Here is a 72,089-nt window from a genome sequence, read left to right on the forward strand (position 1 = left end):
AATGCAAAAGCTTGATGTGACGCCCGAATAATTAAGCTACAGTAATCCCTTGTTAATGAGGCCACATCATCACATTACTGTTGCTAATCCTTGCTTGATCCAAATCTTAGTTCAAACTCAATTTCAAATTAAAGCTCAGAATTCAAATTTCTCAAACATGCAAATAAATTGTTCATCAAGTGGAAATTATTTCATTTGTTAATATTGGTGGTGAACCATCTTTTTATAAAGTGGTTTATTGCCCTAAAATAAATGAAATAGAGGCAGGAAAATAAAAAGGGAAAAGGGCTAAAGCAAAAGAAAAGAAGGGCCCCAACCCCTCCTGGGCCTAACGCCCCCCGGCCAACTGGCCCAGCCAGCTATCCCACTAGCCCAGCCACCCCCCTCACTCCCTTAACCCCTCACCATGGGAACCCTAGCCCACCAACACGCCCACTCCCCCCCCCCCCCCGCACGATCCCCTCAATCCCCCACCTCTTCCTCTCGCCCCCTGATCTGGATCAGGGGCACCAGAGCCTGCCGCCCCGTCGCGACCCCCTCGACCTCGCCTCTGCCCCGACGGCAGCCGGCGCTCCCATCGCTGCGTCGCGGCTCGCCGTCGTCTGTGTCGTAGCTCGCCATCGTCCACGCCCCGTTGACCGTCGCCACCTCGCCGGACCACCGCGTCGCCACCTCGTCCTCCACCTCCTCGACTGACGCCGTCCTCGACCTCTTCCCCGACCGGCCTCCCCGAGCCCTCTGCATCCCCTAGTAACCGCTGCTTGTCGCTGCTCTCCGCCGTGCTGCCGCTACCCCGCACGCGCCCCGCCTCCGCTCATGGTGGCTGGCCACGCCCGCCAGCCGCGACACGCCTGCTGCTCGCGCCTGCTCGCCGTGCTGCTGCTACCTACTGCAGCCGCAGCCACCGCACCGCACCGCCCCTGTCCCGCCACCGCTGTGCCGGACCGCGTGGCCTCCGCCACGCCGCGCCCTGGCGGCCCATCTCCGCGGCCGCTGGTGCCCCGCCGCCCGTGTCGCCCACTGCTCCCCACCCCCGCGGTCGCGCACTCCTGCATCCGGCACCTGACGTGCCGTCGCCCGGGATCGCCCCGACGAGCTACCCTGCCCGTAGCCCCGTTAACCCACACGCCCGAAATGCCTCTGGGCCGCTGACTGCTGGGGCCCAGCCCTGGCTTAAAAAAAGAAGAAAAAATAGGGTTTAAAAATGAAAATAATCAATTAATTAATTAGGTAAATAATTAACTTAATTAACTAGGATTAATTAGCCTAATCACTAGATTAGTTGAAACTGGAATTAATTAGCTAGACCTAGTCCATGACAGGGTTGCCCCACCCCCTATTGACCAGCCAACGTTGACTGGTCAACTGGGACCCCCTGGACCCGCTTGTCACCCTCTGGTGCCCCTCTATGTACACAGATCTGGGTGCACATAGCATTTTAGCTATTTTAATTCGAATTCAATTAAAATTGCAGAATATTGCTAAAACTTTGAAAAATCATATAAAATAATCCGTAGCTCGGATGAAAAACTTTTATACATCAAAGTTGCTCAGAAAAATATGACAAATCCGAATGCGCGGTCCGTTCGTCCGACACACATCCCTAGCATAGCGAACATGCAACTTTAACCCTCCGTTTCATCTGTCTGAAAATGCCTAGCTCCGGAAAAACATTCCGGATGTTATCCCCCTTCGCCGGTATCATGTAGCACCGCGTTAGAACACCCCTAGCCCTACGTGTTACCGCCGTCATGCATCTGTGTTGCACCGTTTTGCATTATATTTACTGTTTCCTCCCCCTATTCTCTCCGGTAGACCCCGAGACCGCTGCTGATGCCCCTGTGATCGACTACGTCGACGAGGACCCTTCTTCCCTTTCAGCGGAGCTTCCAGGCAAGCCCCTCCTTTGATCATCCCGATATCGCCCATTCCATTCTCTCATGCTTGCATTAGATTTTGCTACTGTATTTGATTGCTCCTATTCTGATGCATAGCCTCCTTTTGTAACCTGCTTATTGTTACCTACCTGCTTATCCTAAACTGCTTAGTATAGGTTGGTTACTGATCCATCAGTGACCTCCACCTTGTCCTTGTTGCCCCTGCTTAATCATCGATGACTCGATCAACGTAATCGACGACCAGAGCCCGACACCTCACATCACATCACGCCCCTATTGTTCCTCGACTTTGTAGAGCTACTATCGAGTGCCGAGGGTGATCCCTCGTAACGCACTCCTGATGATAATTCTGTAGTGTAGCTATTCGGTCGTGGTCATCGAGGGTGATTTCCTCTTTCACCATTCCCGATACGGCTCTGTCGTGCAACATCTCAAGTGTGAACCTCGAGGGTGGTCCCTCTTACATTCACCTTGATGATTACATTGCGTGGAATCCACCGGGGGTGATTCCTCAGGTTTTCCCCTTGATGTCTGGACACACAGTTACCTTGACTTCACTTGAGACTGTTGTGAAAGTCGGGCGGGCCCGGAGAGCACCCGTGCGATGTGACAGTGGCGGCTGCCTGTTTAGCGGTATCTCCCAGGAGGGGTGATAGCTCCGGACTTGTCCCGACAGTCGTCACTTCTTTTAATAATGCACTAACAGGTTTGGGTATATGTTCTGAATTGGCCTTTGGCCTTTACACACTAACCACCAAGCAAGAATAGATATGGGCCTCGACGTCGCAGTATCAGCCGAAGCTTTGTCAGACGTTCAGTTCAGCATGGCGGCACGGTTGGATCGTGCTGTCCATCCGAGGCGGTGCTGGTATCCACCCTGCGCGCAATGACCCGGAGTGCAACGGGCGATGGGCCCAAGACCCCCGGCGCTTAGGATTTAGACCGGCGGGGACCTCTCTGCTGAGCCTAGGTAGGGCTGCGACGTGTTGATCTTCCGAGGCCGGGCATTGCCCCCAGAAAGGTGTGGCCGGCCAGAGTGATCGAGCGTGTTGGAAAACGTGCTGCACCCCTGCAGGGAAGATCTTTATTCGAATACCGTGTCCACGGTAATGGACATTCAGACTTATATCTTGATCTAATACAACTAGAAATGGATACTTAAGATATGTGGCTCCGGGATTGCTTTCTCGCAGGGAGTCGAGGAAGGATCTCTGGGCATTGTTACTACAACATGCTTGTTAATATAAAATGCTATTCTTTACTCTTCTACTAGCTGGAAGATGCTTGGAGCTGCTTGAAGATGCTAGTCTTTGATAGGCTAGGCCTTCCCCTCTATTCTAGCATTCTGCAGTTCAGTCCACAGATACAGCCCTTTCATTTGATACAAATGCATACTTAGTTTAGCTCTGATGCTTGCGAGTACTTTGGATGAGTACTCACGGTTGCTTTGCTTCCCCTTTTCCCCCTTCTTTCTTCTTTCTGGTTGTTGCAACCAGATGGTGGATCCCTGGAGCAAGATGCCACCGCCGACGGATACTACTACATGGAGGCCACCGAAGACCAGGAGTAGTTAGGAGGTCCCAGGCAGGAGGCCTTGCCTCTTCGATCGTGTTGCTTTTGTGCTAGCCTTCTTAAGGCATCCTTGTCTAACTTATGTCTGTACTCAGATATTGATGCTTCTGCTGACTCTTGTGTATCGAGCTTGTATTGGAGCCCTCGAGGCCCCTGGCTTGTAATATGAAGCTTGTATTATTTCATTTTGTGTCTAGAGTTGTGTTATGATATCTTCCCGTGAGTCCCTGATCTTGATCGTACACATTTGCGTATATGATTAGTGTACGGTCGAATCGGGGGCGTCGCAAGTTGGTATCAGAGCCGACTGCCTGTAGGAACCCCCTTTCCAACTCCTTGGCCGAAGTTGAGTCTAGTCTCTGAAAAACTGTTTTACTAACATGGCTGTGCGGCTTACAGGCCCACGTCGCCATTGGATGGGATTAGGATCTTTTACTCCTCGTCTATACTCTGGGACTCTGATCTCTCTTCTATTCGGGTTAATGATTTTGCCAAATCTAACATTAGGTTCTCGTGATCACATTTGTACTATGGGTTTCTCGAATTGAGGGTCATGTTCCGCTTCGCCATATTCACTAACCGCAGGATCTTCTTGTCGAGGGCACCCTGCGTCGTCACTTGCAAATCCCTCACTCTAGTGGTTTTATCCGATACTGATGTAGCCTTTGCTATGTCCCATTGTGATATCCCTCCATCGCGTGCATGCGTGTCGCCTAGTATGTCTAGGGTGTTTCTCTTATCCGAATTCCTACGAACAACGTGTAATTGGCCCCACGTATGTATCTGTATGTCTTCAATGACTACTACTTTGTACATACTGCGCCTTTGCTCATTGTTCAGTTTACCTTATGAATGACTTCTTACACTTGCTCCACCTCTTGCTAAACTACCCCCTGTTGTATTTAAGCGGGATGGTTAGACCCGCTTGTCGTGGCTATGGTGACGACAGTCCACCACCGCCCGAATAAATGGTCGGAATGATACATCAGTTGAGCTGAATTCCTGCGCCCCAATATGAATCCGCAACCAGCCCCGGTAACTCTGCAAGACTTTGTGCGTCTCAACCCTGTCGTCTACAGCAGCTCAAACCAGCCACTTGATGCTGATGACTGGCTTCATGACATCACTTTCGAGTTGGCGTCTGCTGATGTAGCCCCTGCCAACTATGTCACCTTCGTGCTTATTACCTAAAAGGTCCCGCTGCTCAATGGTGGGACAGCCACAGTCGTTCCTTACCTATTGGAACCACCATCACTTGGCCGGAATTCCAAGTTGCATTCCGCGGGCCAATGTTGAACCACCATGGTTAGTCACAACGTCCCCGTTGAACTTGAAGGGATGGAATTCCATGTTTCCCCCCATTGTTTTGAAGTCTTCGAGATATTGACCTCATTCTGGGAATGGAGTGGTTGAAAACATATACTACTTCTATCATTTGCGCCCCTAAAATGGTCCCTGTACTACACCCTTCAAGTGTGATAGTAAGCTGCCATGCTCATCTTGTTCGAAATGCCGAAGCCCAGATTTATTCCTTGAATGTGTAAAACGCTTCTCTAGTGAGAATTGAAAATGCTCCAGTCGCTTGTAAATTCGAAGGTGTCTTTCCAAAAGAACTACCCAGTCCATGGCCATGAACTTGCTGCAAGTTAAATTTGCACTAAGGTTGTGGCGGCATTTCCTTTTGGTACTAGTTGTGAGATCTTCACCGATCATCAAAGTCTGGAGTATTTGTGTACTCAGCTAGGTCCAGATCTCCGTCAACAAAGATGTATGGAAACACTTGCATTCTATGACTACGGTATTCCTTATACCCCTGGCTAGGCTAATGTCATGGCCGATGTCGTGAGTCGCAAGTTTTATTACAATAACCCCATGGCTAATAAAGCTCAACACCGGCACGATGATCTCTCTTATCGAGAGCATCCGATTTGCGTTCTTGTTCAAGCTGAACGTCGTACCCGTCTGAGGGCTATCAAATTCTGAAAGTTCAGTGGTCAAATCATTCTAAAGATGAAGCCACTTGGGAACCTGAGGATCATCTTCGACATGAATACCCCGTTTTGTTTCTTTCTACCTCCTAAAATCTCGGGACGAGATTTCTTGTAGTGGAGGAGAATTGTGACGCCCGTAAAATTAAGCTACAGTAATCCCTTGTTAATGAGGCCACGTGATCACATTACTGTTGCTAATCCTTGCTTGATCCAAATCTTAGTTCAAACTCCAATTCAAATTAAAGCTCAGAATTCAAATTTCTCAAACATGCAAATAAAATGTTCATCAAGTGGAAATTATTTCATTTGTTAATATTGGTGGTGAACCTTCTTTTTATAAAGTGGTTTATTGCCCTAAAATAAATGAAATAGAGGCAGGAAAATAAAAGGGAAAAGGGCTAAAGCGAAAGAAAAGAAAGGCCCCAACCCCTCCTAGGCCTAACGCCCCCCCCCCCCCCCCGCCAACTGGCCCAGTCGGCTAACCCACTAGCCCAGCCGCCCCCCTCACTCCCTTAACCCCTCACCGTGGAAACCCTAGCCCACCAACACGCCCACTCCCCCCCCCCCCCCCGCACAATCCCCTCGATCCCCCACCTCTTCCTCTCGCCCCCTGATCTATATCGGGGGCTCCCGAGCCTGCCGCCCTGTCGCGACCCCCCCGACCTCGCCTCTGCCCCGACGGCAGCCGGCGCTCCCGTCGCCGCATCGCAGCTCGCCGTCGTCCGCGCCCCGTCGACCGTCGCCACCTCGCCGGACGACCGCGTCGCCGCCTCGTCCTCCACCTCCTCGACGGACGTCGTCTTCGACCTCTTCCCCGACCGGCCTCCCCGAGCCCACTGCCCTTCCCTACAGCTCCTCTGTGAGCACCACCCCCCCGTCCGGCCCCCTCTCCCCTCTGCATCCCCTAGTAACCGCTGCTTGTCGCTGCTCTGCGCCGTGCTGCCGCTACCCCGCACGCGCCCCGCCTCCGCTCATGATTGCTGGCCACGCCCGCCAGCCGCGACACGCCTGCTGCTCGCGCCTGCTCGCCGTGCTGCTGCTACCTGCTGCAGCCGCAGCCACCGCACCGCACCGCCCCTGTCCCGCCACCACTGCGCCAGACCGCGTGGCCTCCGCCGCACCGCGCCGTGCCAGCCCATCTCTGCGACCGGCACCCGACGCGCCTCGCCCGGGATCGCCCCGACGAGCTACCCTACCTGTAGCCCCGTTAACCCACATGCCCGAATGGCCTCTGGGCCGCTGACTGCTGGGGCCCAGCGCCCTGGCTTTTAAAAAAAGAAAAAAAAAATAGGGTTTAAAAAATTTGAAAATAATAAATTAATTAATTAGGTAATTAATTAACTTAATTAACTAGGATTAATTAGCCTAATCACTAGATTAGTTGAAACTGGAATTAATTAGCTAGACCTAGTCCATGAAAGGGTGGCCCCACCCCTTGTTGACCAGTCAACATTGACTGTTCAACTGGAACCCCTGGACCCGCTTGTCACCCTCTGGTGCACCTCTATGTACACAGATCTGGGTGCACATAGCATTTTAGCTATTTTAATTCGAATTAAATTAAAATTGCAGAATATTGTTAATACTTTGAAAAATCATATAAAATAATCCGTAGCTCGGATGAAAAAGTTTTATACATCAAAGTTGCTCAGAAAAATATGACAAATCCGAATACGCGGTCCGTTCGTCCGCCACACATCCCTAGCATAGAGAACATGCAACTTTCCCCCTCCGTTTCATCTGTCCGAAAATGCCTAACTCCAGAAAAACTTTCCGGATGTTATCCCCCTTCGCCGGTATCATGTAGCACCGCGTTAGAACACATCTAGCCCTGCGTGTTACCGCCGTCATGCATCTGTGTTGCACCTGTTTGCATTATATTTACTGTTTCCTCCCCCTCTTCTCTCCGGTAGAACCCGAGACCGCTGGTGATGCCCCTGTGATCGACTACGTCGACGACGACCCTTCTTCCCTTTCAGCGGAGCTTCCAGGCAAGCCCCCCCCTTTGATCATCCTGATATCGCCCATTCCATTCTCTCATGCTTGCATTAGATTTTGCTACTGTATTTGATTGCTCCTATTCTGATGCATAGCCTGCTTTTGTAACCTGCTTATTGTTACCTACCTGCTTATCCTAAACTGCTTAGTATAGGTTGGTTAGTGATCCATCAGTGACCTCCACCTTGTCCTTGTTGCCCCTGCTTCATCATCGACGACTCGATCAACATGATCGACGACCAGAGCCCGACACCTCACATCACATCACGCCCCTTTTGTTGCTCAACTCTGCAGAGCTACTATCGAGTGCCGAGGGTGATCCCTCATAACGCACTCCTGATGATAATTCTGTAGTGTAGCTATTCGGTCATGGTCATCGAGGGTGATTTCCTCTTTCACCATTCCCGATACGGCTCTGTCGTGCAACACCTCAAGTGTGAACCTCGAGGGTGGTCCCTCTTACGTTCACCTTGATGATTACATTGAGTGGAATCCACCGGGGGTGATTCCTCGGGTTTTCCCCTTGATGTCTGGACACACAATTACCTTGACTTCACTTGAGACCGTTGTGAAATCCGGGCGGGCCCGGAGAGCACCCGTGCGATGTGACAGTGGTGGCTGGCTGTTTAGCGGTATCTCCCAAGAGGGGTGATAGCTCCGGACTTGTCCTGACGGCCATCACTTCTTTTAATAATGCACTAACAGGTTTGGGTATTTGTTCTGAATTGGCCTTTGGCCTTTACGCACTAACCACCACGCGAGAATAGATATGGGCCTCGACGTCGCAGTATCAACGGAAGCTTTGTCAGACGTTCAGTTCAGCATGGAGGCACGGTCAGATCGTGCTGGCCATGCGAGGCGGTGCTGGTATCCACCCTACGCGCAACGACCCGGAGTGCAACGGGCGATGGGCCCAAGACCCCGGGGCGCTTAGGATATAGACCGGCGGGGACCTCTCTGCTGAGCCTTGGTAGGGCTGCGACGTGTTGATCTTCCGAGGCTGGGCATTGACCCCAGAATGGTGTGTCCGGCCAGAGTGATCGAGCGTGTTGGAAAACGTGGTGCACCCCTGCAGGGAAGATCTTTATTCGAATACCGTGTCCACGGTAATGGACGTTCAGACTTATATCTTGATCTAATACAACTAGAAATGGATACTTAAGATATGTGGCTCCGAGATTGCTTTCTCGCAGGGAGTCGAGGAAGGATCTCTGGGCATTGTTCCTACAACATGCTTGTTAATATAAAATGCTATTCTTTACTATTCTACATGCTGCAAGATGCTTGGAGCTGCTTGAAGATGCTAGTCTTCGATAGGCTAGGCCTTCCCCTCTATTCTGGCATTCTGCAGTTCAGTCCACAGATACATCCCTTTCATTTGGTACCAATGCATACTTAGTTTTGATCTGATGCTTGCGAGTACTTTAGATGAGTACTCACGGTTGCTTTGCTTCCCCTTTTCCCCCTTCTTTCTTCTTTCTGGTTGTTGCAACCAGATGGTGGATCCCTGGAGCAAGATGCCACCGCCAACGGATACTGCTACATGGAGGCGACCGAAGACTAGGAGTAGTTAGGAGGTCCCAGGTAGGAGGTCTTGCCTCTTCGATCGTGTTGCTTTTGTGCTAGCCTTCTTAAGGCATCCGTGTCTTACTTATGTCTGTACTCACATATAGTTGCTTCCGCTGACTCTTGTGTATCGAGCTTGTATTCGAGCCCTCGAGGCCCCTGGCTTGTAATATGAAGCTTGTATTATTTCATTTTGTGTCTAGAGTTGTGTTGTGATATCTTCCCGTGAGTCCCTGATCTTGATCGTACACATTTGCGTGTATGATTAGTGTACGATCGAATCGGGGGCGTCACACTTGATGAGATCTGCTGTGATTGTGATTGGATGACCCCTAGATATATAGTAGTACCTTCACTAGCAGATGGTATGTGTAAGTACATTTACTCTTATCTCTTTAATTTTCCAAATGGACACGCATTGGGTTCATGGACCATATAGGCACACTAATAAAGAATTCCTTACAAATGGGTCTTGTGCCACGTACTTCCCGATTAGCGTTTATTGAATCGAATCCCTATAGTGTCCTCTTAGTATCATGCATTGAACTGTTAGCATACATGGTGTACTATTCTTAGCATGCTTGGGCAAAAGAATTTTCAAGTGGTGAGCTCTAAAAACCACTTTTTTATGCCCTACTCATGTGTTAGGTTTATTCAATGTCATGGTTCAGACCATGGTTACCAAATACATGTGTCGCATTGTACGGTCTATAAGTGATCACCTCTACTTACTTCATTGCATTCCACTGGTCAAGAACTGAATAGGTCTCCACCTAGCAATAACCAGGAACTGATGTTTGTTTTAGTGCCATCTTCTCTCATTCATAGTCACAGATTGTTTTTCGAGCACTTATTCACCAGTCAATCTCCTATCTTTTTAGGAATGCACATCGGCGAAGTACATTTGAAAGGCCTTGAATTTGAGATGAGCACCACTGGCGATCCTCGTCCGACCCCACATGCTGTGAGGTGGTCTGCAGCTGCCAATATGATACTGGAGCTTGGCAAGAAGGCAGAGGAAAAATGACAAAATGATAAATGATGCAAAGTTGCTAGCTGGGAACTAGTAGATGCTGGGGCCAATATTCATAAAGAGTGAAATAAAGCCACTTAGCTATTTTTTGTTTTTATGTATGAATGTTATAATGATTTGGGTTGTATGAGTTTGTACTGTATTGCGTTGTGCACGTGCGTGCTAACCATGTGCTCAAACGAATTATTTTTCCCATTATTTTATTGAGTTTTCCTTTTTTGGGGGAACTTGTTCAAACTTGCTTTTGGGTGGAATTTCACTTATGTGCATATGAATGGGGTTACATTTTCCCAAAATTGTAGCACATTTTGGAAGGTTGCTTATTATTGCTAATTTAGCAATTGCATTCCTGTTTATCTTGATAGGTTTTGCGAGTGAGGCATTTTGGAGCTTGAATTTTAAAAATATCAAAAACCATAGTTTGAATTTTGAAAAAACCATAGGTTTTATACATATGTTCATATGGATGCATTCCACAAGTGTATAATGTTTCACGTTGAAATATGTTAACATGTGAGCTTGATGAGATCTACTGTGACAAATGCATGGTAAGAAACCATGTGCTGAACAGATGCATCAAATTTTTAAATGCAATCTGTATCTTTGACACTTGTCAATGCAGGAGCTTGATGAGATCTGCTGTGATTGTGATTGGATGGCCCCTAGATACACAGCGGTACCTTCACTAGCAGATGGTATGTGTAAATACATTTACTCTTATCTCTTTAATTTTCCAAATGGACAAGCTTTGGGTTCATGGACCATATAGGCACAATAATAAAGAATTCCATACCAATGGGTCTTGTGCCACGTACTTGATGATTGGTACACTAGTAGAAAAAGGGTCGTCTGTCCCGGTTGGTAAGGGCCTTTTGTCCCGGTTGTTGAACCGGGACTAAAGGGTCGTTACTAATGCCCTAGCCCTTTAGTCCCGGTTCTTACACGAACCGGGACAGATGGGCCTCCACGTGGCCGCTGCGGCCAGCCCAGGCAGGAGGGCCTTTGGTCCCGGTTGGTGACACCAACCGGGACCAAAAGGCATCCACGCGTCAGCATTTCAGTGGCTGGGGTTTTTGTTTTTTTTTTGAAAGGGGGGAGGGTTTAGGGGGTAATTTAGGGTGTGTAAGCTAGCTAACAGACAGAACTGTCCTCTCTTATTTCCGTGCTTGATTTACCAACGCTACTGCTATGCCTGAACATGGCTAAGATTAAAGTGAAGGCAACATGTGGTGCATGTCGAAAGTAATATTAATCCTAACTTGATCAAGTTTGGATTAGTACTACTTTCGACATGCACCACATGCTTGTTGCCTTCACTTCATTCCAATCCATGTTCATTTCACCCACTGATATATAATAACTCTTCATGCCCGCATCATGCATCATCATAATAACAAGTCCTACTAATCATCATCATACAACTTCTACTCGTTATTAATAAGAAGTCATACGATCATCATCCTCATAGTCATCGAACCAACCCTACTTAATTGTTCTTAGCACATGATCATCAGTATTAGGTAGGACCTAAATACCCTCTTTAAGGTAAAATAGCATAAAACAATATAGACCCCGACTCTCCATTATGGAGAATGGAGATCATCATGTCTCCAATTTTTGCGCTTCGCTTCCTTTTGCTTCCAGGAACCACCTTGCGACTGTCCATACATTTTTTCCATTCTTTGATTTTCATGTCTCCACTTCTTTTAGAAATCCGGTATGGACAGTTGAGATTCGTAGGATGACCTTGTTGTATGTTCAAAACATCAAGGCTACCATTCTGATACATCAAATGAGCCACACAATCCTCTGGGATTATCTGTTGAAAAACATAGTAATAACTTCATAGTTAGCAATGATGTACTAGTTTTAGAAGTATGCAAAAGATGCACGGATGTCGTAATAGTAAGAAATCTTACCAGGGTATCTCCATAGTAGTTACCGTAGTTCAACACGTGCACTAGTGGCACGTATTGACCATAATGTGGAGGAGTTTTACAATAGATATTGTAATTCTCAAGATCAGCACAAAATCCGACCAGATGAGTTTTCTCCTTATAAGTTAACTCAGAGCCATCGGTGTAGTAGGTTCTGTCTACCATGTTCCGCACATTGTTTGAACAATCAAAATAAGCTGTCAATGAAAATAAGCTGTCAACTATTTTGAAATGAACAATATAAATTAGCTAATAACTATGTTTGAGAAACTCACATAGCGGTAGAATTGGAGGCGTATCAACAAGGACCCAAATGTCCATATTGTCTTGCTCGATGTCAGGATCACCAAGATCCATGGTGACAAGCATACCCTCATCAAAACCATACATCTTGCAAAATGCTTCCCAATTTTTGCAACCAAAATGGGTTACGCTTTCAGAATTATACAGATTTACTTCAAAATCTATATCATGATGGGTCCTTAGGTGAATTTTCTTTGTTTCCATACTTTCATGGTCTTCAAAACCCATCCTCTCCAAGACGTAGCGTCTTGCATGGCATGGGATAAGCTAGTCGAATTGTAAAAGATGAAAAGTACACATTGAAATAGTTGAAGTCGTGCTTAATTACGAAAAAATAACACTTGTCGTCGTTGCGTACCGTTTCAACATCGAAGGTCTCCTCCAGCTTAATACTGAAGCGCCGATCTTCGTCCAGGTGAGGCCTGTCGCACAGACCTCGGTCGTCGTGGCACCAGTCGCACTCCCCCGGGAGATTTTCGTCGTCCGAGTACGACATTTCCTATGTTCATAATTCAAATATTAAACGTCTACAATTAAATATATGTACTAAAAAACCTAAGTTAGATCATTATTATTCATCACGGGTTGACTATCGGTTTGTCGAGTCTTTTCTTGAAAACTCTCAGCTCACGTGGTGTATACATTCGACCATTGGTGATGGTCGCTCTTCCTTTCATCCCCGAGTGCATTACACCAAAATTTCTAGCACACGGGAATGAAGGAGAAGCGACCCCCACGACAACAGTCAGGATTCTTCGTCCTCTCATATATATATGGTGGAACTCTCCCTCACTGATTCCTCTCAGACATTTGCGACCGTCGGTGATGGTAGCTCCTTCCTTTCGTTCCCGAGTGCATTACACCAAATTGTCTAGCACACGGGAACGAAAGAGAAGCTACCCCCACGACAACAGTCGGGATTCTTCGTCCTCTCATATATGGAGACTCAATAGACTTAAAGTCAACCCGAAATATCGTTTAATTATCTTTATAAAACCGGTTCGTGGCTGGTCTCACCTCGAGGTCGGAGGGGGTCGGTGACGGGGACGACGGCGGGGATGATGGAGGGGGGCTCCTAGATTTCTACGAAAACAAAAACCCTATAAGCTATCAACTAATCATATGCATACGCCTTGCATAGTGCTCTCCAATTTTAGCATTCAAAGTAGGAGTAGTTTTCCAATTTGAGCATTCAATAAGCAAAATCAAATCACAAAATAAAGTAGTATTCAAATTAGGATGCATTCAATTATAAGCAAAACTACATCATCTCCATGCGTCCGTACATCGTCGAATATTATCACTAATACACCTCGAATACTATCATACATATAGCGTCGCTAGTACAGCTAGAACCGTAGCGCCCGACGGGTATCGGCGCGGGCGGTGGATACCCAAAGAGAAGGAACCATCACAGGATCATAGCTCCAGTGAGATCCCTAAAGAACCTGTCAGGAATTGTCGAACCTGCACTCCAACGCAACCATGTAGCGACGGACGTGCTCGTCCTCCTCGCTGACACGGTGACGTACCACCTCCGCGGTGTCTGGAAGCCTCGGCACCATCACTCGCCCACGCGACCGCCACCAAACAAGGATAGGGTCAATGACGGGCTAGCTCCTCACCAACCTACGCCCCCGGAAGGTAGCACCTCCCAAAACCAGCCCGGGAGAGCCCAGTCCCGGACATGGCCCCTCTGATCAAGCAGGCCTCCTCCGCCGAGTCGACGACGAGGATGCGGGATTGGCATCGTCGACGTCGATGCAGGAATAATTGCCTTAACTAAAAAATAAACTAGTTCTATTAATTTTCTTGCTAAAAATAAACTACTTCTATAGTAAAATAAACTAGTTTTATTAAATCAACTAGTTCAACTACTAAGCACTTACTACAAATAGAATAAGGTAGTACTTACTAAAAATAAACTAGTTTAACTAGTTCTATCATATTTCTAACTAATTCTATTAAACACTTTCTCTTCTTATTCTATGAACAAAATTACAACAGAAAAAAATCATAAAAATTCTATGAACAAGATAAAAATTCTATGAACAAAATTACAACAGAAAAAAATTATAAAAATTCTATGAAAAAAATTGACATATTCTTTGCATATATATGAACACACAAACATTTGCATATTCAATAATAATATCACAAAAAATCTATGAACAGAAAAAAATTCTAACATTTGCATATTCTAATAGAAAAAAATATATGAACAAAAAAATCTATGAACATCTAAATTAGGAAAATTCATATGAGCTCACTAAGGGGGCGGCGATCGACGAGGAGGCAGGGCACGGGGGCGACGGTGAGGGGTGCGGCGACGGGCGACGAGGAGGCAGGGGGTGGCGACGGTGAGGGGCGCGGCGACGGGCGACGAGGAGGCAGGGGGCGGCGACGGTGAGGGGCGCGGCGACGGGCGACGAGGAGGCAGGGGGCGGAGGTGAGGGGCGTGGCGACGGGCGATGAGGAGGCAGGGGGCGCGGGGCGGCGACGGCGTCTGGGCGGCGTGGGACGGCATCGGAGGCAGGGGTGACGACGGCGACGGCGAGGCGCAGAGGGGCAGCCTGGCAGCTCATCGGGGCGGGATCGAAGAACTGAACGAAAAATTTCACAAGTGATGTATATATAGACGGAGCATTGGTCCCGGTTCGTGACAGCAACCGGGACGAATGCACCCTTTAGTCTCGGTTGGTGCCACCAACCGGGACCAAAGGCCTCTTTCCAGCAGCTCAAAGGGCGGGAAGCGGCGGCCTTTGGTCCCGGTTGGTGGCACCAACCGGGACTAAAGGGGTGGCATTGGTACCGGTTGGCGCCACGAACCGGTACCAATGCACCCCTTTAGTCCCGGTTGGTGCCACCAACCGGGACCAAAGGCCTTGTGCTGCTGCGCCCGCGTCGAAAGTTTAGTCCCACCTTGCTAGTTGAGAGGGGCGCGCAGTGGTTTATAAGCCCCAGTGCCGCACCCCTCTCGAGCTCCTCTGCATTGCAGGCTTACGGGCCTAATTGTGACTGCTATGCCTGATGGGCTTACTGGGCCTTCTGCGGGCCTGAATCCTGGCCCATCGATGGGTTTCTAGTCGTATTCAGGCCGTGGTGGCCCAGTAGGTGGCATTTTTTTGCCTGTTTTTTTGTTTTCTTTTTTGCTTTATTTATTTTGTTTTGTTTCTACTTACAACAAAAAACTTATTTATTTTATTTTATTTTGTTTCCAATTACTTATTTATTTTACTTTATGATAATTCTTTTTGCTATTAAAGTTTCTAACAAAAAAAGTTCTTTATGAAAATTCTTTTTGCTTTTAATGATTTTGAACAGAAAATACTTCGATAATTTTAGTTGCATCAATTTTATATAATTTTAGTTTCAATAATACTAGTGGTTTCTTATAATATTTTGAACAGCAAATACATTGTTAATTTTAGTGTCATAAATTTTATTAAAGTTTATATTATTTTGTTTCTACTTATATATTTTAATAAAGTTTATATTATTTTGTTTCTAATTACTTATTTATTTTATTTGTTATTTTTCATGCACCATTTTTCATGCATTTACTGATTATTTTGAGCTATAAGACCCTAAATTTGAAAAGCATTTCAAATGAACTCTGAAAAGGTTGAAAGTTGGCATGGTATCATCATTTCATCCACATAGCATGTGCAAGAAAGTTGAGAGGGTTACGGCAAAAACTGGATCCACTTCGTGTACAAAACGGACAATCTCTTTCAAAGTATCAGGATTTCATACGGAAACTCGTCTGTTACAAAGTGATTTCATTTTTTTAAACTTATTTGAACTCTTGACTTTTTGTGTGTTCAAAATGCACCATTCAAAGCCACACCATCAATTTTCAATCCTTTCTGACTTCATTTGTTATTTTTCATGCATTTACTAATTATTTTGAGCTATAAGACCCTAAAATTGAAAAGCATTTCAAATGAACTCTGAAAAGGTTGAAAGTTGACATGGTACCATCATTCCATCCACATAGCATGTGCAATAAAGTTGAGAGGGTTACGGCAAAAACTGTATGCACTTCGTGTACAAAACAGACAATCTCTTTCAAAGTATCAGGATTTCATACGGAAACTCGTCTGTTACAAAGGGATATCATTTTTTCAAACTTATTTGAACTCCTGACTTTTTGTGTGTTCAAAATGAACCATTCAAATCCACATCATCATTTTTCAATCCTTTCTGACTTCATTTGTTATTTTTCATGCATTTACTAATTATTTTGAGCTATAAGACCCTAAAATTGAAAAGCATTTCAAATGAACTCTGAAAAGGTTGAAAGTGGGCGTGGTATCATCATTTCATCCACATAGCATGTGCAAGAAAGTTGAGAGGGTTACGGCAAAAACTGGATGCACTTCGTGTACAAAACGGACAATCTCTTTCAAAGTATCAGTATTTCATACGGAAACTCGTCTGTTACAAAGGGATTTCATTTTTTTAAACTTATTTGAACTCCTGACTTTTTGTCTGTTCAAAATGCACCATTCAGAGCCACACCATCAATTTTCAATCCTTTCTGACTTCATTTGTTATTTTTCATGCCTTTACTAATTATTTTGAGCTATAAGACCCTAAAATTGAAAAGCATTTCAAATGAACTCTGAAAAGGTTGAAAGTTGACATGGTACCATCATTCCATCCACATAGCATGTGCAATAAAGTTGAGAGGGTTACGGCAAAAACTGTATGCACTTCGTGTACAAAACAGACAATCTCTTTCAAAGTATCAGGATTTCATACGGAAACTCGTCTGTTACAAAGGGATTTCATTTTTTAAAACTTATTTGAACTCCTGACTTTTTGTGTGTTCAAAATGAACCATTCAAATCCACATCATCATTTTTCAATCCTTTCTGACTACATATGTTATTTTTCATGCATTTACTAATTATTTTGAGCTATAAGACCCTAAAATTGAAAAGCATTTCACATGAACTCTGAAAAGGTTGAAAGTGGGCGTGGTATCATTATTTTATCCACATAGCATGTGCAAGAAATTTTAGAGGGTTACGACAAAAAATGGATGCACTTCATGTACAAAACGAACAATCTCTTTCAAAGTATTAGGGTTTCGTATGGAAACTCGTCTATTACAAAGGGATTTCATTTTTTTAAACTTATTTGAACTCCTGACTTTTTGTGTGTTCAAAATGCACCATTCAGAGCCACACCATCAATTTTCAATCCTTTCTGACTTCATTTGCTATTTTTCATGCATTTACTAATTATTTTGAGCTATAAGAACCTAAAATTGAAAAGCATTTCAAATGAACTCTGAAAAGGTTGAAAGTTGACATGGTACCATCATTCCATCCACATAGCATGTGCAATAAAGTTGAGAGGGTTACGGCAAAAACTGTATGCACTTCGTGTACAAAACGGACAATCTCTTTCAAAGTATCAGTATTTCATACGGAAACTCGTCTGTTACAAAGGGATTTCATTTTTTAAAACTTATTTGAACTCCTGACTTTTTGTGTGTTCAAAATGCACCATTCAGAGCCACATCATCAATTTTCAATCCTTTCTGACTTCATTTGTTATTTTTCATGCATTTACTAATTATTTTGAGCTATAGGACCCTAAAATTGAAAAGCATTTCAAATGAACTCTGAAAAGGTTGAAAGTTGGCATCATATCATCATTTCATCCACATAGCATGTGCAAGAAAGTTTAGAGGGTTACGGCAAAAAATGGATGCACTTCATGTACAAAACGGACAATCTCTTTCAAAGTATCAGGGTTTCGTATGGAAACTCGTCTGTTGCAAAGGGATTTCACTTTTTAAACTTATTTGAACTCCTGACTTTTTGTGTGTTCAAAATGCACTATTCAAAGCCACATCATCATTTTTCAATCCTTTCTGAGTTCATTTGTTATTTTTCATGCATTTACTAATTATTTTGAGCTATAAGACCCTAAAATTGAAAAGCATTTCAAATGAACTCTGAAAAGGTTGAAAGTTGGCATGGTATCATCATTTCATCCACATAGCATGTGCAAGAAAGTTTAGAGGGTTACGGCAAAAAATGGATGCACTTCGTGTACAAAACGGACAATCTCTTTCAAAGTATCAGGGTTTCGTATGGAAACTCGTCTGTTACAAACGGATTTCATTTTTTTAAACTTATTTGAACTCCTGACTTTTTGTGTGTTCAAAATGCACCATTCAAGGCCACATCATCATTTTTCAATCCTTTCTGACTTCATTTGTTATTTTTCATGCATTTACTAATTATTTTGAGCTATAAGACCTTAAGATTGAAAAGCATTTCAAATGAACTCTGAAAAGGTTGAAAGTTGGCATGGTATCATCATTTCATCCACATAGCCTGTGCAAGAAAGTTGAGAGGGTTACGGCAAAAGCTGGATGCACTTCGTGAACAAAATGGACAATCTCTTTCGAAGTATCAGGGTTTCGGAGGAAAAGTCATCTGTTACAAAGGGATTTCATTTTCATGAACTTATTTGAACTCCGGACTTTTTGTGTGTTCAAAATGCACCATTCAAAGCCACATCATCAATTTTCAACCCTTTCTGACTTCATTTGTTATTTTTCATGCAGTGACGGATTGTTTTGAGCTAAATGACCCTGAAATTGAAAAGCCCTACAAATGAGCTCTGAATAGGTTGAAAGTTGGCATGGTATCATCATTTCACCCACATAGCATGTGCTAAAAAGTTGAGAGGGTTACGACAAAAGCTGGATGCACTTCGTGAACAAAATGGACAATCTCTTTCGAAGTATCAGGGTTTCGGACGAAAACTCATCTGTTACAAAGGGATTTCATTTTCTTGAACTTATTTGAACTCCAGAATTTTTGTGTGTTCAAAATGAACCATTCAATGTAGGGACTGATTTTGAATGGTGCATATTCAACACACAAAAAGTCTGTAAAGATCGCCAACCCCAACATAAAAAAATGAGCATAGATGCGCCTATAGAGAGAATTCAACCTAAATTCATAATAAATTTCTATGAATTTCAGATAAATTCACTCTGAATTTAGGTCAAATTCCCTGTATAAGGGCATCTATTTTCATTTTGGGAGGAGCTCAACAAGGCAGAGAGGAACGAGCTTATAAACCGCTGTGAGAGCCCTTCGGTTGGCGAGGTGGGACTAAACTCTGACCGCAACGAGGACCAACCCTTTAGTCCCGGTTTGTGGCACCGGGACCAAAAGGTCCAGACGAACCGGGACCAGTGGCCCACGTGGCCCGGCCGGCCCCCTGGGCTCACGAACCGGGACAGTTGCCTCCTTTGGTCCCGGTTCGTGAGCGAACCGGGATTAATGGTATTACGAGGGCCGAACCAATGCCCTGTTTTCTACTAGTGGTACATCTCCAATGTATCTACTTTTCCAAATGCTTTTCCTCTTGTTTTGGACTCTAACTTGCATGATTTGAATGAAACTAACCCCGGACTAACGCTGTCTTCAACATAACTACCATGGTGTTGTTTTTGTGCAGACATAAAAGTTCTTGAAATGGAACGAAACTTTGCATGGATTTTTTATACAATAAAAGAGAATTTCTGGAGCCAAGAGATGCCTGAGGGGGGCACCTGGGTGGCATAACCCACCAAGGCATGCCTGCCCCCCAGGCGCGCCCAGGTGGGTTGTCCCCACCTGGTGGCCCCGCAGACCCTGAAACTGACGCTATAAAATCTTATTTTTCGAAAAAAATCAGGGAGAAAGATTATCGCGATCCACGAGAAGGAGCCACCGTCACCTCCTGTTCTTCACAGGGAAGCCAGATCTAGAGTCCGTTTGGGGCTCCGGAGAGGGGGATCTTCGTTCTTCGTTATCACCAACCATTCTACATCGCTAATTCCATGATGCTCCCCATCAGGAATGAGTAATTCCTTCGTAGGCTCGCTGGTCGGTGGGGAGTTGGATGAGATTCATCAGGTAATCTAGTTAGTTTTGTTAGGGCTCACTACAAGGAAACCCGCTATAAAGCAACAAAAATTCTACAACGTTTTGAGTATATGTTGTAAAATTCAGATAGATACACATATATGGGTTGTAGTATATGCGTTGCAGTATGCAGCTCACGGCCCTATCATGATTATAAAAAAATAGAGGAAAGGAGACGGAGACGCGTGTGAAACAGAGCCCACGACTCCCTCGTCTCTCCCAAATCACTGCCACCAATGCCTCGTCTCCCTCCTCTGACCCGCCTCGTCTCCCTTGCGCCGACCCTCCCCCTCCCCTCCTCCCACCTCACAGCTTCGGAGGCTGCCGGATCCGCCACATCCTCACCCAACCGTCCCTCTCGCTTCCCATCCCACTCTCTTCACGCAGCTCCTCGCCGCGCTACCTGCGGCGGCTGCATCAGGTGATGTCCGGCGAATCCCGCCAGCGCCAAGCACAGCCTGAGGTCCCTTTGCTCCGTGGAGCCCTCCCATCTAGCTAGATCGAGTGCTTGCTGCCACCAAAGCCCACCCGCAACTCATCCCCCATGGCTAGGGTTTCGGGCGTCGATCCGGTGCCGGTGGCCATGTCGTCCTCGTCTCATCCGGTGAGTGCATCCCTTCCCCTGGCTTCATCCTCTCTCTCTCTCTCTCTCTCTCTCTCTCTCTCCCGTCTCTAACCTCTTCTCTTCACTTCTCATGTAGACGTGCGGGGAGGAATGGGCAGTGGACAACCTTGCTGCGGCTCGGGATGAAGCAGCCACGAGCTTCCTCCTCCTCCGGCTTCAGGTGAGTTGGTCCACTCTTCCCTCTGCTTTGGTTCGTGGCACAACAGGAGGCATTGTTGTTCTGGTGTTGTTAGGATTTTCTACTGTTTGGGATCAAGTGCCTGCTGGTTGAGGTCAATTTAATTTTGTTTTCCTGCTAAAGTGTCAAAGCAGAGGACGACCACATGCTCGACTGAGTCACGATGTGTTGAGGCTGGGAAGGTCGGCATGGCCTCCAACCATGGCAAATACACCTACTATGCTGCTGCCTTGCAAGCAGTAGTGGCTAGAAATCAACCCCTAGCTGCATATTCTTTCTAGGGTAACATCATTGTAGGGAGGGATTCTGAAGCCCATCTATGCAGTAACCAGTGTGTTAGAGGCTATTAGTGCAAAAAACACCTAGGTATGGTTAAAATTCAGGTTAGGGTCTACAAGTAATTAATACAGTATATATATCCAAGGCCCTGATTATTTTATTTTTCAATCTTTGGTATTCTCCTGTTTCATGTTTTGACCATGGCCAACATATATTGTTGTAGGCTAATTACTAAATCAATCTAACGATGGTTCATGTGGCAGTGGAGGTTTACCAACGGTAGTTTGAAGCAGATTAGGCGACGGCGGGATCTTCGGCGGCGAGGCCGTCCAGTGAAGGAAATGGCGGTCTGGCGATTTGTGTTCTATTCTCCATCCTTTAAGCTCATAACAGAAGAAAGAACTATACAATCACTATTGTTTTATTAAGAAAAAAACCTATCATGTACGGATGTTTTGATGAGTACTCCTCTTGACTCGATTGTGTTGTAGGGAGTGAAAGCATCCAGTTGCGGTGGTCTGCAGCTCTGGTCGCCTCCAGCAGCACCACATAATCAAAGTTCCAAATAGTAGTGTTGGACTGCTGCCTCCAGCCAACCATAACATAATCATTGGATTTGCTTGTTATGTAGAAGATTTGAGTGATGTACGTGTTTATTTCAGAAAACATTTCCTCAATGAAGATTTATATTCTACAGATATTCCTGTAAATTAGCTTTAGTTTTTTTGCTAACTAGAAAGTGTGGTTTCCTTTTTTTACACCAACTCACTAAAGCATGGGGTTCATTTGGGGTTCCTAGATAGCTAATTTTAGGAGCACACAAGATTTAGACTCCTGCTATGTAATTAAAGAAAATCACAATATTGACTAATATCCTCTGTATATTTACTAACCCTGGATCACAGACTTTTAAATTTAAATTATAATTTGGAAAGTTTATTAATAGGAATGATAAATAGTATTTATAAATGCATTTATGAAAATAAATTTATTTCAGCCACATGTAAGCCAACACAGTATCACATGTAATATTTCTCTATTAGTTAAAAGTATGCTTCTTTAAAATTTATGGTTTTATTTTTTATTACATAAAAATGTTATAGTTATACATGGCAAACTAAAATTGTCGTGCAGACGCACTGGTTGATGACTAGTGTAACTAACTCAGGGATAAATTCATTGAGTAAGATGTAAAGTTGCCAAGATAGTAACTAGGACACATAGAACGGGACGAATATAGATTCTCTTCTTTTATTAAGTAGAATGGAACTTTTGTGAAGCTTTACTTGTGTTGCGCTGTTCTAGAGACGCATGAGACCCCTGTAACCTTTTTCCCTTGGCATTGCAGCTGCACGCACCAACTAGATGTAGGGGGACACCATGGAAGGTAGACACTCTCCCTCTCCCTACTGTACTACTGCTTGTTGTGTCCATGACCATTGAGCCATGCTAGGTTCTATCTGTCCATATAATGTTATTGAGCCATATTGTTCTGCAGGCTATGTCGTATATTGTGGCGTCTGGATTAGTTGTCAATGATCACTAACACTCATGCCGGTATATTTCCAGAATCATAACAAGGACGTAGTTCTTGCTACAGTTCTAAGTTATGATCCTGAATTTAAACTTAATGGTGCTGAAATTCAAATGCATTTTGGGCAGTGTAATACAAAACTTGCGAAAACTGAAGATTTGGTACAGAGTCGCAAAAACTGCAATACTAATGGTAATGCAGAAAAAATATATTGCATGGCCTTCAACGTTTGTACGTGTCTAATATCCTGCCTTTATCACTACTTCCATCATGTCAATGCATTATGGTTAATAGTTCATTTTGTTCTTTCTTTGTAGATTGAAAAGATATATGGATGATTATATGGGTGCGTAACAAGTATACTGCAATGATGATGATGACGACGACGACGATGATATTCTGGTTCATGATGATGATGATGGATGCTTTCAATTTTAGTTAAGTTGTGGAATGTTCCTGTTGGACGATGTTCCTCAGTTAGTTTTAGTCAAGTTGTAGGGATATTGAGGATGATTTTAGTATAGATTTTGCTGTCAAGAAAATTTTAGATTATGCATCACATTTGGATGATGTTCCTCCTGTAATATCCATTATTGTAATCCAACAGTTTTATCTGATATATGATTTCTTCCTCTTGTGAGTATATTCTCTTTTTTTTTCCTCACTTGATACACATAATTATCATCATTACGTGGAGCATTAATTTAATTGTTGACATTATACAATATTATTCATATTATATATGCACGAACATCTGAAGCCTTTCAAATTATTGCGTAGCAATCAGATTTGGATTCATGTACAATAAGCACAACGTATATAAGTGTTGTAAAAATAGGTTTTATGTGTTGTACTCTTGCAAGGGTCCCTTTTACCAACGGTAGTATAAGCGTTGCATTATGCGCTAGCAACACCGGATAAGGCTACGCATCCCAATCCATTGGTAAAGACCCTAGCAACGCATATATGGACTTTTAGATACGAAAGAAAGCGTTGCTATATGAGGGGTCATGTTGTAGTGGCTTGATCCCTAGTATCCACTATGTTCTGAGATTGATGTTGTTATGACTTTGCCATGCTTAATGCTTGTCACTTTGGGCCTGGGTGCCATGATTTCAGATTTGAACCGTTTATGTTATCACCATTATATCCATGTTCTAGAACCAATCTTGCAAGTTATGGTCCACCTACTACGTGTTATGATCCGGCAACCCTGGAGTGACAATAGTCGAGACACTGGTGCGCGTCGGTGCTATACAAACGGTTTTTAACCCCTTTCCACGACAGCATTTGGGACCGTCGCCTAGTGAGTGTGGGCGATAGGGGGGTCCTTCCCGCACGACCCAGAAACCATCGGGGATATGCCCTCCTGGCACACACGCTCGGCAAAATGAGGCCGTGTGCGACCAGCGAGCGCTCAAATACGGAAATACGTACAGTAAAGCTAAAAAAATACAATTATCCAGGCGAAATTGTTTCCGGTCGCAAGTACATCCCACACGGTCAGTCTCCGCTAAACGTTTCCGTTCACAGGTATATCACACACAATTTTCCCCATTAAATCGTTTGCGTTATTGAATGTGTCACACATGGTCCGTAGAAGAAACTGTGTGGCAAAGGCTGTCCATCACACACAGTTTTTATGTGGTAAACGTTTGCGCAAGGTGGCCTAACGCAAACAGTTTTCAAGAGAAAGTCGTGTGTGATTGTTCATTGATCCAACACGGTTTATTCCTAGAAACTGTGTGCATTGCCTGAGGTCATGGCCCACGGTATTTTTGCAATAACCATTTGCAATAGCAAAACCCAATTAGCAGGCTAATTCGCTATTAGCACACTAATTGCCCTATTTTAATAATCCATTTATTAATCGAATTGACATTCATATTAAGCACATAATATATTTCATTTCCATATTAAGGAAGCAAAATTTCATAATTCAAATACATCAGAGTACAACATGATATAGCTTCAGCACTCAGCTACCCCATTACACAACTGCACTAGCACCAAGTTTCACATGCAACATGTAGAACCTTTCAAAATTAGCATCATAGACGATATACAAACAGATGCATCTCATCTGGAAAACTGCTGAAGCGGAAGGCGAATATTGAGCCTTCATTCATGCTAAAGGTCTTTGCAACTTTAGGCCAGTGCCTGTGGATGATTGATCGTCCATCCTTCGTCCTCTTCAGGAACACTTCAATATTGAACCGTGGGTGTTGTATGAAAACCTTCCTCGCCTGCCGACCATAGTGGTCGTTTGAGAGGTAATCATCAGTGAACTGCTTTGGAAAGGCCTGAAAACAAGGATGTGCATAAATATCTTCTCTATATTGGAAATGGGGAAAAGGAATAAAAAAGGCAAGGTATAATAGTTAGTACCATCTTGTAGTGAACTGATGTCTTCTTCATTGTGCAGACAAAGATCTTGTTGTTTTTTGTCACTAATTTCTTTATCCTAACAATCTTTCTGAGTTTGTTGATTTGATTGATATTCATGGACAACTCATTTCCCCATATGCAAAAAGGGTCGAATAGTGGGTCAAAACCTCTGACAGCATGACCTACATGTGCAAGACCAAATTGTTAAAAACCAAAATATTAGAATGGTTCTTGTAATTGCACAATAATGTGCTATTAGACAACGGACCATGCACGTGCTAACCTCGATTGTAAACCTCAGTCCTTCCCATTTTTCCCCTGCAACACATATAAGGTAGTTAGTCATCACGTTAAGTAAGGGTTCGCATGCTAGCTATCAATAAAATATGTTGATGAAAAATAAGCACATTGCAGATTCATCAGATTAATTCAAGCCACACGGAAAACCCATTTATCCAAACCAAGCATGATTAAGAACTAGGAAATATAGTACTTGTATATGATTCTCATGTATTAAGTGCATCCAAATTTGATTTATTCCTCACATGCACAACAATACAAAATTCTACCCATGAAAATTGGACATCACATTGCAGCATTGAACCAAGCAGTTAACTAAACACCACAACAAATGAACAAAACATTAAGGGTGCGTTTGGTTGTATTGCCCAGCTTGCCCATTAGCTGAGCTAGCCTAGCTAGCTTAGCTCGGATGGGCTACCTTTGCCTTAGCTGCACGTTTGGTTCAATGCCGTTGCTGGCAAGGGCCAGCAGCTAGTCGTTTGGTTGTGCTGCGGGCAAAGTAGCTCATCTTCACAGTATCCAAATCACTGATTACGAGTTGAAGGACTAGTCGAGACTAGTCGATGGACTAGTCTATGAGTCGCACCTGTGGTGTCGACTGCAAATCTCATGTAGACTAATTCGATGAGTCGAGCGGTCGAGAGACTAGTCTGGACTAGTCGTGTACATTAAGTCGAATGACTCAAACTTTTCTTTAGAGGTGAGTGACTTAAAATTGGAGGGGATAACAGAGGCGCTCAGTCTGCGAGCCTGTCGGAGGGAAATTTTGTGGCTAGGTTTCAGTTTCGCTCCAGAGAGAACTACCCACTCCTCTGGAGCTCTCCCTCTTCACTGGTTCTGCTGTCTAGATCCAGCCCTATCTCTGCTGGTTCCTGGACTGGTTCATCTGCTCCTGGATCCTCGCTTTGCAAGTAATTTCTCCCTTCTCTTATCATCATATATGGTTCCTCTATTGCTTGTTCCTGGGCTGGTTCCTCTACTGTTGGTTCCTGGTTTAAGTTTGCTTGTTTCCATTCAACATCCTTAGGTTTGAGCAGAGCTAGAGTTACAATGTCTACAACACCAGAGATATCTCAGACAGCATGCTCAGCAGCCACTTCAGCTCAAGCCGCTGAGGATTATGATCCATCAAAGGATCCTGCGAGGAAGCCAACTAGGACCAAGGATCCAACATGGAAGTATGCCTTTTGGCCTGATCTGCAGGACAAATTGTCAATCCAGTGTGTTTTGTGTGGCAAAAATGTCTCTTCTGGTTACACAGTGGTGTTAATGTGTCTGAAAGCAACTGATGAAATCAGGAAAGAGATGCATTTGTACATGAAGACTAACTCAAACCAAGTTCAAAGCCGTGCATTCATTTGTATTGTATACTGTACTTGTATACTTATATAGTGTAATACTACATACTACTACTAGGTATTAGCAGTTATGTAGACTAGTCTCGCACTAGTCTAGACTAGTCACGATTAGTCTATGAGTCTCAACCTTGGAACGACTCAACGACTATTTGACTCGTAAACATTGATCCAAATACATCTAGCTTATAACAAATGCATCAACAATACAATATCGTTGAAAAAAATCAGTGAAACAGAGAAATGACTACAGGCAGATCATGTTGTAAATAGTCATGCAAAAATTCAACGCAACTTTATGATCATAAATTTAACACACTTTGCGAACACACTGACTGATAAAAACAAAATCGAGTAACAAGCTTATTTTCCAGGAATGAAAAACTGAATGACATCATTACATGCAAGCATGAGGCATGGACATTATTTCTCTAGGTGATGACTCTGGAAGACATACAAAATAATCCTAAAAATTTACAGCAAAATGAATCACACGTCGGGAGCAACATGAACGTGTTCAGGAAAGTTATCACCGACCCAGCGCCGCACAAACTCTTGAATAGCAGTCATCGGCCTCCCTTTCAACATGGATGCCACTTGTTCATTGGTGGCCAAAGATGTCTGTAGTGCAAGTCGGACGAATAGAGGGTATTCTTCCATGTCATCAATTATTTTGAATAAATTCTCATTCGGATTGGTCACGTGTGTGAATATACACAGTCGAGGACTACCGTAGACAAATCTTTGTTGATATAAATGAAACTAAGATGCAGGCACAAGAAAAAAAAGAGGAAGCTCTGTTCTTTTAGAAAATACATATGCAGAACTAATGAATCAGTTCAGATGCCTGCTAAGTAGATGGCTCTGTATGCATATTCAGTACAGACCGAATTAAGGATTCAGATGCAGATGCATCATACATGTTTCAGTAAAATCAATTCATGTCATGCACTTCTATAAGTTACTCAATTGGAGTCTGGTTTGGAATAAAAATCAAGAGCTGGGTACCTGCCAACAACAGTATCCTTCCCAACCCCAACGCCACAGTGGCATTATACTACAGTTTGCTATCACCTTAGCCGTTCCAATCTAACCCCAAAGCCAGGTCACCCAACAAGAATCCAGCCTTGGATAAGACCACGGGGAGTATAGAAAGATAGTATTTACGATTTGTTGCTTCTAGTACTAATCAATTCCTGAACCAGCTGATCTATTGCCAAGAAAAGTGCACACGCATACACAGGAGAAATCAAGAGATGAGGCGGACACAGACCTGAGCAAGGCGGATGGGGGCGGACGCAGACTTGTGCAAGGCGGATGTAAGCTTTCCCTGTCAAATCTGATGCGCCTTCAGCTAATCGTGGAGGGCAACTTGGGCCAACTCGCTCGATTTATCTCTGCAGCTTCAGAGGATTTCGTTGGGATGAGGAAAAATCAGAGGGGAAAGTGGAGGAGGAGGTCGGAGTGGAGAACGTAGGTTTAGGGATTTGTTGCAGACGGACTTATCCATCCGGAGAGTTCCGCGTAGAATTCTTCGCGCGTTCCGGCTTTGCCGTCGAGGGCGAGCCGAATCGGCTCTCCCCGCGGAGCGAGGATTTTCTGGCCGAGCGAGGCTAGCTGCCCCCAAAAGCTAGGATATATTTGCGCTACCAAACGGTAAGCCTAGCCTAGCAAGGCAAAAACGATTTTTGCCAAGGAACCAAACGCACCCTAACTGAGCACCACATTGCACAATATAACATACTCCTAATAGAAGATCAGACAGTTAACCAAACAGTTAACAACAACCAATTGTAGCAATTGTATTTGTTTCTCATGTATTTACTACAGCCAAATTCAATTTATTCCTCACATGGTATACAATAACAGAATGCACCCACAACTATTGAACACCGCATTCAGAATTGAACCAAACAGTTAACTAAACACCACAACACAAATGAACCAAACGTTAACTGAGCACCACATTGCACAATGTACAACCAAACCAAGCATGCTTGACAACTTGGAAATATAGCAATTGTATTCATTTCTCATGTATTTTATAAAGATAAATTTGATTTATTTCTCACATGGAAGACAATACAAAATTGCAGCCTGAAGAATTGAACATCACATTTGCATAATTGAACCAAACAGTTAACTGAAGACGACAACTAATTAACAAAACAGTTAATAAGTGAGCACCACACTGCACGACATATAGAACATATACACTAGAGCAATAGATTGCATGGTAAAATTAGATAGCACAATTCACTAGTATTTGTGAAGGAAAGGCAGGAGCAACACACGCAACGGGTATACCGAGCATGCTTAACCAGCGTAGATAGCAAATAGCAAGGTGCTCCTCCAAGATCTGGGGGTCGGCACAAATGGCAGCCATCGCGACCTCATCCGCGAGTGCGGCCGCAATTTGCTTCTCCGCTGCCAAATGCTCCTTGAGATCCTGGCTATACTGCGTGCACCATGGCTTACACTACAAGAAATATGTCAACTTGTGACCTTCTGTCAGTGACCCTGGAAGAATTGATCATAAATTTATGACCATTTTAGACCAATTGGTCAAAAGCTGTTCGGGGGGCTCTAAACCCTAACCCATAACGACCATTCTGGTCAGAAAGCTCATAATTTCATTAGAGGAAATGGTCGTAAAGAAGACAGCCCTGGTTCGTGCCTCATTTCTAGCAAATTATGACCAATATGAATGGTCGTTACACTTGAGTTTTAATGCAGTTGTATGATTAGGCGGCCACCTCAGCAGTCTCGCCTATGTGGAGTGCTTAGTTGTCATTTCCGCTTACATGTGTATATTCAACGAGAGCTTGTTTACAGGAGGGACCCACTTGACAGGCGGGACCGAGCCCTAAATTTGTTAGTAAAAAAGATGCGCGAGGGGGGACTCGAACCCATGACCTCGCGTTGTTTAACTTGTTCGCTACCACTGGGCTAGAGAGGGATTGCTGCCCATCTAGCGGAATGGCTCTGTATATTATATAAAACAGCGGTTGTCTCTTGCCAAATCTAAGTCATTGACAAGTGGGACCTATTCTTAGGATCGGACAGAGCCAACACTTAGCCAATAATTTCTAGGTCTTTCGACCAGGTGGCAGCGGGCTGCGGGCAGGGGCGTGGGCAGGAACGGCCTCGCCGCAGTTGACCTCGCCCACGGCCTCACAGCAGGTGACCTCGCCCACAGCCTCGCCGCTCGCCTTGTCCATGACAGGAAATTGGCGGGGGCGGGGCCGGCAGCGGAAGCAACCGGCGGGGGTGGAGGCGGGGCTGGCTGCCGAAGCGACCAGCAGGGGCGTGGACTACCTGCGGTGGTGGGGGCGGGCGTAGGAACGACGCCCACGCAAGGAGAGGCTCGCCGAGCATGGGGGACTCGCCGCCGCCGCAAGCAGACCTCGCCCACGTATGCACTCCTCTCCTCCCCCCTCTCCTCTCCCCCTCTCCTCTCTGTTGATGTCATTGATTTGATGTAGATCTGTTAGGAGAATCTCTACACACACTTAGACATAACCCATAACTCTTAATTTGTCTGATCTGATCATAGGCATGTAGAGAACTTTGCACTGTCCAGAACTTGGATCTTTGCTCCTAAACTGAATTTGTCTGATCTGAATTTGTGAGCATTAGGCAATGTAACTATTTTTGTGGATGTCATAATGTGTGTGTGTGTGTTGTTGTTGTATGAATAATGAATCTGCACCTCTGAAGTTCCAGCCTCAGGTTTATGTAGGTTTGATGTATACTTGGAAAATATGATGGGAGTTGATGTAGATTTGATGTTACACCTCTAAAATTTTAGCCTCAAATCTGTTAAAGAACATCAATATTGATGTAGACTTGATGGAAACTAGGAAAAATCTCATTGATGTAGATTTGATGCAATCTTGGAAATGTCATTCACGTAAATTTGCAGTGATGTTATTGTTGGTGGTTTAACCACAATAGTTCTTTGTGGCAGCATATGTTGTTATTTTTGGTGGTTTAACCACAATAGTTCTTTGTAAACCACCTCTGTTTTTTGTGAACCAGCAAGTTTTTGTTAGCTTTTCTTTTCTCCCATGTGAAATCTGTAATTCCTGTGAACTGCTTTTTATTGCTCCCATGTGAAATCAGTAAACCATGTGAACTGGACTAAAGTAGTGAGAAATTGGAAATAGTTGAATGTTGTGGTTAGGCAGTTAGCATATAAAGTTGGGTGCCATTACTGCCATCCATTTTCATTAATTAATCTCGATGCACTTATTAGATTGATTTGCTAAGTTGCAACAATTTATTGTCTTTGGGAGATGGACAGAAGCTGGATTAGAAAAGGAGTTAGAAAGTTTTCGAAAGAACATATGAAAGGAGTTAATGATTTCATGGCATTTGTTCGGGAAAATTTTGCCAACGATGCTCACATTCTTTGCCCATGCTGTGAATGCCTCAACCGTCCAAGAATGGCTCAAGGAAGAGTGGAAGATCATCTGCTTCTTAATGGGATGTCCAACACATATGATACATGGATATATCATGGAGAACCTTTAGACGGACAACCTCAACATTTTGAAGCTGATACACAAGCCCCTCATATGATGGGTGGTGGTGATGTTGGCATTGATTTCATGGAAAAGGTTTTGCGAGATAATGTTGGTTTGGAGGAAGAGGATGGGCATGAAGATGATAGGATTCCTCACCTATTAAAGGATTTGTACGATGCTGAAGATCGTGCTGATGGACAGAAGTCGTTGTTTGCTGAGGTGTTAGAGGAGTCGAAGCGCGCAGCTCAGGAAGGGGGTAAATTTTCAAGATTTACCTTCACCGTGAAGTTACTCCACATCAAATCTTTCTACCGGATTAGCAATGCTGCATTCAACGCAATACTCCGCCTTTTGAGCTTGCAATTCCCTGATAGTTGTGTTCCCAGATCTTATGATGAAGCATTGAGCATAATCCGCAGGCTGGGGTTAGGTTATGTGTCAATACATGTGTGCCCAAATAACTGCGTCTTGTTTCGGAAGGATTCAGCAAAGCATGACAACTGTCCAAAATGCAATGCCTCTAGGTGGAAAGATGCTGATGCGAAGAAGTCAATACCGGAGAAGGTACTGAGGCACTTTCCGTTGATACCAAGGCTGCAGCGAATGTTCATCTCGAAGAAATCATCGCGTGAGATACAGTGGCACCAGCTGAAGCGGCAACCTGTGGACAATGAGCTGAGCCATCCAGCGGACGGAGAGGCATGGAAAGGGTTTGACCGTATACATTTAGAGTTTGCTGCAGATCCAAGGAACATAAAACTTGGCATTGCCACAGATGGGTTTAATCCGTTTTGGGAACATGAGCACGTCTTATAGCATGTGGCCAGTTTTTGTGGTGCCGTACAACCTGCCACCATGGGCATGCATGGATCAGTCCAACTTCATGATGTCATTGCTTATCCCAGGTCCAGAGTCTCCAGGAAAGGATTTTGATGTCTTTATGGAGCCCCTCGTAGAAGAACTGCTCCAGCTCTGGACTGGTGTACCTACATACGATGCCTTGAGTCCGGAAGAAATGTTCAATCTACGTGCTGCAATCATATGGTCCATCCATGATTTCCCGGCTCTGCACACTCTGTCTGGGAGGATCACAACGGGTTATAAGGCCTGTGTCCATTGTGACAAAGACCCTTGCTCAAAGAGAATAAGGAGCAAGATCTGCTATATTGGGCACCACCGCTTTCTTCCCCGAAACCATCGCTGGCGAAGAAGCAAAGATTTTAATGGTAAGAATGAAACCCGTGACAAGCCAGCTGAATTCACTAAAGAAGAGCTGGAGCAGCAACTTGAAAAGGTGAAAGATGTGAGACCGGGAAAGCTTGCGAAGAAAAGAAAGCGTGAGGAAGGTCAATGTTTGGACCGGAGGTCTTGTTTGTGGGACCTGCCATATTGGACTAATCTGAAATTAAGGCATAATCTCGATGTAATGCACATTGAGAAAAACATATGCGAGAATCTGCTAGGGACATTTCTGAACATTGAAGGGAAGACAAAGGACACGGTTAGTTCTAGGCTTGATTTGGAGGACATGGGCATAAGAGAAGATTTGCATCTACAACACAATGAAGATGAAGATTCATTTGAAATGCCACGAGCATGGTATACAATGAGTAAAGAACAAAAGCTTGCATTCTGTGAATTCCTAAGAGCGGTGAAATTTCCAGATGGTTATGCTGCTAACCTAGCAAAGTGTGTTACTTCTGATGGATTCAAGCTTTCAGTACTTAAAACCCATGATTGTCACATCCTCCTCCAAAGGATTTTACCGGCGGGCCTCCGAGGAATCATGGACAAGGATATATATGAAGCGGTTGCTGAGCTGGGAAATTGCTTTAGAGAACTATGCTGCAAAACACTCAAGTTAACTGTCCTGGAAAGACTTGAAAAAAAAATCCCAATTATTCTTTGCAAGCTCGAGAAGATTTTCCCTCCAGCTTTCTTCACCGTGATGGTCCATTTGGCGGTGCACTTACCAAAAGAGGCAATGCTTAGAGGCCCTGTGCAATACGGTTGGATGTACCCAATCGAAAGAAGGCTGCTTACTTGTAAGCGTTATGTGCGAATCACGGCAAGACCTGAAGGTTCTATTGCTGAAGCATATCTCGTTGAGGAGTGCTTGACTTTTTGCTCTAGATACTTTGGCAATGTGGAAACAAGATGGAACCGTCCGGGCAGAAATAGAGAGCGGTCTGATTCGCAAAGTGGTGATGTCTCTGTTTTCAACCATGGTGTGAACTTTCTTGGAGCCTCACAATACTTGGAGGCTGGTGATGAGTATGACAAGATGGTTTGGTATGTGCTTAGCAATTGCGCCGAGGTTCTACCATATATCGAGTACGTTATATCTTGTGCACTCATTATTATTTTTTGCTTGGGTTGGCACCAGCCTAATGTTTTAATTCACATGTTTTGTTTGCATTGCAGGAAATGCAAGGAAGAGTTAAATCAGGAAGAAAGCAAGATCAATGTTGATAAAAGGGTTGCCAAGGGGTTTGCTAATTGGTTTAAGAATCATGTGAGATCTGTAGCCACATGTTTGATGTTTTCTGTGTTATTCACCAATTGTTAAATACCATTGTTTGCTAAATGGTTTATTTGTGCAGATTGGAATGTTGCATGAGGAGAAGAAGGTCAGTGATGATCTATTTGCTTTGGCATGCTTACCGGATAAGCGAGTGAGAGTGTATTCAGCATGCCTTGCTGACGGTGTCCGGTACCACACCGTTGACCGCGAGGAAAAAAGGAAGACACAGAATAGTGGAATCGTCACTGAGGGGTCACATGATCGTGAGATCATTGACTTCTATGGTCAGTTGAGAAGCATCGTAGAGTTGCAGTACAACTCTAGTGGAGGCATCCATCGCTCGGTTGTCTTATTTCGCTGTGACTGGTTTGAGCTTGGTAGCAAGAAGAAGAGAGACTCTTTTGTCAAATATGATGGCCACTTCAAAAGCATCAACACTGCAAGGTGCTGGTATAAGAGTGATCCCTTTATTCTAACAACACAAGCAACAATGGTGTTTTATCTGCCAGACACTCTTTTGCACAGAAAATGGCGAGTTGTGCAAAACTTTGAGCACAGACACTTGTGGAGTGTGACTGAAACTGAAGTGGAAAAGGGCCCCGGTGATGGTGGACTAACATACCAAGATGATGACTCTACGGAAGTTCTGTTGCAAGCTGATGATGACTCTATGGAAGTTCCGGTGCAAAGCAGAGTGCGAAGGGACCGGGAACTTGTGATCGTTGATGCTGCAACACTTGAAGGCATCAAGAAAAGAAGAAAGGTGGTAGCGGATGGACATGAGAGCGAGGATGAGGAAAACAGGACTGATCATACTATACTGCAATATTGTAGTGATGATGAGGAAAACAGGAGTGGGCATAGAGTTCCTTGTTTTTGTATCAACGACGATGAGTAGCGAATGGACTGGCGAAGGTAAATACTATTACTCCATGTTCTTTGTTTTGGTATCTATGGGACTGGTGACCTGATCAATCTTCTCTCTAGGTAGAAAAATGCTTGAAGATTCTAGGAGCAAAATGATGGCTGTAGCAAAATGATGATCCTGATGGCTAGAGGAAAATGATGAAGCTGATGTGATGAAGTTATCCTGATGGCTGTAGCAAAATGAAGATTCCAGCAGCGAAATGTAGTTTTTGTAATATGGAGCAAAATGTAGTTTTTGTAGCAGTGCTTGAAGTTTTATACTGATGGAGATTCATAGTGCTTGAAGTTTTCGTGAAGTTTCAAATTTCTAGCATGGAGCAAAATATTGTTTTGTTTTGTTTCAGAGCTGATGGCACAAAATATTGATTTGTTTTAGAGCTGATGGCTGTAATTTTGATGTTGTTTCAGAGCTGTTTTTTGTCAGTGAACATTTTGATGGCAAAATATTGTTTTGCTTTTGTTTTCAGAGATCCTGAATTTTTCTAATATAAAAAAATTGCATGAGCGGGGACTCGAACCCATGACCTGGTGCATGTTTCACCCTGTCCTGAACCAGTGAGCTAGCAAGAGAATGTGGACAATGTGTCTAGTTGTTTCATTATATACATATATTGGCTAGCTCCATTCCACGCGCGGCCAAGAAATATGCGCGAGCGGGGGCTCGAACCCACGACCTGGCGCTTATTTCACTGTGTTCGACCACTGGGCTAGGAAGAGGCTGTTGGTTTTGTAATCTGTGCCCACCCTTTTCAATATATCAAACCAGTCCCCACTCCTCCACTCGCTGATAACTGGACCCACCCTTTTCCCCACTCCTCCTATCCACTCGACCCGCTCCTCGTCTCCACTCGACCTGCTCCTCCTCTCCATCGACGGCGACAACCTCCCCCACCGCCGCCACCGACTCCTTCCTCTCCCACCGCTGCCGACTCCTTCCTCTATCTCCTGAGGTATGAATCCTTCCTCTCTCTCTCCTTCCTCTTAACTCCGTTTTCTACTACTGGTTAGATTAGGGTTCTTGCCGCCGCCTAGATTGGATTAGTTTAGATAGGGATTGGATTAGATTAGGGTTTGATTTGGTTAGGGTTTTATTAGGACTGCATTAGATTAGGGTTGGATTAGTTTAGGGTTTGATTAGGGTTGTTATTAACTGTCTTTTTTATTCTCGCGTTGCTAAGGGTGAGGGGGAAAGAAATTGCCGCAGTTTCTTTCTTTTGTGACTGAGGCAAGCATATGCAGCTTGCTGTGGTGGTTCTTTGCTGCTGATGTGTAGATAGATCTAGGACAGTGCTTGCTCTGTGTGGTATGTGTGTGTATGTGTGTACATGCGAGTGAGGGAGAACATGGTGGTCCTGCCTCTGCCTCTGCCTCTGTGTGTTTGTGGGTAGGGGAAGGGATGGATGCTTTGGTGGTAGTAGCAGTAGATCTCTCACACCTCATGATCACAAAGATCACAGGGCATCAATCCATCCTTGGTCTACATCCCCACTTAAATACTCATAATGCTACTGTCCAGACTGACTATATATCTCTTGTTCAATTGGACTGACTATATATCTCTTGTTAAAATAGTGGTCTTGATCTTTTGTTTAAACCTGAGACATCATGCATAACTAGCTCTTCCTTTTCAGTCTAAACCTGAGACCTCTTTTGTTTTCAGTCACACTGTTGTTTTGTTGTGCTTGATAAACCTGAGACTTCTTTCTATTGTAATATTGAAACTGTTGTTTTGCTATACACTAATATTGAAGTTGTTCACTCTTTTACAGGAGCTCCAGGCCTAATTATCCCTTGGAAGGTCAGCTCCTGAACAGTAACTTATAGCTTTTGGTCCATTTATAGATATGGAACAATGTCCAGTCCTGTTTATAGCTGTGTCCTATTTATAGCTTTTCGTCCATTTATAGTAGATATGGTTCTAGCTGTGTTCTGGTCCATTTATAGTAGATTTTAGTGCTGTTGCTGTTGGTGGTCACCTAATGATGTTGATGTTGCTGTGTTAGTTTACTATGCTATTGATGTTGATGTGCTTGTTTATAGTAGTAGCAAATTGAGGCCATTGCCATTTATAGGTGTATTCCAAATTGAGGCCCTGGCAAATACATGTAGTAAATATTCTACTGTTTTGAAGTGCTTGTTTCCTATTTATGTACAGTCCCGTTGTTTAATTTACAATGATGCTTTTCAGAGAAGTGAGATGGCTGGCTTGGAAGGTTTCGAGTTCTTCGAGATCGTAATTGAGAAATCTTGCAGTAGGATGGTATATTCAAGACAATATCTCCCCTTCACCCATCTCTTTATCATCACTCTGCTGTCTAGTGCCTTATTGGCACAATTAACCACTGCTTGACCCTCGCTGCAGAGGCTGCTTGACAAGTTTGCGAAGATGCTCGCCGGCCGTGAGTCCCACAAAGTGAAGCTGCGGGAGGCCAGCAGCGGGCTTTGCAGGCTGTGGGACGTGTTGGTGGTGTTCGATGGTGAAGGACACATGTACCTAGGGCCCGGCTGGGAGCAGTTCGCCCGCGCCCATGAGCTACAGCTCAGGCACTTCCTTGTCTTCCGCTACGACAGCGATGCCATGTTCACCGTGAAGATGTTCGACAACACCATGTGCCGCATGTACTACCAGCACGACGACGATGCCAGTAAGCTCTCTGCCTCTCTTCTTCCTGTCCTTTTGGCTTCCTCTACCTGCACGACAACAACACCATGTTCACACTTTGTTGCATTTGGCCAGGCAATGGGAGCAGCAGCGGGGATGACGAGGAGCAGAGCGGGGATGACGAGGAGCAGAGCGGGGATGCCGAGGAGCAGCCTATTCGGGCTAACGACGACCCTGCTATGGTGGTGGCGGATGACGACCTTGCTATGGTGGTGGCTGACGACGACCCTGCTATGGTGGTGGCGGACGATGACCCTGCTATGGTGGTGGCTGACGACGACCTCGCGATTGTGGTGCCTAAGATGACCTCGCAATAGTGGTGCCTCACAATGACCTCGTGATGGTGGTGGCGCCTGTAATCCCACAGCTTGGCGACAGGACCATGCCAATTGTGGTAGAGGAGTACATCCGCGTTGGGATTCGCCACTCTGAGCGCATCAGGTTGATGAAGGAGAAGAAGGAGGAGTGAAGATGTTAAGAAATGAAGTGGCAATGTTAAGCATGTTAGGTTTATGCTTGTTAGTGTAATCTGAACATGTCAATGTTAAGTATGTCAGGTTTAATTTTGTGCATGGATCATGGATGCAGTATGACAGTGCCATCTAAACATGTCAATTTCTTAATTATGAATATTCAGTTTGGTAATTGATGGGAATTGAAATTTTTTATGCATGCTCATGGATGAAAGATAAAATTATGGGTTTTTGTGCATGCTCATGTATGAAACAATATAATTTTTATTTTTTGAATGCTAAAAACATGACTCAAACCCTAGCCACGGACGCCCGTGGTGACGAAATCGGCCGGTTTTTGAAAACATCGTAAAAAATTCAAAACAAATCAAAAAAAATGGGAGACCTCCGCGTAACATCATCAAATGTGGCCTACCAACTAGCAAAAATACTAAACTTGCAATACCGGTGTTTTCTTGAAAAAGTGTTCTAAAAAACGACCTAATATGAATGAAGATTCATGGCTTTCAAGGCAAACTAGCAATGATATGGCCGCATCCGTTGAATAGTTTTTGATAATATGCCCAAATTTGGCGCATGCCTCCGTCTTGTGATGGCAAACAATGTTGCCAAAGCGAGGTTCCAATTTGTTTAACAAAAAAAACCATTTTTCATTTTTTGAATGCTAAAGACATGCGTTTTTCGTGAAGCGGCTACAAGGAGGGCCACCCCAAACGGCGCCATTCCATGTCTATCTCAAAGTAGACCCTGTTTTACGGACGGTCGCCAAAAAGCATTCATTTCCGACCCTCGTAGCTACTCCCGGCCATTCAGACCACCTTCGGCCGATTCAGCTGGAACCAGCTGGAATTTGAACTGCAGGTCCTCCATAGCTTGCCCGTTATTTTTGCCAAAAATCATTTTAGCCTCACAGGTAGGCATTTCATCAAAGAATCGACAACAGATTGGCACGACTCAAACCCTAGCCACAGACGGCCGCCGCGACAAAATCGGCCGGTTTTCTAAAACATCGTAAAAAATTCATAAAAAATCAAAAAAATGGGAGTCCTCCGCGTAACATCATCAAATGTGGCCTACCAACTAGCAAAAATACTAAACTTGCAATACCGGTGTTTTCTTGAAAAAGTGTTCTTAAAAACAACCTACCATAAACGAAGATTCATGGCTTTCAAGCCAAACTGAAAATGATATGGCCGCATCCGTTGAATAGTTTTTTATAATATGCCCAAATTTGGCGCATGCCTCCATCCTGTGATGGCAAACAATGTTGCCAAAGCGAGGTTCCAACTTGTTTAAAAAAAACCGTTTTTCATTTTTTGAATGCTAAAGACATGCGTTTTTCGTGAAGCGGCTACAAGGAGGGTCACCCCAAACGGCGCCATTCCATGTCTATCTCAAAGTAGACCCTGTTTTATGGACGGTCGCCAAAAAGCATGCATTTCCGACCATCGTAGCTACTCCCGGCCATTCAGACCACCTTCGGCCGATTCAGCTAGAACGGCTGGAATTTGAACTGCGGGTCCTCCATAGCTTGCCAGTTATTTTTGCCAAAAATCATTTTTAGCTTCACAGGTAGGCATTTCATCAAAGAATCGACAACAGATTGACACGACTCAAACCCTAGCCACGGACGGCCGCCGTGACGAAATCGGCCGGTTTTTGAAAACATCGTAAAAAATTCAAAAGAAATCAAAAAAATGGGAGACCTCCGCGTAACATCATCAAATGTGGCCTACCAACTAGCCAAAATACTAAACTTGCAATACCGGTGTTTTGTTGAAAAAGTGTTCTAAAAAACAACCTACCATGAACGAAGATTCATGGCTTTCAAGCCAAACTAGCAATGATATGGCCGCATCCGTTGAATAGTTTTTGATAATATGCCCAAATTTGGCGCATGCCTCCGTCTTGTGATGGCAAACAATGTTGCCAAAGCGAGGTTCCAACTTGTTTAACAAAAAAAACCATTTTTCATTTTTTGAATGCTAAAGACATGCGTTTTTCGTGAAGCGGCTACAAGGAGGGTCACCCCAAACGGCGCCATTCCATGTCTATCTCAAAGTAGACCCTGTTTTACGGATGGTCGCCAAAAAACATGCATTTCCGACCCTCGTAGCTACTCCCGGCCATTCAGCTGGAACCGGCTGGAATTTGAACTGCGGGTCCTCCATAGCTTGCCCGTTATTTTTGCCAAAAATCTTTTTTAGCTTCACAGGTAGGCATTTCATCAAGGAATAGACAACAGATTGGCTCGACTCAAACCTTAGCCACGGACGGCCATCCGGACGAAATCGGCCGGTTTTTGAAAACATCGTTAAAAATTCAAAAAAAAATTAAAAAAACTGGGAGACCTCCGCGTAACATCATCAAATGTGGCCTACCAACTAGCAAAAATACTAAACTTGAAGTACCGGTGTTTTCTTGAGCTATTCGCTATGATTTTAACCATGATTTCTACAAAGTTTACAAAAAAAACCTGATTTTTTGTGCCTCCAAACCTCTAAAAACTGGTGAAAATTTCCCTCCCACCCCACCAAAATTTCCCTCCTAGCACCAAATTTTCCCTCCCACCCCACCCAAATTTCCCACCATTTCTCTCCCACTACCAGGCGGGTCCCACCACTCCCTCTCCCACTAACACGTGGGATCCCCTCCCCTCCCCTCCCAAAATTTCCCCATTCCCCTCCCCTCTCCCCGACGAACCCTAGCTTCTCCCTCCCTCCCCTGCTCCGCGCCGCCCCGCCGACGACCACTCCCTCCCCTGCTCCGCGCCGTCCCGCCGCCCGCCCTCTGCTCCGCCTCTCCCCGACGAATCCCCACAACCCTAGCCACCCATCCCCTGCTCCGCGCCGCCCCTCCCTGCTCCGCGCCGCCCCGCCGCCCCTCCCCTACTCCGCGCCTCCCCGACGAAGAATCCCCCTCCCCTCTCCCCTCCACGACGACGGCTACGTCAGCGACATCTACGGCTACATAGACCGCCCCGGCTACGACTACGTCGATGACGGCGACTACATCGACGACGGTGGCTACATCGACGACGGCGACTACATCATCTACATCAACGACGATCGACGACGGCAGGTACGTTGCTCTCCTCGATCCATCTCCCCTCGATGTTTAGATCTTCTAGGGTTCGGTAGATCCCCCTCATGGGTTCTTCTAGGGTTCATGGGGATGGATCGACGCGGGTTAGGGTTAGGATTCATGGGGTTAGGGTTAGGGTATACGTTGCTCTCTGGTTCATGGGGTAGGATTGATGGGGATTCATGGGGATGATCTCCCTCTGGTTCATGGGGTTCATGGGGTTAGGGTTCATTGGTTTCATGGGGGTATGAGTGCATGTTCTAAATTGCCTCCCTATGCATGATTTCAATTGTTGTTAAGAGTATGTGCATGTTCTCAGGGGTTAGCCTACACAAGGCCACTTACTTGCAATTGTTGTTGGTATATATGGGTTGATATAGCAAATCATGCATGCCTATGAGAATGTCCATAATTCTTTTTTTTGTTCCATTCTGATGAGAATGTGCTACTGCACATTGATTATGATGAGTAATCTGATTATGTATGGGGTTGGATTCATGGGGTTAGGGTTTTGTGGGGAGGTGGTTCTTTATTCTAGATTTTGTATGCTCTATTTGATTGTGCATCCCTGTCAATGACTCGGACATGGCCTGTGGCTTGATATTATTCTAGATTATTGCTTGATGTTTTGCGTTGTCATGTGGATGCCCTGTGGCAGCTCATCCATGGCCTTGTTTGTCCTGCAGGTCATTGAGCATCATCAGGAGGAGGAGCTCAAGCACGGCTACCACGACGCACCACCACAAAAGCAGGTTATTGTCCATCTCCATCTCCCTCTCCCTCTGCTGCCAATCCTGTTATTTTCTTGATTATGGTCACCACTAAATCTAAAGCTCTGTAGTTGTTGTTCCCATGCTATCTAGGGCTTGTAGGTTCCCATTCATGTTTGTTTTCTATCCTGTGAGCTCCTGCCATGCTTTGGTTTACATATGGATGATCTAGTTCCATAGCTATGTTCCTGGGTTTGCTAAATTGGTCAGTCGCAGTGCTGATCTCTCATTGCTTCCTATGGGACTCTGTTGTTCATATAGAAAGCTTCCTGCTCACTGCACTACTAGAGTAGTTAATGTAGGTGTGATATATGCTCTCTGGGTTGGTCTAGTTAATTCATGGTGTTCATTACTAAATGATTAAGTCCATCTGCCATTTCTCTGAGCTTTATTCTATTGATTGTCTGGCTGTGTTAGTTTGTTACTTTGTGCTACTTTTATGTAATGACACCAATTAACTTAATTGAGTTATGTACATTTCTACCCCCTGCTTTATGTAGTCAAGATTTTAAGGCATGCTTCATATCCTTCCTGTGTACATGCATGCTTGTTAAGTGCAATTACATGGTTGCTTAATTAATTTAACTACATCACTATATTGTTGATCCAGCAAGTTTGCTTCACATGTATTATTACTTATGCATTGCTACACCTGTGTGTGCATGCTGGTTCAAGTGCTTTGCTTTATTGATACAAGTGCATCATTCTACTTTGTCCCTATTATATCTCATTCTTGTTTATTTTATTTTGCAAGCTATTATAGAAACGTTCCAACCACCTCAAGATCATCCATGGCAAGGAGGACAAGGTCAAACATGAGGCCAACCGTTGGTATGCAACTTGCTCCTTGTGGTTATACTCTTAGTTTCATAAAATCTGTGTCTTAATATGCTAAGTGAAATGTATTGCTGCAATCTGAATAAGTTGGCTTAATTGTGCCTGTGTGCTGTTAGTCTTCCTTACCTGAATAACTAGGATTAAATGATAATAAAATATCATAAGATATGTTTGGCTGTCTGTCCATGCATTCCAAACATTCACCTAATAGCTACGTTTCCTTTATCATGAAAAGAAGAGCCTCTTACCGAGTACGAGAAGGTTAGGGCTAGAAATATCATGAGGAACAATCGGATGTTCCAGTCCCTTGGCATCGGTGCAATAGCGTCGATGCTTAGGAAAACAAATGGTGTACAAGAAGGTAGAAGTGATGACGTTCAAGAAGGTAGTGGAGTTATCAATGATGACCCAGAGTACAATCCTAAGGAGGATGATGTTATTGATGGAGAGGAAGTGGATGATGTTGTAGTGAACAAGACTGTTAAGGTGCAAACTCTGTCTTGCTTGTAGGGTTGGGGTTCTTTTATGCTATGTGTTTCCTTGTGCTCACATATTTCTCTTGTGATCTAATGCTTTTTTCCGTGCTGTTTATACGAGGCACTGAAGGAATCTAGAACGAAGAGGCCTGGTGTTAAGAAGACAGTCAGCAAGAAGAGGAAGAGCTCAGAAAAATCTGCTGCAATGCCTCCAGGAAGGGTGATGGCCCTAGCTCCAGGACAAAAAAAGAGGATCCTGGAACCTGATGAACCTGCCCATGATAGAGTCACAAGGCAGAAAGCAAAGATGGCGACTACGACGGACCATCAGGTAAGTCTGCTGCACGTGGACTCTGAGACCTTGGTGCAAATGGGTGATGAGTTGCCGCCCATGGATGAAGGAACCACTCTCAGCATGGATGGAAGTGGCACTGTCTGCCTAGATGAAGGAGGAACTATCTGCATTGATGAAGCAGGCACTGCCCACACAGACCTCAGCCCTGATGCACCTTCTATTGACAGGAATGCTGTCATCAATGAAGAAGAACAACAACTTGTGCTTCAATCAGGCAAGTTGACCTTTGCAATGCTATCTTTTACTAGTGCATTTTCCAAATGGAATGATCATGTATGCTTTTGTCGATTCCTGCATTTGTCGATTTCTATTCTAATTTATGAGTTCAATTTCATTTTCAGATGCAATGACTACCAAGACTAGACTTAGAAAGGGCAAAGGGCTAGAGAGAATCACCAAGTCGCTTGGTAGCAAGGTGCCTATCCAAATTGCCGAAGGGATGAAGCGTCCAGAGAAGCCTCTGCAGACAGCAAAGCTTGCTTCTGAGTGTGGACTCGTTGCAAGAATCCATCTTCCGGTTCTTCCTCACTTCAAGCTATAGAAAAAAAGCTAGTCTATTGGAGAACTACATTGGGAAAGTTGCTGTAAGCTACTTGTTTCATAGTTAATGTGCTATCTATTTTCTGTTACACCTATGCATGATCACTAATATTGTTCCTACCTTGTTTGCTGTCTTGGTAGGCAAATTTTGAGATGAACACGGACTCGGAGACCATCAAGACCGCGTGCAAAGATATTCTGCAGAAACATTCAAAGAACAGACGCCATCAGATCAAGAAGAAGTATTTTAAAACCGTAGCCGCAAACAAAGTCAGCATTAAGTCTCCGGTTCCAGATCTGACGGATGGTGAATGGCAAGCTCTGGTGGAGATGTGGTCTACCCCAAGACACAAGGTTTGTCTCTGCTTTGTTTGATGCTTTATGTTCTGCACATGATATGGTAGTGCTAGATCATGCTGACAGTATGCTTTTTTTGTAGGAAACCTGTGTGTCGAACAAGATGAATCGAGAAAAAGTCATGTACAATCAGAGAACTCGTTCCAGGCACTACACAACACACATTTTTTCCATTGTGAGAACTTTTCTCTAGAGACCTTACCGTTTGATCCTCGTTGAATAACATTTCTGATTCTTGCTGAATAACATTTTCATTTTTGTTGAAAAACATTTCAGAAAGAAGAGCGTAAGGGTGAGGAGTTGTCTGCGATTGACTTGTTTAAGGCCACCCACAACAACAAGAAGCACGGGTTTTCGGAGCCAGTCAAGACTGCTATAGTAAGTCACTCCATGCTTTGTCCATGCCCTATTTGATTCACAGGCAGCTTTGATGCTGTTTGATGCTGTTTGATGCTTTGATGATTTGATGCTGTTTGATTCGGAGCCACTCAAGAACACACGCTATGTTGCATGCTTTGATGCTGTTTGATAGTTCAACAAAGATATCAGAACTTGCTGTAGCTATTTGTTGCATTTTTATGATATGATGAAATTTGATCTGAATGTTAGTTTGATGATCGGCTCACTTGGGAAGCCATCTTATATAGAACCACCATTCCAGGCTTAATGAAGCGATCATATTGCTCCAATCGCATGTCTCCAGGTCACATAAGTTACTAGTCAAATAATGCTGTCATGTTACTAGTCATCATCTTCTTCTCACTACTAGGAAAAGGGCTATAGATGATATGGACACTAATGGCGCACCAGACATGTGGTGCGCCACTACTATATAGCAGTGGCGCACCATGTGTTGGTGCGCCATTCGTGTCCAAATACTAATGGCGCACCACATCCACGGTGCGCCACTAGTAACAAATTTTTTTTATTTTTTTTCAAAACTAGTAATGGCGCACCAGGGGATAGTGCGCCATTACTAGTTAAACTAGTAATGGCGCACCACATCCACGGTGCGCCACTAGTAATTTTTTTTCAATTTTTTTCAATTTTTTTTCCAAACTACAAATGGCGCACCGTGTGTGTGGTGCGCCATTACTAGTTGAAGTAGTAATGGGGCACCACTCCCACGGTGCGCCATTAGTAACTTGCCCCAAAAATTCCACCGAATGCACCCCCCCCCCCCCCCCCCGTGGACCGCCTTTTCAGTTTTAGAAAAAATAAAAGAAAATGATGGGAATGTCAAAAAATAAAAGAAAATAAGTTTCCCATGTGATATGTGGTCTACTTGTTGGGAAAATTTACAAATATGAATTTCGACTTTATTTGCAAAATCTCTGTGGAATTTGTAAAATGGGCATAACTTTTGCATACGAACTCGGATTAAAAAGTTTTTTATATGAAAAATCATCTACTCGAAAAGATACATCCGAATTTAACCAGGGGAACCCCGTTAAACATTTTCAGAATCCTCAAACACCAAACAGAAAAAAAGTTACGGGGCTTTTAAGATCCGGAGAGGCAAAAATTAAAAAAAAACAAACTCAGTAATGGCGCACCTACCCATGGTGCGCCATTACTATCTTCCTGCCTTCAAAATTCAAACTATATCAAAAAATAAAAAAAGTTAGTAATTGCACACCTGCCCACGGTGCGCCATTACTATCTTCCCGCCTTCAAAATTCAAAATAAATCAAAAAATAAAAAAAAGTTAGTAATGGCGCACCTGCCCACGATGCGCCATTACTATGCCGTATATATGGCTGGGCGGGGTCCTCTCCTCCTTACCTGTTCATTGTTCTCCTCCACTCCACCTCTCCTCCACTCCATCTCCTCCTCTCCTCCACTCCATCTCCCCTTCTCTCCTCCACCATACTCCCCTCCTCCTCTCTGGCGACCTCCTCCTCCTCCTCTCCGGCGACCTCCTCCTCCTCCTCCTCCTCCTCTCCGGCGACCTCCTCCTCCCTCCTCTCCTCCCCTCACGGTTTCTCCTCCCTCCTCTCTGGTGATCTCCTCCTCCCTCGTCTCCGGTGATCTCCTGCTCCCTCCTCTCCGGTGATCTCCTCCTCCCTCCTCTCCGGTGAGCTCCTCCTCTCCTCTCCTCCCCTCCCCTCATGGTTTCTCCTTCCTCCTCTCCGATGCTCCGGTGAACTCCTCTCCGGCGACCTCCTCCTCCTCTCCGGCGATGTAGGCGAGCGCCTCTCCGGTGAACTCCTCCTCCTCCTCTCCGGTGACCTCGGCCCTCCTCTCCGGCGAACTCCTCTACGGCAAAAGAACACGGCAAAAGAACGTACAAGATCCAAAAACGAGAACAAAATTTGAAAACATATCGTGCAAAAAAACAAGCAAAAAAAACGAGCAAAAAATGGGCAAAAAAATCGCGATCCAGATCCAAATTCAAAATTCAAAAATAGCAACGGCGCATCACCCCATAGTGCGCCATTAGTATGGCAAAGCACATGTGTAAATATCGCCCCCTGGGAGGCACACTAATGGCGCATGTTGGTCTATACTAATGGCGCACGGCGTGATGCGACATTAGTATACCAGATACTAATGGCGCACCAGTGGTGCGCCATTAGTATTTCATACTAGTGGCGTGGTACTAGTGGCGCACCATTAGTGCGCCATTAGTAGGCAAAACTGGTGCGCCACTAGTAGGCCTTTTCCTAGTAGTGTCTGTTTGAGTTTGAGTAAAATAATGTATAGATTTTGTGTGCTGGTTTGGTTACTTCAAATAATCCATTGGTGTGCTGGTTTGGTTTCTCTTGCTTGGTTTGGTTTGCAAAATGTGAAATAGATCTCCCCCTAATGCCTATCATTTTCCTCCATATGCTAGTTTGAGATGGAAAAAATGAAGGACGTGCCTGTACCAGAAGGTGAAGAGCCAAAGTCTGCTGTTGAAATTGTGGAAGAAGTGCTCAAGACCGAAGTCAAGCAAAGCACATTCCTCAGGAATGTTGGGCTCCAGTCATCTAGGAACAACTCCAGCAAAGCAACTACTGAAGTGGCTGCTCATGTTTGTGACCATGAGCAGAAGCTGGAGAGGTCCGAGCTTCAAGCTGAAGTGATGCAAGAAGAATTGGCGGCAATCAAGATGAAGGCGGAAGAAGCTGAAGCTGCACGCAACAAGGAACTTGAGCTGCTGCGCAAGAAGTCTCAAGAGCAGGAAGAGAAGTTAGCCCACTTGATGGCTTTCTTTGGAGCTAAGGTAGTTTGATGGCTGTGCAGTTTGTCTTTGAACCTGTGATCTGATGCAGTTTGTCGTAGTTTGAAGGCTGGGAAGTTATGTCGTAGTAGGTCGTGAACTTATGCAGTTTGTTGCATTTTGCACTTTGCAAGTGAACCTGGGAGCACTTGTGAACCTGGCATCTTGTGAACCTGGGAGCACTTGTGAACCTGGGAGCACTTGTTGTTGAACCAGTGAAATTGTGATGGCTCATTTTGGAACCAGTGAACTAGTGATGGCTATGTGCAGTTCCGAAGCTGTGTAGTTCTGCATTTTCTGAATTATTTTGAGTTTTGTTTGGATCACAGAATATTATTTGGATTAATTGGGCTCTAAATTGAGTTGGACTGCAAAAAGGCCGAGGCCCAAACAAGAATTTGACTAAAAAGGCTTGGGCCTAAAAAAATAGTTGACTGTAAAAAAATGTTGGTAAAAGGCTGCATCCAAGAAAATAAAAAGGCCATGGCCCAAATTAGAACTAGACTAAAAAGGCTGTGGCCCAAAACAATAGTGGACTTTAAAAAACAATCATCAGAAAAAGGCTACATTCCCAGAAAATAAAAGGCCAAATTATTGGGCCAGGCCCATGCAGATGAGCAAAACAAAGAGAAAAAAATAAATGGGCTGAATTATTGGGCTTGGCCCATATAGACGGCCGAAATGGACCGGGCTGATTCTATTTTACGACCTTTTCATTCGGTTGTAATTCTGCCACGTCAGCTTGCCACGGTGGATCTGACGTGGTGTGGGCGGATTGCTAGTGACCAAAATAATTGGTCATTCAATCTACGACCTTTTTTTGTCATAAACGTCTACGACCATACCAGAAGAAAGGTCGTTAATTCCAGTTTACGACGGCCAGCTTTTGACCATCTGTTTTTGGTCACAAAAAGGTCACAAAAGGAAAACTATGACCATCCAGTGACCAATAGTGGTGGTCATAAGTTGACATATTTCTTGTAATGTTAGGGCGGCTCTTATTTGGTGGAGGAGTCGGTGATTTGGGTGGAAGGTGTCGCGCTAGCGCCGGCGGTCGGGGTATGTGGGATGTGGAAGGAGGAAGAGGATGGGGGTGGGTGTGGATTACCTGCCTCGATAGATGAGGCCGAGCAGCGTGAAGGAGGGTCGTCGATGAGGAGGCGGCGCTGCAAGGAAGGAGTGAAGGTTTCAACTTGGAAAGGAAGGCGGAAACAGGGGAATTGTGGCTTTTGGTAAGGGGGAGGGGCGGGGAGCTAGATATTTTCGTGGAAGCCGAAAATTTTGAATCCCTTCAGCGAAAAAACTGGTGCGCAAAGTGTCATCAGACAAGGTCCCTTATTCAAAACTGTGTACGATATGTGAACATCACACACGATTCAGATAGCTTAACCCGTGTGTGATGAGTTTGAACATCAAAAATTTTGGTTCGAATTTCCATGGTTATAGTGGTCGTCCACGTTATTGCATAATTTGGGTATACAAAGGATACTACAGCACACCCACACTTCTTAATCAAGCAAGTTCAGCAATTAAACAGAGCTAGCTGACCTAAACATTACTCTAACAAATTAAAGACCGACACTCTTAATTAAACAAAACAAAGAGTACTACTACGGCTGGTGCTCGTCGATCTCCACCGCCGCCTCCATGTCCAGCTCGCGCCCGACGGTCTCTTGGGGAAGGGGCTCCATGGCATCCATCGCACCATACTCGGCAAGCATCTCACCATCTGCATCCACCATCTCTTTGGAAAAGGCCGCCACGAGCCGGGCGTGGGCGGACGCGATCTGGGCGTGGACGGGCTCCGTCGTCGCAAGGTATGCGGCGGAGGAACGGACGGCTTCTTGAACGCTCTCGGCGATTGCCAGCTCTTCGGCCGTGGGTTGCCGACCGTTGTCAGAGAAGCTTCGTTTGATTTGTGCTGTGACCGCCAGGAGCTGGGCGTGGGCGGCCTCGACATGGTCGTGGGTGGCCTCCATCAGGGCTAAGGCCGCCGCGACGGAACTGACAGCTGCCGTGCTGCTCTCGCTAGTTTCTACCCCTAAGGCAGATGTTGCTGTCGCCACCTGAGAAGCAACAATGGCCGTTTGGGCTGCCTTTTCCACCCGGTCGCAGATTGCGGCCGCGCTCATACACCTTATTAGCATGCGCATGGCGGCTGCGGCCGCGCTCTCGCCGGAGTGGGCGACCAAAGTTGCCCTCATGACACGGGTCCACGTGCCAATCTTTCACCGGCGACGATTGAAAAGTGAAATGATATTTGGGAAGCGAGCTAGTGTGCTTGAGACGCTGGATGTGGACTATAGCCGACGCACCTTCTCGCGTAAGCCATAGGCGTACTATACACCAACGGTGCTCTAGGATATTTTGTGCTGCATCTCACACGGTTGGTGATAATAAACTGTGTGCGATTGACTTGATTTTTCATCTTGATTTGAATTACATAATGGGGTCACAGCGGCAATGGACGGTGTTTGAATTGCTAGACCTTTTATCTTGAGTGAACAGGCAACTATATGTGTGCCGTAAAAGAATTGGAATTATTCAGGGTTCGTTTGAACCTTAAATACGTTAAATTGGTTTTCTAGCCATTTCAGGTGCACATTTCAAAATTAAACTACATGCACATGCTCCGGTGCACCAACATGGGTTGTAAAATCATATATGTGTCCATGGGTTTATGCTTATATCCTAGGCAAGAAATGGGGATGAAATTCGAAAGCCACGGCACCGTGGCTCTCCGGCAAACATCGACGTACTTGCCTTTGTAATTCTAGTAAATCCAAAATTCGTTCGAAATTCATGAAACTTGGCATGCTATCATGGAGCAGCATCAACATGCATTGGTAAATTTTTTGTCCCATTTGGGGCAGGTTTGGGTATGAGCTTCTCATAAACTAGAGCTTCTCACAACAAGTGTGATGGTTTCGGTAGGGAACGTTTCACATTTCTGGACGAAACAATATCCATTTCCTCTTCTCGATTTCAAATTTTTTCCTAGTGTCAACATAGAACAACATGAGTGTTGTGTCAATTTTTGGGATTTTTTGGGGTTTGCTTGGACATTTTTATACATTAACTGAGTTTTCTATGCATTCATGTGCATAATTCATATTTGAACTACAAGTACGTGCTCCAATGCATATAAATTAGTTGAAAATTCAAATTTGTGTCCTTGGTTGCCTGCTTAGGTCCCATGCAAGAAATGGGAATGAATGTCAAACACCCTGCCACCGTCTCTCGGCGGCAAACATTGAGATACCTGGTTTTTAAACTCTAGTAAATTCAAAACTTGTCTTAAATTCATGAAACTTGGCATGCTATCATAGAGCGGCATCAACATGCCGTGGTAATTTTTTTGTCCCATTTGGGGCAGGTTTGGGTATATGCTTCTCACAAACCAAAGCTTCTCACAGCAAGCATGATGGTTTCGGTAGGGAACGTCCCACCTTTGGGGACAAAATGATATCCATTGCCTCTTATTGCTTACAAATTTTTCTCATGTCAACATAGAACAATAGTAGTGTTGTGTCAATTTTTGTGATTTTTCGGGGTTCGTTTGGACATTTTTATGCATTAACTGAGTTTTCAATGCATTTATGTGCATAGTTCAAATTTGAACTACATGCACATGCTCTAGTGCATATAAATTGGTTGAAAAATCAAATCTGTGTCCTTGGGTGCATGCTTAGGTCCCATGCAAGAAATGAGAATAAATTTCAAACACCAGGGCACTGTTGATTACCGGCAAAACATTGAGATGCCTAGTTTTTAAATTCTAGTAAATCTAAAACTCGTCAAAAAATCATGAAACTTGGCATGCTATAATGGAGCAGCATCAACATGCCATGGTAAATTTTTTGTCCCATCTGGGGCAGGTTTGGGTAAATGCTTCTCACAAAAAGGATGATGGTTTCGGTAGGGAACGTCCCACCTTTGGGGACGAAACGATATCCATTGCCTCTTATTGCTTTCAATTTTTTTCTCATGTCAACATAGAACAACACGAGTGTTGTGTCAATTTTTGTGATTTTTCGGGGTTCGTTTGGACATTTTTATGCATTAACTGAGTTTTCAATGCATTTATGTGCATAATTCAAATTTGAACTACATGCACATGCTCCAGTGCATATAAATGGGTTGAAAAATCAAATTTGTGTCCTTGGGTGCATGCTTAGGTCCCATGCAAGAAATGGGAATGAATTTCAAACACCAGGGCACCGTTGATTGCCGGCAAAACATTGAGATACTTTATTTTTAAATTCTAGTAAATCCAAAACTCGTCTGAAATTCATGAAACTTGGCATTCTATCATGGAATGGAACCCGACATGCTGTGATATTTTTCGTGTCCATTTCGAGAGAAGGCGCACTCGAATAATGATAGCCAACAAAGGCATTTTGAAAAAATAGCTGCCACTTTAATATCTCAAACATTTGTATAATTCAAACCGTGTGCGTTCTGTTAACCATTCACGTGACGCCACGTGTCTTGGTTTTAATGGCTGTAGGAGGTGCCGTGCGGACAGCTGCTTGACCTTGACTGAACGGGAGGCATGCGAGTGCAGTCCGGTGCGCAGGCTAACCGAGAGGCGTGCAAGCTATCCTCGAATCCGCGGGCTCACCGGGAAGCGTGTGAGCTCTACGCTGCGCAGGCTCACAGGGAAGCGGGCCATTTGACTTCCATGGCCACCCGCCTTCCTCTCCATGCACGCGCCCCCCTCAGCGGCATGGGACGCCGCCGTCGAACTCTACCTCTCAGCGCCGCCAGCTGCCATCCTCCCGCGCCCCGCCCGTCGACCCCGGGATGACATGATGCATAGTGAGAGCAGGATTTGTGCATCTCTTCAACGAAACGGTTCTTTTGGATGACCCGTGCGCAACCATTTACAAACAATTTGGTGCGATTTGCATTTGTCATATTGGGTATGTTACCATTTGTCAAACTGGAAAGATTGACATTTGTTGATCTAGTAACATTGCCATTTGTCAACCTTGTAACACTACGATTTGTCAAAATATGAAGCTAAAAATCACTAGCAGTATCTAATTTTTGCAGCTAAAATTCAGGAATTAAGCATAGATTTCATTCATAGATTAAGCAGTCGTTCTTTACTTATACAAACAGTTCAACTCGACAGCTGAACCGACCAAACTTTTCCCCAATTGTTGCCAACCACGTTCTGAAATAGCTAGTTCAACTATATACACTAGCTAATTTTAAGTACGGTGTACATTTCCACCACATCTATAGTCAGATGAACTGAACAAAATAGCCCCTAAATACTACTACTACTACTTCCGGCTGCCTCTCATCTGCCGAGCGTGCTCAGTAAAAGGCGAAGGACGAGGATCCTACCGACGAGGTGGGCAATCGCAATACGGTGTCTGCCGTTGTTGCAGCTTTAGCGACGCTCACCTCGAACGCCATGTGCCGCTCCAGACGACCCCTCTCGAAGTGGTGGTTCTCCTCGTAGATCTCCTGATTCCTCGCCTCTGAGGCGGCGTGTGTCGCAGCCACGGCGACGGTAAGGCTCTTTGCGTGCTCGACAAGGTGCTCCTCCTCCTCCCGCAGGAACTCGGTGTACCGCGTAAGGTCGCTGACGCATGTGCGGGCATCCACCTCTGCCTCCGGCCTTCGGCCGGCGGTGGCAGAGCGGGTAATGACCCCGGCGGTCGATGGTGGGCTGGCGGCCACGGCAACCAACGATGGGGTGGCGGCCACGACCACCACCGCCCGCCTTCGGGCCGCGGTGGTGGAGCGAGTGATGGCCCTGGCTTTCGACAGTCGTGTGGCGCCAGTGGCGGCCGGCAACAGCTGCTGACGGGCACCGGCGGCGGAGCGTGTGGTGGGTGTTTCGTGCACACCCAAGAGGGACGCCACGCGCACTACACTACGCCGGGGATTGCGCCGTCGCCGTGGTGTAGCCTCCTAGCTGGAGCTGTCCTCTGATGACCGTGGAGTGGCTGAGCGACGATGACAGACCGGTGCCATTGGCGATTGTGGGAGAAGCAGACGAGATAAGCTATAGGGAGGGAGGGGAAAATGCGAAGCAGGACTCACCGGCCGTGAGGGTTTTTATAGGAGGCTGGTAAGCATTGGGATTTTGGGGGATTTCACCGAGTCGGGCGGGAAGCTTGCGTGGGAACCTGCGAGGTTGCGCGGGAACGGGCTCACCGACGAATCATTGGCGCCACCGTTTGGCCAAAACAACGCCTACGGGCGCTGCGCAAGCTTGCGCTGTAAGCCGTCTGCGGCAGCGGGGTGACAGGACGTGCGAGAGTAGGACGAAAGGCCACGTACACATACGGTTAATAAAATAAACGTTTGTGATTTAATTACCTACTATACCCCATCCTGGTTTATAAGTATGATTTAACTAATAAAATACCAATGCATGTCGCCAAACATTATATAGTTGGATTCGTATTTGAACATAGTTTCCAATTATATAATTTTCATAACATGCATTAACAATTTGTTGGTTGAATTTGAGGGCAAAGTATGGCACAGAATATAAAGGGGACTATAGACTAGACGGACGTGGTAGCACACGGCCGCTCTCTACGCAGCGACACAACTGTCGGCCGGCTTGTAGGCGACCATTTCCTGCGTGTTCAACTGCTCCATGTTTGTGGTTGCTTGCAGTTCAGGCGGCCGCGGCGCGCTCTGCTCGCTTCCCGCCGTGCGTGCTCTGCTCTCGCGTACCTCCGGGCGCTCTGCCCTCATCCCTCCACGCGCGCTGCCAGTGTTTGGGGCCGGCGCACGATCACGCACGTTCGTGTGCATGCGGTTGCGCCGGGCGCGGTGCGACGATGCAGTTACCCGCTGCAAAAACTGCCATGCGGACGCGCCTAGAATCCACGCCGCCCGGGCCCCTTTTATTCCGGCGGCCATTTACCTTCATCTCTCGTCTCACAAGACCGAATAAGCACACCCACGAGGACGCATACAGAGAGGACATCCAGCGGTTGCAATGGCGCTCCCCGTGGCTCCAATGGCGCTCCTAGCGGCCGACAACGAGAACGGCGGGTAGTTCACCACGCAACACGTTGTGGACACCCACGTGAGGGGGAAGGCTCTCTCGGTGGTGTACACGAATGATCTGGTTTCGATGGAGAGCTCCATCCAAACTATGGAGCAGTTCCTTGCCAAGGTCAAGTACCAAGTGGTCGGCTTCGACCTCGAGTACACCATGGGTCGTGCCGGACACGATCAAAAGGTTGCCGTCACCCAGTTGTGCGTGCGATATGACATCCTCGTCTACCACTACCACCTAGCCAGAACGCCTTGCGAGCGTTTCTCCAGGTTTATCAACAGCTCCGACTACAGTTTCGCTGCGGTGGACACCACCAACGATCTAAAAGTGCTCAAGGTTTCGGGCTTGAAATGCCCGAATCTTGTCAACATCCAGTGCCACTACAAGGTCTGGGGCAGCGACAAAAACAAACTGAACTCCCTGGTTGACCTCGCCTCGACCATCATCGAACTCTACTACATGAAGATGAAGAATGAGAGCAATAAGGACAAGAACACCTGGCACAGTGTGTGGCATGAGATACTGGATGAAGAACATGTCAAGTACGCGGCTAGGGACGTGTACACAAGCTACGAGATGTATAGGAGGATTGTTGACATGAGGAACTGTCTTCTTCCTGACCCAGACGAGGGATCAAGCCACATAGCAGTGGCGGGAGCGTCACAAGAAGTAGATGACTAGATGATCGTTTCTCCTACTTTAGAATGCATGCAGTTGTTTATTGAGGTGCGTGAGAATGATCTGTATAGTCACTTATGTAATTGGATGTTTATTTCAATTATATATATATACATGTTATTCTACTGTAGATAGAGCAAATCACATGGCTTTTTAGCAGCAATCGTCTGTGTTATTATTGGTCTTCGCACACATTTCTCATTACGGACATGTTTGCCGCGTATCACACACATCTTGTTCAGTTGAACCGTTTCCATTGTGTTGCCTAATCACACACAGTTCATCCTAGTGAACCGTATGCTGTATATCGCACACGCCTTCTTCTGGCTGCCCGTTTCTTTTGTTCGTCCTCATCCCAAACAGTTAATTGAGTTGAACCGCATGCCCTGCATCGCACACGCAACTAAAATCTGAACCGTGTTTGATGCATCCGTCATGGCAAATGTTTTGCACCTTTTTTGACATTTTTCTACACCACCGTTTACGATTATGGCATCGCACACAGTTTTGTCGAAGGGTCTCTAATCATAGTGTCGCGTTTGGACCATCCTGCAGTCGTGGGACCACTCCCGGTGATGACCGTAGTTTGAGGAGTTCATGTATTCACCATGTGTTAATGCTTTGTTCCGGTTCTCTATTAAAAAGAGGCCTTAATACCCTTAGTTTCCAATTGGACCCCGCTGCCACGGGAGGGTAGGACAAAAGATGTCATGCAAGTTGTTTCCATAAGCACGTATGACTATTTACAGAATACATGCCTACATTATATTTATTAACTGGTGCTAGTGTCGTATCGCCCTATGTTATGACTATCACATGATGAATATCATCCAACAAATTACTGATCCAATGGCTACAAATTTATCTTATATTTTTCTTGCTAAGTTACTACTACTATCGTTATTCCTGCACTATCTACAAAACTATTGCTATCACTGTTACCGTTGCTATTGCTACTGCCAGCACTATCAAAACTATCATATTACTGTGCTACTGGTCACTTTGCTGCAGATAATTAATCTCCAGGTGTGGTTGAATTGACAACTCAGCTGCTAATACTTGCAAATATTCTTTGGCTCCCCTTATGTCGAATCTATAAATTTGGGTTGAATACTCTACCCTCGAAAACTGTTGTGATCCCCTATACTTGTGGGTTATCAAGACCTTTTTTTGGCGCCGTTGCCGGGCAGCATAGCTATATTTGTTGAGTCACTTGGGAATATTATCAATTTATCACTATGAAGAATCTGAAGGATGCTAAGACCAAGATATTTCCTTCTAAGACGAGGGGAGGTAAGGAACTGCCATCCAGCTCTGCTTTAGATTCACCTTCTGTTATAAGTAAACTTGCAACACCATCACATGCTATTAATCCTGATATTTCGCAAGTTGTTGATGATGCTACAGTACTGCAGGATGCTGCTAACGCGACACTACGATCAGAGACCCTTCGAGAAAATGTGTGCGATGCAATAATCGCAAACGGTGGTGTATGAAACCCGTCAAAAATGTATAAAACGTTTGCGATGACGGATGCATCAAACACGGTTCAGATTTTAGTTGCGTGTGAGATGAAGGGCATACAGTTCAGTTCAATTAACTGTTTGCGATGAGGAGGAACAAAACACTACTGGAATTAGCTACTTTGCTGTCTGCTTTTTGTCGTCTGCCGCGGATGGCAAAAGGCTCCGGCAAAGTAGGCATCGGTAAAGAGCTTCTTTGCCGTCTGCTTTTTGAAGCAGACGGCAAAGGGGCCTTTGCCATCACCGGCTGACGGCAAAGAAAGCCGATGGCAATAAATGCGCTGTTAGTCCGTTAGGCGGCTAACGGGAGCCTTTGCCGTCTGCCGCTGACGGCAAAGAGCATCCGGCCTTTGCCGTCCGTCGAATGACCTCAGCTGGACGTCATTGCAGGACAAGCCTTTGCCGTCTGCTGCTGTAGGCAAATGTGGGCATTCTTTGCCGTCTGCCACTGTAGGCAAAGCCTTTGCCGTCCGCCGCTGTAGGCAAACTGACCAAATGGGCCAGCTCCGAAGGAGCACAGGTGGCCGCCGCGTGGCTTCTTTGCCGTCCGTGGCAGACGGCAAAGGAGCCTTTTCCATCAGCGGCTGACGGCAAAGGTGCCTCTTTTTTTTTCTGTTTTTTTAATCCAGCAATTTTCACAACAAATATATGACATATATATATATATATATTTCACATGGCTATTTAACAACAAACATATGACATATCTAGCACATAAGTTTCATCGTGCATACATATATAGTTCCATCCATTCATACATAGCAAGTTGCACATACACATTGTTCCATCCATACATATTACAATGCAAAGTTTCATCAAGATAGCAAGTTCCATTATAGCAAGCTAGAAGAATACTAGAGGAGAATGAAAGAAAAAACAAGCACTCCATCATAGCAAGCTAGCTTCCGTGAAGTGAATGAAATCTGCAAAATGGCAAATAAGAGATTTAGAAAAAGGTGACTAGAAGAAGTATATGCCATTTATGAGCTAACTTAGGTGAAATGGATCATTTATGAGCTAACTTAGTTGAAATGGATCGTTTATGAGCTAACCTAGGTGAAATAGATCGTTTATGAGCTAACCTAGGTAAGATGGGTCATTTTGGAGCTAACCTAGGTGAAATGGATCGTCTTTGAGCTAAGTTATGTGAAATGGATCGTTTATGAGCTAACCTAGGTGAAATAGATTGTTTATGAGCTAACTTAGGTAAAATGCATAATTTTAGAGCTAACCTAGGTGTGATGGGTCATTTTGGAGCTAAACTAGGTAAAATGGATCATTTGTGAGCTAACCTCGGTGAAATGGATCGTTTATGAACTAATCTAGGTAAAATGGGCCATTTTAGAGCTAACTTGGGTAAAATGCATCATTTTGGAGCTAACCTAGGTAAGATGGGTCATTTTGGAGCTAACCTAGGTAAAATGGGTCATTTTAGAGCTAACATAGGTAAAATGGATCATTTTGGAGCTAGTCTAGGTAAAATGGGTCATTTTAGAGCTAACTTGGGTAAAATGGATCATTTATGAGCTAACTAAGGTAAAATGGGTCATTTTAGAGCTAACTTAGGTAAAATGGATTGTTTATCAGCTAACTAAGCTAATTATGCCATTTTTGACATAAGTAAGCTAAGTACATCTCATTATTGAGCAAACCTAGTTAACTAAGCATTTTAGAGCTAACTTAGGTCATTTTGGAGGAAACAAAGCTAAGTATAGATCGTTTTAGAGCTAACTTAGTTAAAATGGATGGTTTTGGAGGTTAGTAAGCTTATTAAGTCATTTTGGAGGAAAAGAAGCTAACTCTAGGTCATTGTGGTAAGCATATTGGAGGAAATAAGGCTAAGTCTAGGTCTTTATGCATTTATTAAGCAAAACACTAGAGAAACTTACCATGATCATGGAGGTGTAGGAGCGGGCTGGCTCGTGCCGGTAGCTGGAGAAGGATCGTGTGATGCTTGTCTGGAGTTTCGCTGCACCAAAGATCATTTCCAATGTCTCGTTATCATGATGGCACTCAAATGTTAAGACTAGAAAGTAATGTCCATTCAAATTAAACTCACCGTGGTCCCAGGAGCAATCACTGGCATCAGCGGAGCGGTCTGACCGGTCTTCTCGCACACAGACTGCACATTTGGTTTTGACGACTCAGTCATACTAGTTAGTAATGAGACAAACACTACATGAATGTTTTGGCTAATCTGCAGAAGAAACTTACCACAAGGAGCTCGTACATGGCCCTTGCCTGCATGTTATTCCGTGCCCTCTCCTCCTCCAACATCTTTGTCGTCCTCTCCTCCAACTCCCGCTGCCTCTCTGCCGCCTCCGCCAGAAGATTCTCCGTCCTATCTCTCTCAATCTGTATAGCAGCCTGCAACACTACTCCTCATTACCATTTGTAATCATTGATGGAAGCACACACAATGTAATGGAGAAAGATAGCTGAGTACGTATAACTAACCTTGATGGCGAGTTGGACTGGCCGTTCACGAGGCCTTATCTCAGGAGCGGAGCTCCACTGGCGCGCCTTGATCTCCGGGAGAGTGCTAGGACAATGGATAAGTCCATCTCCAATGGCTATGGAGCCATGGGACCTCCCGCCACCAGATATCATCACCAGCTCTGGATCAATGGGACCCTGGCTCGGGTGAAAGTCCTCCCCTTTCCTCACCTTCCCCTCATCTCTATATTTCACGAGCTTGTCATGGGAGGAGATGTTGGTGAAGTTGTTTGCATCATCAGCTCTCTATCAATGGGACCCCATGAAGTACCCTGGACGCTCTGGATCTGGCTCGAGAGCGTTTAACTGATCCAGGGTCTGTTGGCCTGTCAACGCAGGTGGTGCAGAGATTTTGACAACTCTACCTCTAATGAAGTTCTTCTTGTCTTTCCTGAACTTATGGCGAGGATCCAGGAACTGTCTATGCATGTCGAAGCAAGAAAACTTGCGACCGGCCTGAAGCCAACGAAACTCAAGAGCTCCCTTGCATGTGGGGCACGGGAACCTTCCATGCACACACCAGCCAACGAATAGCGCATACGCCGGCAAGTCGTGCGTCGAGTACATGTACCAGACACGCATTATGAAGTTCCGTTTGCTATAGGTGTCGTATGTCTTGAACCCATTATCCCAGGCTTCTTGCAATTCGTCCTTAAGCTACTACATGTACACATTCATATTTTCCCCGGATAGTTGGGCCCTGGAATTATCAACGTTAGGAAAATGTTCTTTCTTTGCATAATCTATCCCGGGGGACATTGAGTGGAAAGACAAATACGGGCCAACAACTGTATTGGGCCGCCGTCAGACCAAACCCACTGAACCCATCCGTGCTGATGCCGACTCGAGGATGCCTCGGATCTGCCGCTTTGTCAGCATGTAATTCATCAAACTTTTTCCACGCAACACCATCCGATGTGTGGACGATCATCAGATTCGCATCTGCATCTAGTTCGGTTATTTTGCCCGTTTTGTGCCATGTCATCTGTTTGGCCGTCTCTTCGACCATGAAAAGACGTTGAAGTCTTGGTACGATTGGCATATACCGAAGAACACTAACGGGGATTTTGGTCTGTGTCTTCTCACCCATACCGTTGTCTACCACAACATACCTGGAAGACTTGCAAATGGGACAATAGTTCAAGTCCGCATAGTCAAGCCTAAATAAGACACATCCTTTCTCACATGCATGTATCTTCTCATAGGGCATCTTTAGTGCACGGAGGATTTTATCTGACTGGTACAGGTTTGCAGGCATTACATGGCCTTTGGGTAGAAAGCGTCCAAATACTGTCATCATTGCGTCGTAGCATTCTCTGTCCAAGTTGAACTGAGCCTTCAGAGCCATTACTTGGGAGATGGCATCCAACTGACAAAGCTCAGTGTGCTCGTGGAGCGGACGTTTTGAAGACTCCAACATTTCATTGAAGGCCTTTGCAGATTCCTCCATCTCCTTGTCCGAATCCCGAGCATCATTGAAGTCTTGCAGCATGTTTTCCATCCCGGTACCATGCTCGTCGGTGGGACGACGATCCACCTCAGCTCGGTCACGTTGGGCAGACTCACCAATATGTCCACACCGTATAATCGGGCGTAAAACTACTCTTCTGCTGGTGTTTGCCCATTTCAGCCTCTGTCCTCTTTTCCCAATTGCCGCACCATAAACAGGGGCACCAGGTTTTCCTCTGGCCATTTGCAAATGCGGCTTGCACAAACCCCTTGGTTTTTGTGAACCATTCAGTGCTCCATTTGTTCTGACCAGTGTGACCGGTGTACATCCACGCACGATCACTCATCTTGACTTTTAGAGCTACTGGACACACAACAAATATATATATATATATATATATATATATAATTCGCCATGTATATATTCATCAGTTGATCTACTTTGTCAATTTTATTACGTCCATGCAACCTACACTCATATAACTAATGATAGGTCCTAATCCCACCCGAGTATGTGTAGATTGGGTTCATTTTCCCATGCTATGCTCTGGATCTGACGCAAAATTTTGGCACACCTCCTCGCTGTTCTCCTGATACACGTCTCTGCAATAAACAAAGAGGATGTGTACCCGAAGAACAACAGGGGAGGCACTGACGAAATTTATGCGTCGGATCCGGAGCAAAGCATATGGGAAAACAAACCCAATCTACACATACTCAGGCTGTCCATGCATAGCGTTGGACAATTCGAAAGAATCACGGTTATAAATATGCAAATGCATGCATATTTATAACTATAACGCTTTCGAACAGAAGACACATATTGGTTACGCATACTGATGATTCAAGACAGATATATAGCTAGCTATCAAGTTTCATCGGCACGAACACCGGAACAGAGCAAATAATTAAGGGGGGAGGAGGACATGTCATTTGTGCTCACCCACGAACGAAGGGGCGGAGCTCGTCAAACGCACGGGGAGGTCGTCGAACACCAGACCTCGCAGCGATGAAACAACTGCACATTTAAATCTACCCGATCAACACAATTATATATGATGTTTTTCATAACAAAATAGAAAAATATATGACCTAACTCATAATTCACAAATATATGACCCCGTCGGCCTCTGGTGTTGTGGGTGTCGTGTCGGGGTCGGGGTGCCGTGTCGGGGTCGGGGTGTCGGGGTGGTCGGGGTCGGGCTCGGGGTGTGGTGTCAGGGTGTCGGGGGTCGCGGGTCGGGGTGTCGTGCCGAGGTGTCGGGGTGGCGTGTCGGGGTCGGGGTGTCAGGGTGTCGGGGTCGGGGTGCGGGTCGGGGTGTGGTGTCAGGCTGTCGGGGTGTCGGGGTCGGGGTGTCGGGGTGTCAGGGTATCTTTTTCTTCTTCTTCTTCTTCTTCTTCTTCTTCTTCTTCTTCTTCTTCTTCTATTTTCCTTTTCTTCTTCTTCTCTTCTTCTTCTTCTTCTTCTTCTTCTTCTTCCTCTTCTTCTTTTTCCTCTTCTTCTTCTTTTCTTCTTCATCTTCTTCTCCTCCTCTTCCTCCCTCCTCCTCTTCCGATCTTCCTCTTCTTTCTTCCTCTTCTTCTTATTCTTCTTCTTCTTCTTCTTCTTCTTCTTCTTCTTCTTCATCTTCTTCTTCTTCTTCTTCTTCTTCTTCTTCTTCTTCTTCTTCTTTTCTTTCTTCTTCTCCCTCCACCTCTTCCTCCCTCCTCCTCCTCCTTCTACTCTTCTTATTCTTCTAAACTAAAACTAAAACTAATATAAAATAAACTACACTAAAAATGAAACTAAAACTAAACTAAAACTATAATTAAAACAGAAATTAAATTAACTAAAAGTAACTAAAACAAACTAAACTAAAAAGGGGGGAGATCACTCACCTGCGCAGGGGATCGCCGGTGGAGGGGGAGGCCGCGGCTGGTGGGGGCAGCGGCGGCCCGGTGGAGGGGAGTCCGCGGCGGGTGGGGGCAGCGGCGGCCTGGTGGAGGGGGAGGCCACGGCGGGTGGGGGCGGCGGCCCGGTGGAGGGGGAGGCCACGACGGGACGGGGCGGGGACGGCCACGCAGGGTAGGGGAGGGGCGGCTGGCCGGCGTGGAAGGGGCGCTGCAGGGGAGGGGTGCGGCGCGACGGGGCGAGGGGGTGAGAGGCGGTGGGTGGGCGGGCGGCGGCGGCGGGTGGTGGGGGTGGCGGCGGGTGGCAGGTGGCGGGGGCGGCGGCGGGTGGCGGTGGTCATCGGGGTGGGGAGGACAGAAAGAGAGAGAGAGAGAGAGGGAGGAAGCGGGGTGGGGACCAGGCCGTTAGTTAGGTTATCTCTTTGCCGTCCGCCCCCCTTTGTCATCCGCTTATTTGCTCTTTGCCGTCTGCTAGCAGATGGCAAAGAGGGGGCCGTTAGTTTTTTTCTAAGCAGCTCGTTAGTGGGGCCCACCTCTCTCTATGCCTTCCGCCAGCTGACGGTGTCATCCGCTAGCAGACGGCAAAGAATTGGCTGATGGCAAAGACATTCTTTGCCATCAGCCAGTTCTTTGCCGTCCGTTTTTTGCAAGCTGACGGCAAAGACCTTCTTTGCCGTCCGCCAGCAGATGACAAAGAATAGGCAGACGGCAAATAAGCAAATTCCAGTAGTGAAAGAAATGGGCAGCCAGATCAAGGAGTGTGCGATACACAGCATACGGTTCACTCGGATGAACTATTTGTGATTAGGCAACACAAAAGAAACGGGCAGCCACATGAAGGTGTGTGCGATATACAGCATACGGTTCACTTGGATGAACTTTTTTTGATTAGGCAACACAAAAGAAACGGTCAGCCAGATCAAGGTGTGTGCGATATACGCATGCGGTTCACTCAGCCCTTGTCGTCGGTGTGTGACCTCTGTGGCAACCGTTTTCTCTCCACGCGCCTCTTCGTGTACCGTGGCAACCGTCCACCGCCTCTTCACCTTTCCATCTCGATTTGGAACTGCTGTCACACACTCTTCCTCCCTCCATTTGCCTTCACCCTTCCTTCTGCCATTGTTCGGTCATCTTCTCCATGGAGGGAACAGGCCGAAAACGACCCCGTTATTCTTGCCCTGATCTGAAAGATGACGTGGTGGAGGAACTCATTGATCGGTGCGACGTCATCACCTCGGCTAGCATGGCAGGTTCATTCAAGACCATTCTCGACTCAACTAATAACATCATTACAAGGAACCCAAGGGTCCAGGAGCGGTTTGATCTCCCCTATCTTCTTCGCCGTGACCCTGCTGACCGGCGCGGGGACAAGGGAAGCCTGACCTTGTGCTAGTTGATGTCGCTTGATAATGATACGTATGATGTTAAGATGCCATCGCTTGAGGGCGAGGCTTGGGCAGGCGCAAATGGAGATTGGGTTGTTTATATTAGGTACAACAGCGAGTGGGAACTTGTGAATGTGTACACTCGTCACCGGGTTCCACTTCCAAAAATCTCGGACGACTACCCAGATGTTGGGTACACCGGTATTCTAGGTGAGTTCAAATATGATCATGGTGACTGTCGTCTATGGAAGATAGCAATTTTTCGAGTTCCCAACCGCTCTTGGGATTACATGAACTATCAAGTTGTTGCTATCTTTGACAAGCTTGGTTCCGTCCTTACTTCCACGCCTCGATGGAAATTGCTCAAAAATAAATTTCTGTACACGGATGAGTACTGTGATGCAATTCAATACGAGGGTCTTGTGTTTGCTGCCACCACTCATGGCACTGTTTTTTGCATGGAATCCTGATGCGTTTGGTATGTTTGTCTTCCACCATAATTAAAATTGTTTCATCCACATGCATGCGGGTTAGCTAGCTTCCCTTTACTAATTAACCTTCTTGTGTTTCCAAGGTCCTGGGAACATTCCACCTCCTATACTTGAAAATTTTATAACCAAGGGGGAGATGATGATGCTGATGATCACGAGCATGAGGATGAGCAGGACCCATATACTCTGTGGTGCCTGGCAACTTATTCCGATAGATCACCTCTTCTTGTCTGTATACATGGTACTACTGATGTTACTAAGGAAGCAGGTGTTGTCTCGCATGGTCGCACTCTCCGGACCTATTCCAACATCCGTTGCAGGGTATTCGGGATGGATACTAGTGTACTAGCGCCAACACCTTCTCCCTTGTTCAGTATTGAAAGTCTTGGAGGAAACTCACTCTTCCTTGGACAAAGCTATCCAATGATGGTGGAAGGCAATCCAGTTTCTATTGACACAACATTACTACCATTTATGAGAAGCAACTGCATCTATTCCTCGGACATTGCTATGCTTCCCTACCGTCCCAATATGGGTCCTGACATAGGACGCTTCAGCCTGGATGATCAGTCCTGCATTGGTCTCGAGATTGACAGTAGCTGGCCCTTTCCAGATAATCACTTCTGGTTCAAAGCAAGCGTTTCCAACGCCGACGAGTGGTTGAGCTGAAGTTCATTTCATCGCTTTGTTATTTGTTGTGTGAGAAAAACTGTACTAGAATATTTTGTTGGAAATGATCTATAATCCAGTGTGTATCCTCGTTCGTTGTGGGCAGATGACTTGTTGATGTAATCAATGGTACGTTTGCATATGCATCCATCACCTCACGCCTGCTAGTGGTATCCATATGAACAGTGCTAGTGATTTTAGTTGCAAAAATTAGATAGTACTAGTGATTTTTAGCTGCATATTTTGACAAATCACAGTGTTACAAGGTTGACAAATGGCAATGTTACTAGATAAACAAATGTCAATCTTTCTAGTTGACAAATGGCAACATACCTAAAATGACAGATATGAAAATCTTACCCAATTGTTTGTACGTGGTTGCACAAGGGTCATGCAAAACAACAGTTTGCGTTGATGGGATGCAGAAATCCTGCTCGGCACATTTTCCCTTGGCTTCCTAGGGAAGTTGTCGGTTTGCATACAGGTATTCTAACTAAAACGTTTGCGATGAGTGTTTTATGTTTAAAAACCATTGACTTTTTTTCAAAAGAAAATCGTTTGATAAGTCTGTACATTAGGAGAGAAAAACGCAAGTTCGTTCAAACCATATCTTTCATTCAGTCACACTGCAAATTTATATTCGTATGATCGAGAATTCGAGATACAGTAGTTACCCCGAAAAAACTATTTCCGGCGGCGGCGGTGGCGGCGTGCCGCACCATCGTTGTCGTCCTCCGGGACGCCGTTGTTGAAGTCTTCAAGGCAGCACAAAATGTCCTTCACTTGTAAATCAAACATCATGTCATCGCGTGATTGACGGGTGGGGTGCGGGAGGACAGCAACTGGCGCCACTGAGAGGTAGCGGTCGACGGCAGCGTCCCATGCCGCTGAGGGGGCACGCGCACAGGCACGGGCACGAGTGCGGCGGGTGCAGCCAAACGCACGGGGGCCGGCGCCATGGTGGGTGGAGGGGCGCGCACCGGCACAGGCACGAGCGCTGGCGCGGGCATGTACACGAGTTCGCACGGGTCCGTGGAGACCTCGCTGACACCCGCGGCTTCCAGCTCTACGACAATGCTTGGCGACCAGCCCGTCAATGCTACGGGGATGGTCGCTGGCGCGGGCGCGGGGAGGGGAGCTGGGACGGGAGCGGGGGCAACAACCGCCGCAGCCAGCTCGTTCTAGGGCATGTCCATGAGGCCCCATTCCTCCTTGTTTTCTATCTCCTCCGGCTTGGAGTCGACTTCACCAAACTTGAAGACTAGTGGCAGATGATCGTTCTGCACCATGGCATTGGGGGAGGTCTACGGGAGGGAGGGGAATGGGAGGCGAAGAGTAAGATCGGCCGTATTAAACAGCGGCTCGAGCGCCATTAATGGAGGGGAAGGCGGGCGATCATGGAAGTCAAAGGGCTCGCTTCCCAGTGAGCCTGCGCACCGTACAGCTCGCACGCTTCCCAGTGAGCCTGCACATTGGAGGACAGCTTGCATGCCTCTTGGTCAGCCTGCGCACCGGAATGCGCTCGCACGTCTCCAGTTCAGTTAAGGTCAAGCAGCTATCCGCACGGCACCTCCTACGGCCATTAAAACCAAGATACGTGGCGTCACGTGAATGGTTGACAGAACGCACACGGTTTGAATTATACAAACGTTTGACATACTAAAGTGACACCTATTTTTTCAAAATGCCTTTGTTGGCTGTCATTATTCGAATGCGCCTTCTCTCAAAATGGACACGAAAAATGCCACAGCATGTCGGGTGCCATTCCATGATAGCATGCTATGTTTCATGAATTTCAAACGAGTTTTGGATTTAGTAGAATTAAAAAACCAGGCATCTCAATGTTTTGCCTGCAATCAACGGCTCCCTGGTGTTTGAAATTAATTCCCATTTCTTGCATGGGACCTAAGCATGCACCCAAGGACACATATTTGATTTTTCAACCAATTTATATGCATTGGAGCATGTGCATGTAGTTCAAATTTGAATTATGCGCATAAATGCATTGAAAACTCAGTTAATGCATAAAAATGTCCAAATGAACCCCGAAAAATACCAAAAATTGACACAACACTCCTGTTGTTCTATGTTGACATGAGATTTTTTTTGAAAGCAATAAGAGGCAATGGATATCGTTTCGTCCCCAAAGGTGGGACGTTCCCTACCGATACCATCATGCTTGTTGTGAGAAGCTCTGGTTTGTGAGAAGCATATACCCGAACCTGCCTCGAATGGGACAAATATTTTACCACGGCATGTTGATGCCGCTCCATGATAGCATGCCAACTTTCATGAATTTCAGACGAGTTTTGTATTTACTAGAATTTAAAAACCAGGCATCTCAATGTTTTGCCGGGAATCAACAGTGCCCTGGTGTTTGAATTTCATTCCCATCTCTGTCAGGACCGGATTTTCGGATATTAATTTTTCCGGAAAATGGCCCTTGTGCTCACCAGCCCCAGGATTACTGTTAGCTGATGAGGCACCAACTCGATACAGAAATTCCAAGCAAAGTACAAAATATGTAGTACAAGACCATTGTGGCCTATCAGTACAACACTTGGTTTCTAGTGGTTGATGGCGGAAGCGGTTTGTGGTTCATCTTCGTCTATGGGACTCCATTTCCCACAGGAACAGCTGACCAGGATAACTCCTATCTTCGTGAGGCTGCTATCATCGTAGCGTGGGTTCCGGGGCTGTCATCGCAACGTTCCTCTCCAAACAAGAAATCTGACCAAGACAATAGCCAGGGACAAGCCAGTGAGTACTTTGAATGTACTCGCAAACATTATGAACACGGGTTTAATACAATAGTGGGTAATCATGCTCCGAAAGATTCTACGATCATAACGTCAGTCACGAAATAAACAAAATTCATGATGCACGCATGCACGTAAAATGTGAATATGCAAGACGGGAGTAGAAATAGAATGCACCGATCGAGTGTCTGAAGCGACGCCTCGAAAGGATAATAAGAATAATCATGCCTCAGTCGGGCGTCTGAGCGACACCACATAAAGGGCTTATGAATAATAAATAAATGACAAACAGGCCGCAGTCGGCCGTCTGAGCGACGCCACATAAAGGGCTTATAAAGGATAAATAAATAACAAGCATGCCGCAGTCGGTCGTCTGAGCGACGCCACATAAAGGGCTTATAAAGGATAAATAAATAACACGCATGCCGCAGTCGGGCGTCTGAGCGACGCCACATAAAGGGCTTATAAAGGATAAATAAATAACAAGCATGCCGCAGTCGGGCGTCTGAGCGACGCCACATAAAGGGCTTATAAATAATAATCACAGTGAGTATCCAGGAGGGAGAACCGTCCCAGGGATACTTAATAATTCAAATGATGTAAATGGTTAGTCCATAATAATAATAAACATAATCCTCATATGACATAGGTCATAACCAATGTTCTAGTATACCCGTTTCTCCATCCGAAGACCGTCACTATGATCCAGTTTAGCCATTTCTCCATCCGAAAACCGTCACTAGACCCATCTCAGACTGTAGTCCTTACCCATGGACATGGCTATCCGAATACATATAACCTCTGCAGGGGGTGTACTCTTTACCCACGAGTAACGGATTTACTTAGTCCATCGGGACTAATTGCGCCTACGGCCTTTTAATTGAAAACACGCCTGGCTTGCACACACCAGCTTAACTTACCAGTGTCTGGAATCACCCACGACACCTGTCAAGCAAAACTCTAAGTGGGGAGGCTACAACCTCGGCGTAGCGTGGGATCAAATTTATATCGCGCGCTCTAAGGGGTGCCCCCCTCTCGGTCCCAACCGGAAACACCCATGCCCCCGGACCAGGTGGCATGCCTACCGGAGGCCTCCGGTATCTTCCACCATGGCCTCTCTGTACGGTGTGTGCTTTGGTAAGGGGTTGACAACTTACTGAACCGCACCCTACCTGCGGCAGGGACAAGTGGTAGTACCAAACAAGTAGGGGAAGTTACTTAACAAGACTCGACCGAGGGCCGACTCAGGAGGTCCAAGTATTCTCCGAATGATTAGCATAACCAATATATTTCCATTAACAGACATAATCACCGCTCTTCAAACCTCATCATGCCATACCGGCCACACTCGTCTCAACGAGGAACTAGGGACAAGCTCGTGTCTACCCAAGACCACGACTTTCCCGGCTTCCTGCCGGTATGCATGAAAAGCTCACGAGGATGATGACTATCACCAGCATATCCATTTCTAACAGTAAAGCATCTCCAATATGCACTCATGCGTGTGACTTTATTGCTACATAAAAAAATAACGTATGCTCCAAGTCAAGGTAGTGTTGTAACCATATCAAAACACCTCACAAAAATATCATGCCAGAGTTCAGAATGCTTGCCTTCAAGAGTATGCAAGGGGGTGCACTTTTTGAAAGTTTTCTTCTCTCTCCGTTTCCTATTTTGAAAAAATATTCAAATAACAAATATTTCAAAAACAGTGCAAAAAGTTGTCCCAAATATTTTTGAAATAAATCTTAAAATAAACTAGATTAAATTTGAGATAGGTAGGAAAAAGAATCAACTCATTTGGAGTTTTATTTTAAAAGATATAGCCAGTCAAAGTTGTGTTTTTAATAAAACCAGAAAAAGAAAACGTTTCGGGGGAGAATACGCTTTCGAAGCAGAGCAGACGTACTCAGGCGTTTACGCAACCACTAAAACACACCTCGGCGGGGGCTGGTCACTGACAGTGGGTCCAGCGGGCCCACTGGTCAGGTTTGACCAGTCGCTTCTTCCTCCTCTTCCTCTGCCCGAACGGAGGCGGGACTCTGGCAATTGGCGGCTCCTCGCGGGCTCCGGAGGGCAGGGATGGATCCGTGGCTCCAGGGCGTTCCTCTCGGTGGTTGAGGGGGCCGTGGGGGTGAAGGGAGTCGCCGGCGGCGAGCTCCGCGGCGGAGGAGGTTTCGGGCATGATTGGGGGTTTGGGTTATGGTGGCTCTCGATCGAAGCTAAGAGGATGGGCGACTCCGTGAGGTCGAGGGGAAACGGAGGGTGGTGCTGGACGCACGGGGGAGGGTCTGGTTGCGATGAATGGCACCGGAAGGTGGCGGCGGCCGAAACGGCCGGAGTCGAGGAAGACGGCTACCATCCGTCGAATGCTGGCCGTGGGGGTGCTATGGGGGTGGCCTGGGGTCGTCTGAGTGCTCGGAGGGGCTCGGGGGCCTCCTTTTATAGCATGACGGGGCTTGTTCCGCCGTGTGGATAAGAACGACGGTGAGCCGCCGTTCTGTAGCTGCAGGGCGTTGTGGCGGCGACGAGCGCGTGCCGACGAGCATGTGGATGAGCTCGGGCTGTTCACGGGGGCAGCTGGCGCGCGCGGGTGGCTTGGGCGGCGCCGTCCATGGCAGAGCCCGCTGCCGACGCCGGCGTGCCGCAAAGGGAGCCCTGACGGCGGTGCTGTAGGGCGTCAGGGGCGGCTCTGTGACGCGGGAGGGGGCGGGCGTGTTGGCTGCGAGTGGGGAAGGCCAGAGCGGGTGCGGGGAGGCGGCCGTGCGACGCGGCGGCTCGGGCGCCCACACGTGCAAAACGTGCGCTCTGGGCGCGCCAAGAGCACGCACGGGACGTGCTCGACGTAATGCCAGGGCAGCCCAGAGTGCTAGAGCGCGGCTGGCAATTAGCAGACCTAGGTTAGGAGTAGCTAGGATCTTAGTGGACATGCTGGATGGGTCAGGGGCTCAAGTCCATAAGGCCAACTAGAAAACATGCCAAAACTGTCCATGAACACAAGGTGTTCGATAGAATGCTAAGTGCATCTAGGCAACTCTTGGAATGGCCAAAAACTCCAGATCAGGGTCTCCCTGCATGTAGGTGATGATGGCAAGATCATATGGGCAAAACCAGAAACTTGCTAGTGCAAGTTTTGCAAAACTTCAGTTTTGGACAGAAAGAAAAAGGTCTCATTGCATGCACTTAGAATCCTCCAATGGGTCTACTCTCCTGGACTTAAGGGTTTTGTAGGGAGGGCTATAAGCAGGAAAAAGCTCATGGGCACTAGAGCAAAATAAAATAGGGTTGCAGTACAAATCACCAAACTGGAGCAGAATGAAGATGAGGTTGATTCACTCAAATATTTCAAGAAACACCAATGGGTTTTTGCATAGAGTTGAATCATGTGCATCTACTGATATCTCCAAACACTTGGAAGAATTTTTAAAAGAAAATTTAAATAGGTTGTAGTGCAAAAAATACCTACTGGACCAGATTTGAAAAGTTGATGTAGAGCTCAAAATCTCCAATGACCAAAAGATATTTTTGCATAAAAGTGATGTGGAAACATCACATGACATTCCCAAATTTTGGTGAAATTTTTAAATGCATTAATCAAATGGTTGCAGTGCAACAGAGACCCAAATTCATGAAAAATCATTTTGAAAGAATAAAGCCCAAATAAATCCACTGATAAAGAATTGTTTTATAGAGAGGGTATATAAGTCCAATAATACTTTTGGAAAGTTTCCACATGAGGTAAAACTCCACAATATTAAAGAAAAGAGAGGTTCTGAAATCAAGAGATAAATCCAGACAAACGGAAAAGTTTAATCTGCTGGCAAAATTTTAATTAACAAAACAAGGTCAAAATTTTGGGGTGTCACAATCTCTTGCATGGGACCTAGAAATTCACCCAAGGACACACATGCGATTTTTCAACCAATGATAGTGCATTGGAGCATGTGCTTGTAGTTCAAATTTGAATTATGCACATAAAATGCCTAGAAAACCCAGTTAATGTATAAAAAAGGCCAAGCGAACCACGAAAAATTCCAAGATTAAGCACAACACTACTCTTGTTCT

The 72,089-nt window shown here is 45.5% G+C and overlaps 2 protein-coding genes and 1 pseudogene across 12 annotated transcripts; all 3 read left to right on the forward strand.

Annotated features, from left to right (window-relative positions):
• Window positions 1–20,427: 20,427 nt before the first annotated feature.
• On the forward strand, window positions 20,428–23,503 carry LOC109773597 (uncharacterized). 11 transcript variants are annotated; one of them, XR_002235385.4, is made up of 7 exons: window positions 20,432–20,848; window positions 20,946–21,029; window positions 21,590–21,971; window positions 22,675–22,713; window positions 22,825–22,883; window positions 22,989–23,091; window positions 23,178–23,503. XR_002235385.4 is itself a non-coding variant. In XM_073497977.1 (6 exons), the coding sequence occupies exons 1-4, from the start codon at window positions 20,789–20,791 to the stop codon at window positions 21,893–21,895; spliced, it is 306 nt and encodes a 101-aa protein (XP_073354078.1). In that variant the 5' UTR covers window positions 20,432–20,788; the 3' UTR covers window positions 21,896–21,971; window positions 22,675–23,091; window positions 23,178–23,503. The 11 variants fall into 11 exon arrangements, 3 of the variants coding, with proteins under 3 accessions (XP_073354078.1, XP_073354079.1, XP_073354080.1); XR_006664432.2 differs by having other exon boundaries at window positions 22,989–23,052; XR_012182960.1 differs by having other exon boundaries at window positions 21,550–21,673; window positions 21,818–21,971; window positions 22,675–23,091.
• Window positions 23,504–30,993: 7,490 nt separating this feature from the next.
• On the forward strand, window positions 30,994–34,857 carry LOC141022934 (uncharacterized; annotated as a pseudogene).
• An 839-nt stretch (window positions 34,858–35,696) lies between these two features.
• On the forward strand, window positions 35,697–38,193 carry LOC109773594 (B3 domain-containing protein Os03g0212300-like). Its single transcript, XM_040388477.2, has 5 exons — window positions 35,697–35,836; window positions 36,656–36,684; window positions 37,075–37,146; window positions 37,249–37,531; window positions 37,624–38,193. The coding sequence occupies exons 3-5, from the start codon at window positions 37,084–37,086 to the stop codon at window positions 37,863–37,865; spliced, it is 588 nt and encodes a 195-aa protein (XP_040244411.1). The 5' UTR covers window positions 35,697–35,836; window positions 36,656–36,684; window positions 37,075–37,083; the 3' UTR covers window positions 37,866–38,193.
• The last annotated feature ends 33,896 nt before the right edge of the window (window positions 38,194–72,089 follow it).

Source organism: Aegilops tauschii, chromosome 5 (assembly GCF_002575655.3).
Source record: "Aegilops tauschii subsp. strangulata cultivar AL8/78 chromosome 5, Aet v6.0, whole genome shotgun sequence".
Classification (NCBI taxonomy): Eukaryota; Viridiplantae; Streptophyta; class Magnoliopsida; order Poales; family Poaceae; genus Aegilops; species Aegilops tauschii.

What these genes read in the sequence shown, in the direction of transcription:
- LOC109773594 (XM_040388477.2), top strand. Translation starts at nt 37,084, where the DNA reads ATGGCTGGCTTGGAAGGTTTCGAGTTCTTCGAGATCGTAATTGAGAAA. An exon ending in AGAAATCTTGCAGTAGGATG is followed by an intron (nt 37,147 to 37,248) that starts GTATATTCAAGA and finishes CCCTCGCTGCAG; the next exon opens with AGGCTGCTTGACAAGTTTGC. An exon ending in CCAGCACGACGACGATGCCA is followed by an intron (nt 37,532 to 37,623) that starts GTAAGCTCTCTG and finishes GCATTTGGCCAG; the next exon opens with GCAATGGGAGCAGCAGCGGG.
- LOC109773597 (XM_073497977.1), top strand. Translation starts at nt 20,789, where the DNA reads ATGGCTAGGGTTTCGGGCGTCGATCCGGTGCCGGTGGCCATGTCGTCC. An exon ending in TGTCGTCCTCGTCTCATCCG is followed by an intron (nt 20,849 to 20,945) that starts GTGAGTGCATCC and finishes CTTCTCATGTAG; the next exon opens with ACGTGCGGGGAGGAATGGGC. An exon ending in GTCCAGTGAAGGAAATGGCG is followed by an intron (nt 21,674 to 21,817) that starts GTCTGGCGATTT and finishes ATTGTGTTGTAG; the next exon opens with GGAGTGAAAGCATCCAGTTG.